At 43.7% G+C, this 70384-nt stretch overlaps 2 protein-coding genes, 1 non-coding gene and 1 pseudogene across 3 annotated transcripts; 2 read left to right on the top strand and 2 right to left on the bottom strand.

Annotated features, from left to right (window-relative positions):
* Window positions 1–4931: 4931 nt before the first annotated feature.
* On the top strand, window positions 4932–7206 carry LOC120845431. The gene is made up of 2 exons (XM_040217240.1): window positions 4932–5083; window positions 5187–7206. The coding sequence occupies exons 1-2, from the start codon at window positions 4932–4934 to the stop codon at window positions 6058–6060; spliced, it is 1026 nt and encodes a 341-aa protein (XP_040073174.1). The 3' UTR covers window positions 6061–7206.
* Window positions 7207–11818: 4612 nt separating this feature from the next.
* LOC115321355 lies at window positions 11819–11971 on the bottom strand. The gene has a single exon (XR_003918779.1). It is a non-coding gene; the product is annotated as a 5.8S ribosomal RNA (ribosomal RNA).
* A 4017-nt stretch (window positions 11972–15988) lies between these two features.
* Window positions 15989–22098, bottom strand: LOC115321351 (annotated as a pseudogene).
* Window positions 22099–44457: 22359 nt separating this feature from the next.
* On the top strand, window positions 44458–45210 carry LOC121834438 (the record flags this gene model as incomplete). The annotated part of the gene is made up of 1 exon (XM_042288125.1): window positions 44458–45210. A coding segment is annotated over exon 1 (684 nt), but the record flags the coding sequence as incomplete, so codon positions are not given.
* Window positions 45211–70384: the final 25174 nt, after the last annotated feature.

Here is a 70384-nt window from a genome sequence, read left to right as displayed (position 1 = left end):
GTAAACGGCGGGAGTAACTATGACTCTCTGGCAACCTTGGAGCGAGGCAATCCTGCTTCACCTCGGGTCCGCGACCTTTTTAAAGTTTTACGCGGAAAAACTACTTTCTCGAGGTGTAAAATGGTTCCAGTGTCCTCCGGAATACGTCAGAGTACCGGTGAGGTGCTTTTTTTCCCGACTGGATGTTAATTTTCGCCGAGGTTGAGACTTTTGTGTTCTGCTGGACGCGGCGGCCATGAGCACATTGCCAAGCGCAATCGGATCGCATCGGCGTCAGGACGGCTCTAGGACTGCGGCTACCCATCTCCAGGCGGTCTACTGTTCGACGGTCACGTAAGAGAACCTGTATTTTTCGGGTCCAATGTGATTTTCGGAGCTTTTGGACATCGGCCATTGCAATCTGCACTGCTGCACCCAACTACGCTTCCCGGGCAATCCGGGTGAATCGGCGAGGGGATCGGCGTGGGACGGTGGTGTCAGCCTGAAAAGTGTGCCTTGGAAGGCAAGGATTGTTGGCCGAGAAGTATTTTTTGTCCACTTTGGCCCGTTTTTTGGTGGTATCTTTGCACTTGTTGTGCACAGATGCAGTGCAATACCAGCCGGCAGATCGGAAGTGTGAGGCAGCGGCTGCCGTGTAGAAATGTTGGTTTTGCGAGTTCGTGAAGTGCTCAGTCGTCGTTCGGAATGTGCCGTGAGACCTACTCAAGATCTATTTTCCGGGTGTGTCCACTATCCTGCCCGGTGCAAGGGATTGTCGCCTGGTTGAAAGCAGTGCCCGTGACCTTCTTGGCAGAAGCAGGCTACATCGGCATCGTCCCGGCTCTTGGACCGGGAACCTGCATCTCACGGTGCTCTACTTACTTGCTGCTGTTTCGGAGAGACAGCTTTTTGTCTCTGCGGGGGCTCTTTAGGGTGTTTGGCCCTGTTCTCAAGGTGCGGTGGGATAGGGCAATTTTTATTTGTCCTCAGCAGTGAAACACTTTTAGCTCCGCCAGTGAGTGAATGATAGGTGTGTGAGTGTGTGTGGGTTTTGATTTTTTTGTGTTTTTAACCGTACTTATAGTCTGCTTTTTATATATATATTTTTTTATTGTGATGAGTGTGTAAGTGTGTGTTATTTTATTTTTTTGTCATTATTTTTTTTCTCTTTTATCTCTTTTTTCTTCAATTGTTTTTATAGTCTTTTTTTACTTTCGCTTAGAAGTATATGGTCCTTTTGACTCTTTTTGCAGTGCTTTCTTAGCGTGTGTAGATGTATATTGCCATTTTGTTTAGCTTTCATTTGGGGCATTATGATGTAGTGTGGGGCTAGCATACTGATGGAATCATTGTTGGAATGATTCGTGTGATGTTTTAGGTGTGGAGACGGGAGTTTGATTTCGAAACCAATTATTGACCACTCCGTGTTGGATCAACATGGATGCTCCCGATGTTGGCATGGTGGCCTGCCCGAATTGCGGCAAGCATTACAAGATTAAGGGCCTGGCAAGCCATAGGCGTAAATGTGATAAAGTTAGTTTGAACAATGAAATTGTAATTACGAAGACGAAACCGCACTGGAGTGCGGAGGAGTCCTTTTTTTTGGCAAGGTCGGAGGCGGATGCCCTACTTAGGGGTGTGAGACCGGTAAAAATTAACTCAGTCCTTTATCAGCTGCATCCAAACCGTAGTGAGGAGGCAGTGAAAGGGCAACGTAGAAAGAAAGAACATAAAGAGCTCGTTATTAAATTGGTTCAGGAGGGACATGATAAATCAAATGCCACGGATTATTCGGATGCTCCTGAGGCGGAGGAGGTGGAATCTGCGGCAGGGTGTGGAGGGGAGGAGATAAGCGGATTACGTGAACTGCCAAACGACTCCAACCCACTTGGTGGATCGGCCGAGGAGGGGCCGTTTGAGGGAAAGAGACGTCTCGAGGAATGGTTAAGAAATAGTATAAAGTCCGGTACATCTCGGGAAGAGAAGGGTCTGAACCATGTTATTTTACTTGCACTGAGAGGTGAGCCATTCGCCACCGACCTTGACCGTGTTTTGGCGGGTTACGAACATGTGCCTACGGATAGGAATGAACCGGGACCGGGTGAACGGCTAAGCAATCGGCAGGCACGACGGAAAGAGTACAGGGAGATTCAGAACCTTTATGAAAAGAATCGGAAGGTTTGTGCTCAAAGAATTCTTGACGGACCCAAGGAAGCTGGTTTGGAGGCGGGAGGGCTGTTAGATTTTTGGTACAATATCATGAGCAGAGACGACAGTGAGGACTCTGCTGCGGACTGCAGCAGGCATCTCCCTGATACTACTGTGACACCTCTAACAGAGGCAGAGGTGAAGGATGCCCTCCCGACCCATTCTTCGGCACCTGGACCGGATGGCTTGACTGTTAAAGAGATTAAGTCTCTTCCGCTGTCGTTTCTAACAAAGCTGTTTAACCTTTTTTTGTACTGGGAAAGGGCACCCGTTAAGTTGGTGGTGGCCCGTACTATCTTTATCCCAAAAGGTGAATGTTCCTCGGATCCTGCGGATTTCCGGCCGATAACCATTGGCTCTCTTTTTTTACGTGTTTTTCATAAGGTTTTAGAGAGAAGGCTTCGGCAGATCATTGTCTTGCGCACTGAACAGAGAGCCTTCTGTGCAACGGATGGATGCTTTGAAAATATTCATCTATTAAGCTCGTTGTTAAAGACAGCTCACTCGATGGGGCGGAGTCTGTTCCTGGCGAACATAGATCTGCGTAAGGCCTTCGACAGCGCAACACATCGAAGTATTATCAATGCTCTAGCTAAGCATAACCAAGTTGGGTCCACTGTTGTAAACTATCTAAAATGGTTTTATAAAAATTCCACAACGAACCTCACACACGGCTCTGCTTCTAGGGCCGTGAGACCAAGAAGAGGTGTTAGGCAGGGCGATCCTCTATCGCCGCTCCTATTTAATCTAGTAATAGATGAATTTCTCTCGGAAATTCCAGAGGAGTTCGGGGTTAAATTGGGAGAACGCAAGTGCGCTGCACTTGCGTTCGCGGATGACCTGGTTTTGATTGCAGAGACAGAGAGAGGGTTGCAGTACCTGTTGGACAGTTTTGGTGTCTTCTTGGAGGAGAGAGGATTCGAAATTAATTTCTCTAAGTCTTCAACTCTGAGTTTGATTGGTGATGGGAAGAATAAAAGGGCGAAAATAGTCCCAATGTGTTTTTCGGCACAAGGTAATGCACTGCCAACTTTGGGGGTCTCTGACACCTGGGCCTACCTTGGGGTTATTTTTGACACTGATGGGAACGTTAATTGTTCGGATGTTGATCTGGCAAAATTATCACATAATTTAGGAAAGGCCCCGCTTAAGCCACAACAAAAACTGATTATTTTAACTTTTTACCTCATTCCTCGTCTTATCTACCAATTGGTTGTGTGTGCCAGATCTAGGGTCTTCCTGAGGAAGATTGACAGGAAAATTCGAGCCGCGGTCAGAGACTTCCTCCACCTTCCGCTCGATACTCCAATAGCTTTCTTTTATGCAACAGTTGACGATGGGGGGCTGGGAGTTCACTGTATGGAAACTATGATACCCCGCGTCCGATACAGCCGACTACTTGCTGTTGAGGCAAAGGAAGATTGTATGCTGGAAAATTTGGTAGCTTCGAAGGCGTGGGTGGAGATGGTTGAAAAAGCTAGAAAGGCGATGCAATTTAATGGTATTTTTATGGAGACTAAAATTCAGGTTCGGGACTATTGGAGGAACGTTTTGTTAAAGATGGTGGATGGTCGAGGACTACGGGAGGCGAGATTGGCTGTTAGGGCAACATGGGTGCGGGACCCTCCTAGATACCTTTCCGTTAGGGAGTACGTGCATTTGATTAAACTCAGAATACACGCGCTCCCGACGAAGTCTAGGTGTGCTAGGGGGCGAGCCAAGGACTTAAGATGTCGTGCAGGGTGTGTCGTTAATGAAACGCACACCCACGTGATACAAATATGCCCTCGAACTTACTCTGCACGGCTCAAAAGGCATAATGAGGTCGTTGCATGGTTTAGGCGGAAGGCAGAAAGAGAATCTTTCATTTCTACGGAAGAGCCTCGTGTTAAAGTCGGTGACGAAATTCTAAAGCCTGATTTAGTTTTAGTTAAAGACAGGAGGGCACTAGTTGTCGATGCCCAGGTGGTGGGGGAGTACAAACCCTTAAACTCTTTAGATGCATACAAAATACGAAAATATTCGAAACCTGCATTTATTGATAAAGTAAAAGAAACCTTTGAGGTTTCACGTGTTGATGTCTACGCAATCACAACCTCAGAACGTGGTATAGTTAGTTCTAATTCGGCAAACTTTTTGAACTCGGTCGGAGTATCTAAGAGGGAGGTCGCCTACCTTGGCCAGTTGGTGGCCAGAGGTACGCTTAAATGCTTTTACCACTTTATGCGTGGTACCCAACGTGGTTTTTAAACTTACGACGATATGAACTTCGATAGTTTTTTTTTTCTCTCATGTTGACTTGCAATTGTTTAATGATGCATACGTGTGGATGTAAAAAACTTTTTGCGCGAAAGTGTTTATCTTGTGTGCCCGCCCGCCCGTAAGGGGCGTCTGCCATGCCGGCATTTTTAATGTTTAAGCTTTCCCTGAAAAAAGCGAATGTGTTGATCAGTGTGTCAATAAACAAGACTAGCCAAATGCCTCGTCATCTAATTAGTGACGCGCATGAATGGATTAACGAGATTCCCACTGTCCCTATCTATATACGCGGCAAGGTGTACTCCTACGCGGATGCCCTTATGGGTCGCGTGGGAGAAGGAACAAAAACAGCTCCGCTTCCGGCAGCACAGGCCGCGGCACCACAGCCTGAAGAAACGGGGCCAACGATCACCGGGCGCCCGAAACACGCTTTGCTAATCTACCTTCGAACGCCGTCCACAAGCGCATCAAACGATATCAAAGTGATGTTAAAAAAATACTTCAACCCGCACACCTTGGGTTTGACGGATGTCTCTCTGCGAACGATCCGAGACGGAATTGCGGTACAGTCTAACACCGCCAACGATCTCGAGCTCTTGTGCACCGCGATCGAGGAGCACCCGAGCACCCGAGACGTGTTCGTTCTGCGTAAGCCCAACAAACGCAGTCCGCAGTTCAGGGTGTCTGGAGTAGATCCGGACATTCTGCCTGCGGAGTTGCTAACAACGATTAATACGCAGAACGAGGGGTTGCGTAATTACAATTTCATTGTTCAAACTTTGCGTAAAGGACGTACTGCCAGGACAGTACAACAAGCATTTTGAGCTCTTTGTGTCTGCTCTGTACATGTTAACCAAGACAGTGGTACTAAAAGAAGACGTTGACGTCAGCACAGAGAAGATGACAGAATTCGTAGTGATGACAGAATGCCTGTACTGTAAGGCGCAGATGACCTCTCACCTCCATACTCTGCTGCACCTTCCGAAGGCTGTGCTGCTTCACGGGCCTTTGTGGGCACTCTCGTGCTTCCCGTTCGAAAGCAATATGGGTCATCTCCTGAAGCTTGTTTCTTCATCGAATGGTGTGCCCTTTCAGATTTTGTCGCGCAATAGCTTCTTCGAGCTAAAATCTATGGCCTCAGACGAAGTGCATGCACACCTGTCATTGAAGAAACGTGAAAAGCCAGCTGACTTTCATCTTTTCGGTAAGCCAAGACAGCCGCCTCAGTATCTCTCTGAACTCGTTGAGGAGCTGGCCTCAGCACAGGAACTTTCTGAGTATGATCGTGTGCGTGTTGCTGGACACACGCTCCACAGTACCCAGTACAGGCTTCCGTCGGAGCGAGATTCGACGGTTCTTAGGCTGGGGAATGAGTACATAAGGGCAGAACACATAATCTCTGCAAGTGGTGACGATGGGAGCCAAAGCGTGTACATCGTGTCGTATGTCTACGACGTGTCCAATTTTGGAAATGTGAAGCACCTTAAGCTTGCCACAAAGCAAACCACTAAGAAAGTACACAAGCTTCGTGGTAATGCAACTCCATGTATGTTTTTAGATGTCGATGGTGCTGTCATTTTTGCACAGCTGTGTAACAGGTACGAGTGGTCGTAGATTGTCCAACACTGTTCCAAATGAGTTTGACGTAGCATGCAGTTTTTGGTTTGAGTTTCCGGTTGTAACCTTAAATTGGCACTGAAGTCATTTCTGAAAAAGGTAGTTTTTGATCTTATATTATTTAAAATTTGTTAGTTCCCACATATACCAAGTCCTATATTACAGACCTGCCTATTTACCTCGGGGCAATAGAAAAACATGTGGATTTTTTTTTTCACGGACTACATCGTGAGGACCGATGGAAGTTTAACAACACGTGCAGATTCTGGATGATTTTATTATAACTCATTTCGAAGACAGTCTGATAGGTACATATTCAGATAAGACTCCTCTTTTTCACTGCGAGCGAGGCCATTGCTTGCAACTCGCCGGCAAGTGCCCTTCGTCGACCACTTCACTCGGAAGAGAATTCTTCCCAAAAAGGGTGTGTCGCAATTTTTGAACATGCTTTTAGCGAGGAAATAAGCTATGCACGATTGTAATTTCGGGTTTGTTAGATGCTTAGAGCGTCTAGATTGAGTTGTCACCACAAAAGTTTGATCTGAGAATCGACTTCAGTGCCCCTATAATTTTCCTCTTAGGCCGGCAGTTCCACAGCCACAGTCTTTATTGTTGGTGTTTAACGTTTTATTTTTTATGGTGCTTAGAAAGTAGCTGCAGAGCTGTTGTTTTGGAGGCATTTATTTAATATTGGTGGGTAAATTACAACCAAACTTTAAAAGTCAAACCAACGACGTGCCAAACCAACGACGGGCATCTGGCACGCCCAAGCGGATGACTGAGGATTAATTTCGACAACCTGGGGATCTTTTGACGTGCAACCAACCAAACTTTGTTGACATAACTAATTTACGTGAATTTACCCACCGATATTAAAAACATACCTACAAAACAACAGCTTTGTAGCTATTTCCTATGCTCCTCCGAAAATAAAACCTTAAAAGCTAGCATTAAAGAATGTGGGCGTGTGACCGCCACCTTATGTAAACGCAAAACTGCAGACACTGTGTATTGTTATTTTATCCTGTATTTGTTGTTTTGCAACCAATTTTTTGCATATTTCATTATTCAGACTATGCTAAAGGTGTTAGGTTTTGTTGTGCAAATTGTGTGTACAGATTTGTTTTTGACTTTCTTTAAATTCCTGAACACTTTTTTTCTGTATTCATTTTTTTAGTCTTTGTAGGAGACAGCGTTATTTGTAACCAAATAAATCAATGACTATCATATTGAATTGTCCATCCTTCATTAATGTGCTTTGCACAAAGGCACTTTCATTAATGAATTAGATGGTCCTTCAAACTGCAACTGAAACAAGTAGAATGAGCAGTGTTTTGTTATTTTTGCACAGCCTTTGCTCATGGTCCTCTTTAGGGTGCAACAGGTAGCATTAGTTTTTTTTTTGGCACATAAATTTATTTTCTGCAGTTTTTGGATTCAATCCATATGTTTTTTATAACAGTTTCTTGCATGTATGTATATTTTTATATCCTGACTTCAATGATAGTACATAGAAAAAGCTAAAGCTGACATCTCAGTACAACATAGAAGTTTGCTCTTCAGGGTTTAAAGCTTGAACAATAGCGTCTGAAGTATTCGCAAGGTGGAGGGCTGAGCTCTACCCCACCCGCTCCCCACATTGTTTACTATAGACCAACACGCGGCTCTGACGTCATGCACCTGCGGTGGCGCTGTCGACAGCACTGCGCATGCGCAGACGCTTCACTTAACGCGAATTCGATTTCTGCGCACGCGCAGTGCCCACACCTGGTGTGGGCAAACGCGCGCTTGTTTGTAAGCAGCGTGCCGGTCTATAGTTGTTTGGAATCTCTGGGAGACTAGACGCCATCCCCTGTTCCCACACCACTGACATTATGTTTTTAAGGCAAACTTGCTCCACTGACAGGAAGCGTTAAGTTTAAAACTTGCATTCAGAATGCCCATAGATTGCACAATACAAACCTATAGATGTGTTCTTTTCTCTAAAAACATGCACAATTTCTCCCTTAAAAATGCAAAAGTATGTCAAGAATAGCAGGAGCGTGGAGAGGAGGAAACCACCTCTTCTTACCATAGTTGGTGGTTTGTTCCTCTCCTCCTCTCCAGCACTCACTATTGTTTTTTCTTCTAAGCATTGATTTAAGTGGAAAGGTGGCAATTGGACAGTTGTAGGGAACCCTAGAAACACCTAATAGAGGTATTTGGAACAGGGTATGCTTTGCTTGCTTCTTTTTTCGGTCCTTCAAAGAACAGTCATTCACAACACTCCCCAGTGCCATGATGGGGGAAGTGCATTATCACATGGTATATTTTTGTATTTCGCCTGCATTTTTTCAAGGCTGGAGAAAAGCATGCAAGGTGACTCATGCTGCAAATAAGTTAAGGTATTGCTGTTGTTCTGTATCGGGTATTTCTTAATTTCCTTAAACACTTTCCAATTGACATCTTTACCCTTAAATAAATATTTAGAAAGTTAGACAATTACCTTTAAATAATTAAATAGACTCAAAAAGTTACTGGCCTTTGGGCAACGTGCATGCTAACAACATACAGTTGATTCCATTCGCCAGAGCACTTTGTCTTTTTCAATGACTGGTTCATGATAATGGAAACACACTGTATATAGTTAAGAGGTACAAAAGGGGGGCAAAGTCGGAATGGTCTTGTAGTGCAACTGGGACCAGTTCAGTCAAAGTGGTATTCTCAAATCAAAGTGGTTTTCTAAACTTGGACACTCGGGACTCTAAGTGGGACCACTTAGATTCAAGTGGTGGGGAGCAAGTGGGCTATTTCAACCCAAGTGGGACCACTTGGAAGTAAAATGGGACCACTTGCTCACAAGTTGGAGCACTTTTAAACCACTTCAGATTTTCACCTGGGACCGGACAGCGCAAGCACCGCACTGCTCTACGGAGCCCCCATCCCTATCTCGGGGCGAACCCATTCCAGGGACTCGATCTCCTTACAGAGAAAAGAAAACTCTTCACGGGGCTCGCATCGGCGTCTCCGAGCTGGTTTGCGTTACCGCACTGGGCCCCGAAGGACCAATCTCCGTGTCCGGGTTCGGGATTATTAACCCGATTCCCTATCGGTCACTGCGGGGCTCTCTCCACTGCAAAAAAGTGCTCCCGCTTCGGAAAGAACTTCTCCTTTCCCTTAGGACCGACTGACCCATGTTCAACTGCTGTTCACATGGAATCCTTCTCCACTTCAGTCCTCAAGGTTCTCACTTGAGTATTTGCTACTACCACCAAGATTGCACCAGACGGGGGCTCCAGGCGGGCTTACGCCGGACACCTTCAACGCTCACCGCAGCGGCCCTCCTACTCGCTGCAGCTTAGCACCCCCTTGTTTGCGTGCATCTGCCGGCAGCGGCCGGGGATAGGCTCGACACTAGAGCGCCATCCATTTTCGGGGCTAGTTGCTTCGGCAGGTGAGTTGTTACACACTCCTTAGCGGGTTCCGACTTCCATGGCCACCGTCCTGCTGTCTTAAGCAACCAACACCCTTCATGGGATCTCATGAGCGTCCCGCATCGGGCGCCTTACCCCGGCGTTTGGTTCATCCCACAGCGCCAGTTCTGCTTACCAAAAGTGGCCCACTTGGCACTCTCATCGCTTCCGGAGGCCTCAGACCAGAAGGCCTCCGACACACCCATTGAAAGTTTGAGAATAGGTTGAGGTCGTTTCGACCCCAATGCCTCTAATCATTCGCTTTACCAGGTGTGACTGGTCTTGGCAACAAGCGCCAGCTATCCTGAGGGAAACTTTGGAGGGAACCAGCTACTAGATGGTTCGATTAATCTTTCGCCCCTATACCTGGGTCGGACGATCGATTTGCACGTCAGAAGCGCTTCGGACCTCCACCAGAGTTTCCTCTGGCCTCGTCCTGCCCGGGCATAGTTCACCATCTTTCGGGTGCCAACGTGTGCGCTTTAGCGCCGCCCCCACGACGTGAGCGTGTGGGGCGGGACGTTGCTGCTCCCTTTATAGGACCCCTGGGCTGCCCGGGATCGCAACTCGGCACGGCACGAGGCCGCGCCTTCACGTTTCATTGCGCCTCTTGGTTTTGAGGGACCCATTGACTCGCGCACATGTTAGACTCCTTGGTCCGTGTTTCAAGACGGGTCGGGTGGGTTACCGACCTACTCGCCGCCAACCATGACGACCCTCCGCGGAAAGAACCCGCCTCGCCGGTTCCGAGCCCAACACCGAACGTCAGGCGAATACCTTGCGTAAGGCAGGGGACCCGTTGACCCAGCCGGGTTTCCCGCTCCGCATTCGGAGGGCACCGTTTCGGGCCTCCCCGAAGGGAGTAGCCCATGAGGCCTGGGCAGGGTGACGTACTCGATTACCGGCCAGGTATAACTCCCACGACAGCCAAAAAAGGGCCGTCGCCGGTCACCTCCAGCGGCCGGAATCAAAGTCGTTCTTGAAAGGGTTACCCGTGCCCGTCGCGGCGTCCTACCGACGGTGGAAAATGCGTTCCGGAGTGCGCGCCACCGCGCGGGCAGCCGGAACGGGCCCCCACAAGGAGAGCCCGTAAACCAGGACGCTGACACCGCTCCACGTCACAGTGAAACTGAATCCCACCGCCCTCGAGCTTCGAGGGCCCACCCGTTTTACTCTAAGCGGTTTCACGTACTCTTGAACTCTCTCTTCAAAGTTTTTTTCAACTTTCACTCACGGTACTTGTGAACTATCGGTCTCTCGGACGTATTTAGCCTTAGACGGAGTTTACCACCCAATTAGGGCTGCACTCTCAAGCAACCCGACTCACGGGAGGTTCCATTCCGAGAGAGCAGTGGCGGAGACGGGCCTGCCACACACTCTGGGTCAAACATCTGTCAGGGGGACTTGCACCACCGAAACACTCTCGGGAACGTTACCTCTCATACACCACATTTCCCGATCGCCGGCAAGGACGAGGGATTCGATGCTGGGCTAGGTCCCGTTTCGCTCGCCGCTACTAAGGGAATCCCTGTTGGTTTCTTTTCCTCCGCTTAGTGATATGCTTAAATTCAGCGGGTTGTCTCGCCTGATGTGAGGTCGACAATCTTTTTTATTTGTGCGCTTTCCAACAAAAACTTCGCCTCCTTACCACATGACAAAAACAAAAGGATGGCGAACTAACAGTTGTTGTACACACGCTTTGCATCGCTTTCGATTCGACAAAAAAGAAAGCGCGCAATCCAACGGCATTCCCCTACTGGATGGCTCCAGTACTCATCGGGGACGCGAAGGTCTTAGACTGACGGAAGGCTACGACGCAAAAAAACTTTCCTCCCAGGAGCGTTTTTCTTTTTCCTCCCTCGAGCAACAAGGGTGTGCAAATCAACGCCACGAGATTTACATTTGCGGACGCCGCGTTTCAACGCGCCAACGCCAACTCCGTCCCACGGTTTTCCCACTCGAACAACATCCACGCCAAAAAAAAAGAAAACAGAATCGATCGAAAAGCAAGCGTTTCAATCTCCGTTTCTAACGCACCGACGTCACAGCGCCGTTCAACGTGCGAAAGATTTTTTGGTACGGGATTTTCCACAAACGGTATCCATCGAGTTTCGTTTTGCCATGCAGTGTTCGATAAAAAATTGTAGGAGGAGGATGACTGGTTAGCGCACGCGTGCATCGCACCACTCGTGCATTTGCTCAAAGAAAACGCAACGCAAGAAAGCATTAAACTGCGTGCTGCCCACGATCCGACACAGTCAAAACGAGGCAGTAAACAAATTCTACTCTCTTGATATATGATCCGACCCTCACACAGACGAAGCCACGGGAAGGCCCGAGGCCGCAATGTGCGTTCAAAGAGTAAGTGCTCAGTGTGTCCTGCAATTCACACCAAGTCTCGCAGCTGGCTGCGTTCTTCATCGACCCGAGAACCGAGTGATCCACCGCTTAGAGTCGTTTCAATGGTTTTGGTTTTTTCAATCAGTACGACAAAACAAACAGTTTTCGTTTCTTTTTTTCGCGTTCAAATATTCAGAACAAATATTCAATCAAAACCGAAATCGAAACCGAAACCGAAACCTCGAGATCAGCTAAGCCCAACACCCGTTGGAAACCAATACGAAACCGAAACGCCACACAAATTACTCTATATCTCGAAAACCATTGATCCTAGAGGGAAAATAAGGGCACCTCCTCCCCCTTAGAAACCCGAAGGAGGACGATCGGAAACTAATCCGGGCGAAAAAAGCGATCAAAACGGCCTAATAGAAATTCCGTATTAGACAACATCTGAGGACCCCTGGGGAGAGTGGTGGAAACCACACAATTCAGTCGAATTCCACCTACCCTTGTATCCCAAATCGAAACATACTCCCAATAGGAAACCAAAGCAAAACAATTCGAATTCACCCGCTAGTCACCCTAAAAACTTACCTGAGAACCTAAAAGCCTCAACCACACCGAGACAACAACGGCAAAGATGAACGCATTTCACGAGAAAAAGAGCGTTAAGAAGAAGAAAAACAAAAAAACGAAAGAATACTGCTCATACAATGATGAAAAGAAAAACCACAAGGACAAGGAAAACACCGATTCGGAGGAAGAGGGCATCTACTTGGAATGGGAAGTGAGGGAGGAGATCTCAGAGACGGGGTAAGACGACTTCCCAGACGAAAGGAAAACTAGTCGCAATGCTGCCAACAAAAACAAAACAAAAGACACCAAAAAAAACAGACCCCAAACACAGGAGCTCTCACAGGCAAGCTTGGAAGAGCTACTTAAAACTATCGCAGAACTTACAAGGACAACAATCAAGGGGATGGACGAAAACGCCAAAATCAAAGCCGAACTCAGCCGAATCAACGAAAAAACCGAACTCATAATCCAAGAGAACCTACACCTCAGAGAACTCGTCCTGTTGCAAAACAATGCAAGACTAAACGAGTCAGAGAAAGCGAGGACTAAGACGTACTCACAGGCGCTGGGCACGCAAAGCGATGACAACAACGAAGCCCCAAAACAAGACGACAATGAGCAAGAAAAGAAATATGCTCTACTGGTAACGACAAAAGGAAGTCAAGAAAAAGACGACCACATCGAAGTGGGCAACCTCCTAAAGAAATCAATCGACCCAGCGGACGTCGGGCTGACTGACGTCAGACTTAAACCGATTAGGGGAGGACTGGCCATAACTACCAACTCAAAAGAGGCCATAGATAAACTGGAAAGGAAAATCAACGAAACAAAAGACACCCGTGAAAAACTAGAATACAAAAAACCCAAAGAACGAAATCCCCAAATCTCCATAACACAAGTAGAAAGAGAGCTAACAGAAGAAGAAATCACGAAGGCAATCATACACCAAAACAAAATCGAGGCAGGAGAGGACGAAATAAAAATAAATCGAACTTTCAGAACAAACAACAGCACGAACACCCAGATCATTGAACTGTCTGCAAACGCATTCAGGCAACTAAAAAACAGGAAAAGGTTACTGATAGGTTGGACCTCCTGTCCAACCTATCAGAGAGAATATATATGTCCCAAGATGCCTCAACTGCTCATCATACAGACACACACAAAGGCAATGCCAAAACAGAGTAAAGTGCCCTGAGTGCGCCGGAGAACACAGACACCAAGAATGCGAGGTGATCCCAGTCAAATGCAAAGCCTGCAGCAACAGCAACGAAAAATTTAAATCACAATTTGACACTAACCGCAAATTCACAGACCCGCTGTGCCCAACATATAAAGCACAAGTCGAAAGAATCCGACAAAGAACTTCATACCAAGGGAACAAAAGAGAGAGAGGGGGGAGGGGGGGTGAGGCGAGTAGATAGGGACAGATTTGAGGTGGGGATTGTAAATTAAAGGAAAATAAAAGTTCCGCGTCTGCACCCGCGTGAGCATTGCAGACTTAAAGCCGATCGAACAATAAATGAATCGGGCAATCGCCAAAGGTAATTTTGAGTGTAAGCCGATTTGGTAAGAAAAGGAAAATTATCTAGCTTGCCAGAGCCAGGGGAGCGGACCGGCATCAGCGGCATTTATTGTCCTAATGTTGATAGTATGCGTTTTCTGTTTTTTTTTTTGGGGGGGGTCTTCGTTTTTCGCTTTTCCTGTGTGTCCTTCCGGTCTCTGGGGCCTGGATCTGAATCTGAAATATACTTGGAAAAGTGATTAGTTCCCCTCCCCCCTTTACGTTAGTAAAATTAATAAGTTTATTTATATATCTACTTCTGTTTTCCCTTTTTCCCTCGAATTTTTTTTTCGTCTTCTGGGTGTGTGCGCATGTGTATGTATTTCTATCGATGCATGTGTATCTATACATTGTGTTTTCGTCTTTTCCTTGGTGTGAAGAATTATTTATGGAGATTTGTTGTGGGTTAATGGTGCTTGTTTTCTTTGCTGTATTCTGTGGTAGTATGTAGTCTTGTGGCTATTTACGAGTTCTTGGTTGTCACTTTTATGTGTTTATTTTGGGGTGGTTTTGATGTTGGTTGTCTTTGGGTTTTATGTTACAAAGGTTGTAGTTGGTTGGGGTGAGCTATTTAGTTAATTGAATTTTCTCTTTTTTTTTTTGGTTAGTATTTAAGGTTAGTAATTGTTGGATTTTTTATGGTTTAAAAGGTGTTTAGGTGTGTCTTCTGTGTATTCTAGTGGTTGAGGTTGCGGTCGGGGGTTTGGTTTTAGGGTTATCTAATCACTAGTGTTGTGTGCCTGTAGGTTATTGTATTTAGCTCAGACCGCTGGGTTGATATTTAGTTGGGTATAGAGTGGTTGTTTTTCCCTTTTTTTTTTCTTTTTTTCTCCCCTTTTCAGTTCTTGTTTTATCCCCTCTCCTTTTTCTCTCATTTTTCTTTTTTCTATTTTTCCTGTCTTTTAGGGTTGGGCAAGTTTCCCTTTTACCTATTGATGCCTTTTTTATATATCTTTATTTCTGTTTTTCTTTTTCCGTTTTTTTTTGCCTTACTGCCCATCAGAGGTCTCTCATCACCCTTCCCCATCTCTGTTACCCTTTGTCGTTTCTTTTGCTGCCTGGTCCTTTAGTAGCGAGGGCGCCCCCCTCCTCTCCTCCTTAACTAAAAAAAAAATCTTATTTTTCCCTTTCCCCCTTCCTTTTTTTCCTTTTTTTTCCTCTTCTTTCTAGCCTGCTCTGAGGTTCTCGCGACCCGCCCCCAGAGGGAAACTTCAGGAGCGGGTGGGCGGCCCCTGTCTCCCGGGGTGAGAACTGGGACCCACCAGGGACCCCCAGGTGTTAAGTGGGTGTCCCCCGCCGTGACCTCCTCCTATCTCTCTTTGTTGTCATTCCGTTTCGTTCTATTTTGTTTGGGGAAGGCCCCGGAGTCTCCCCCCTAATGGGTCCCTGTCTTCTTTTCCACATTTCTTTCTTTTTTTTTCTATCCTGCTTAAAGGTACTCGCAACCCACCCCCAGAGGAACCCTCCAAGGATGAGTGGGCGGCTCCTGGCTTCCGGGGAGGGCCGAGGTAGCCCAACCGGGGACACCCAGGTGTCAGGTGGATGCCCCCCGCCGTGACCTTGTTCTCTTGGTATTTGTTTCTTTCCGTTCTCTTTGTGGGGGAGGCCCCGGAGTCTCCCCCCTAATGTGTCCCTGTCTGTTTTAGTCGCCAGGTGAAAATCCAAAGTGGAACCACTTCAAAGTGTGTTATGGAACTGGAACCACTTGCAAGTGGTACCACTCACAAGTGGTTCCAGTTGGAAGCCACTTGCAAATGGTTCCAGTTGGAAGCCACTTGCCAATGGTTCCAGTTGGAAGCCACTTGCAAATGGTTCCATTTGGAAACCACTTGCTAATGGTTCCAGTTAAAAACCACTTGCAAATGGTTCCAGTTGGAAACCACTTGCAAATGGTCCCATTTGGGAACAATCACACTTGCAAGTGGAATTAGAAAATTAGAGCAAGCTATGCACTCTTGAAATCAACCCTGAAATGAGGCAACGATAAAAGGAATGTTTGTCAGAATGTTTAATCAGCTCGCCTTGCGTACTCTCGCTTCTTAACGTTATGCATACTAGCTATTACTCCATTTTGTGTGCTTGTCAGTGGTCAGTCGCCTTCAGAGAGCGAGGTTATTAAAGAAATTTATTTATTATAACAAGCAGTACATACAGGTGTTTGTAATACTTGCTCCTTCGGAGCATTGGTAGGGGTAGGTATAGAAACCCAAAATAGAATGTAACAAAAGAAAATTACGCTGAACATTTATAACAAAATTCATCTTATGTATACAAACCTCACTCCTAGATCCACATAAACATGCACTTTTGACGATGTATAGGCAAGAACAAAACAAAATAAAACGAAAGTGCCATAAAAAACAGACAATGTGGTACAGCACAAAAATCAGATAGGCAAAACCATACAGACATCGACCTAGCACATTCTTATTAACAGTGAAAATGATTCTGGGGATGAACAATTCATGGCTACATATCCATAGCCCATTTTACCCGCTGATTATCTTAACAAAAAAAAATAAAATGAATGTTTCAGTCATTTCAACGTGAGTATTCCTTTAGTGAATTGTTATTAGTATTTCGCACAGAACAGGGATTAAAAAATTTATAACTCTAGAAATTTTAGGAAAATCACCGTTAAACAGGTTATGACACGCTAAAAATAAAATTTGAAGATAAAAATTGCCGAAGAACAGAGTAAATATCACCAGATGTGAAATTTGTTTCGTGAACAACGCGCTAGTTTTCGCGAAAAATATTATTTCATCTTGGGGTGCGCGGACACGCCTTTCCAGAGGCATTCCCACGTTTGAAGGGCTGGTGACGTAACCTGCGTGCCAGCGCACGTGACTGAGTGGCAAACGTGGCTCTGGCAGTTCTCCTACTTCAGCTTTCATCCAACTTGTTTCCCTCCTGATTTAGCGTATGGACCCTCCGGTTTCGTTCAGATCGTCGGTCTGTTTTACATCTTGTGTTTCTGACAACTTCAACCCTCCGGACAATACCGATTAACGCTGAGGGCGATTGCGGGCAGAGCGTAAGAGCAGATAGAGTGAGCGCAATGAGTGGGCAAGCGTGAGCGCCATGATATGGCAACATGGCGTCAAAATTTTCCAGTGTTGCCTTATCACCAGATGAAAAAGGCCGACATTAAAAAATTGGTTTTTACAATAACTAGCGCTCTGAAATTCACGAAACTTGGTGTGTATGCTATATGACACATGGGGACTTCATATTGAGAATAATCTGCCTCATGAATTTTCGTGGCATAACCCCTTTAACGTGAAATTTTTTTATTCCGTTAGTTCTCCATCTATAGTTAAAACTCCATGGCCAGAGCACGGCGCTTAAATTGCTTCCTAACGTCCTGTATCTTCTCGGACAGTACGGTGGACAGGTTGGCTAGGGTTTCAGAGACATCGATCTTCTTCAACAACCCCCAATGGCTGACCGTTTCTGGAAAGTAGTAGGGTCACATTAAATTTTAAAATGGAAGGAGACATGTTTAAAATTTTACCTACCAATGACGAGGCGGACTTTCTCTGGGGTGAGCTCCTTTCGTGCCTCGGCATTAGGGTCTTTTCGGTCTTTGGGGGCCACCTTCCCACTGAAGCTTCGCTCTGCGAGTCCTTCTGAGCCCCATAGGGCCTGTGCAGTCTACTTTGCTGCCACTTTAGGCTTGACAGCCTTAGGATTAAATATTTTGTTTGCTTGCTCCACACTAATAGTGGCACCTCTTTTCAAGTGAAACTGCAAGGGAAATAACATTCAGGCACCGTCTGACAAGCACACCAATGTAAAGCTTACCCTGCCATTGCCACAGTCGCTAAATGGAGCTGCTCCAGGACTGCACCCTAACGTGGAAGAAAACAATTTAGCCTTGCTCTATACAATAAAGACTCTATCTAAGGAACTTATAAAAGGTTTGCTTGGAATTATTTTTTTCACTCGCTGCATTACAACACGTTTTTAGGTAAATTTTTATATGAGAAACATGCATTAGGATTGAAAAAATATGGTAATTTTAAGAAGTTGCAATGCAAAAATCTTTCTAGCATGTGAACACATCACTAAAAAGCCAAATGTACAAGATGAGATAAGCTTTATTTATTCTAGATGACCACAACACTGCTCGATTTAGGAATGGTGTTTGAGGCTGTTTGTTTCTTATTTTTCCTGGTCTTGGGTTTCATAATGATAGAGTTTGTTCACTTTCATGAATTACGAGGTGCCCCCCCTGTGAAAGTAGCATGTGAGAATATAAAACAGCTGCCATTTTTATGCAGTGTGCTAAACTCTCCATCACAAACTGCGCTTACCATGAGTAGGTGTAGGTCGCACGAAGTGCACTTGCGGAGAGCAGGTTTCGTCAACATTCATTGCTGGTGCCCGGTCGTTAGCAGCCCACACGCTCCGAGTAGCCACTAATGGTGATCTATGTGCAATATCTGGAATACACAACACATTCAATAATTATTTCATCAGTTTCTTCTAAGCTACCACTCTAGAGGGAAGACACATGTGGCACCTTGCCGCTTGGCAGCAACGCACTGATGCAGGAAGACCACACTGGCCAACGTTTTACGGCACGGCTAACCCAGCCCCATGGCACCCTTCTCGAGTAATGACGTGTAAAAGAAAAGTTGACATAATTCTTTTATTTTTTAAAGGAATGCTCTCAGTCACGATATTCACCACTCAGCATAAAACTGACCATTGCTGCATAAATGAGAGGCAAATAGCATTCAGAAATACTTATTATCCTGGTCACAGCAATGGTCAAAACGTCAGTCGCAGCTTCTGAACAATATCAGCTGAGCTGATTGCTATGCTTGACAAAATATTTCAGGGTGCAGTTGGCACTTGCCTTTCTAAAGATTAGATGTGATAAGAATACAGTACATTTGACGTGCTCAAGAAAAATTACGGAGACTAGTGATTCCCAGTATATTTAATTAGGCCTTTCTACACCACATGGCTCTTATGATAAAATAAGAAGCAGTAAATACTTCCTATGTTAGTTTTAACCTGTCAATGCCAGATGTCGTCTAGCAGTTTTCACTGTCGACAGAAAATTGTTCACCTGATGCACGTTTCAAAGCTCCCACGACATATGTCCGAGCATAAAGAAACAGCAGGGCGGACACTCCTGCCACATATGCAGCCTCTGGTTCGTCTCCTTGACTTGTGCCGCTAAAAATAGGCCTGCAACCTATTCTCTGGGCTGCAAGAAAATCTTGCTTCTCAATGGCTTTTGCAATGTGCATTCCACTACTATTGTGGTTGTACTTTTACAAATAGATAAATTAATTTCTATTGACATCACACAAAAATGTTTTACCAGGTGATGGCAGTTCACTCGAAGCACATGAGGCAACTGGAGATGCACACTCCCTATGGTCCGCAGCTGCAAGATATGAGATGCAATGAACATTAGAGCTGTAAAATCATACTAATATTCTCTAGACAACTGTCGTAGCGTGGTCACCTATCATTAACATATGTATTTAAATTGACTTTGAACATGAGTTCTTTGAAGTGACCCTCACGCTGGAGTAAGAATTTCTTGGATAAACTTGCATCGGACACTCAAGATGGTAATTTCAGAGAGTGAGAGATTCGCCCAGCATATTACACTGATAGATGCTGCCGTGAAGGCACTCCATATGCAGCCAAGGCATCATCACCCCATGGAGCTACCTCATTGCCTTCGGTGTTTCTAGCATATTTTAAAAACATTGTCACTCACTTTAGCCATTCACCTCCTTGACAGCCATATTTTTCTTGCTCTTATTTTAAAACCAAAACACAAGGCTACTGTATACATTACAGTTGCTAACAAATGCACACACACATTGAAAGTTATTCAATGGACCAATTTACCGAAGATGGGTTGGAGATTGCTCAATGCCTGGACCTTGTTGGCTACCTGGCCTTTGCTTGGTGGCTGGGTTTTGCTTTGTGGACTTTGCTGGGCTGTCTTCACTTGAGCCTCAATCAGGTCATGCACTAAAACATGGTATAATTACTTTTATTGAAGAACCACTCCAACATGCGTTTGTATACATATGTTGCACCTACGTCACAGGATGTCAGCCACTGGTGGCGACCACGCAAGTGGTTAAGGAAACCACCATTTGCCATGGTTGTGAACGGGCCCAATGTTTATAACATGTTTATGGAAAGCGCCGTTGCTCAATACCCTGGCTGTGACTGTTGGATTGCCGAATTCGTAGTCTGGTTGCCATGAGACTTGCTTCTCGCCATGCCAATGATTGATAATTATTCGTTTAGAAGCTGACATGAAGTCAGCTTTGAATGATGTAGATTGCAAGTCTTTTAACTTGATGAAAGCTGGAATGAGAGTCTCTCCCCTGACCAGAGACGACAATTCATTGTTTTCCAGCAGTGAAATTGTCCGATGCTTGCATTAAGTTCCTAGCTGCCCATTGAGACACTTTATACAAGTGAAACTTGCATTGTCAACAAATTTGTCCTAGGTTCAGGTTGCACTGCACTTTCCCATATTTGGATACAGGTTCGCTTCGACAGCATCATCACATTCACATCTTTTATCTTTTTCATAGCGTGATTGCACAATGCCGTCAAATTGCTTGAGCACCATTACAGCAGCATCACCAACGATATACATATTTAAACTATTTATCAGTTTACAAGCTGAAAGTGATGTCAAAATGGCTGCAAAAAAGCTACCAGCAGCAGCTATGCTGCGCAGTAAGCATATATCACAGCACAGGACCATTAGAAAGAGAAAAAGCCCACTCGGACGCAAATTTGTCGTGCTCTCTAAGCAGATTCATAGCAGCTGTGGCTGTACTGTGTAGCTACATACAATACAGATACCAAAAAGCACAGCTTTGCAGATTATCACCTTGTGTCACTTCGTTAAAGAGACTGCCCAAAGATGTTGCTAATTCTTACCACATGAGAGTAAACTAAAATTAAGCTTACCTGAGCGAAGCTTCTGATCAATGCATGCTTGTTGTGCCTTGATTATATCGTGCATTTTTTCATTACCTTTGCACTTGTCCTGGTAGTGCTGGCGCCAGTGCCGGGCATTTTGTTTGGCCAACACCAGTTGCGATTCGGCGACGACCCCTTCATCACTACCGCTGTCAGAGCTGGACTCTAGACGCGGTTTCTTGGTTCCCTGCAAAGAAATCATGCCTGAATAAACCAGAAACATCGAGTGGGATGGCGGTGAATTTCACAACGAAGTGCACACACCCTGACAGCGTCGACCGCCGTCTCGTTTTTTTTTCTGAAGGTCTGCAATTGGGCCTTCAGAATGCCTACGAAGGCTTTCGCCTTTGCAGCTTGCTGCTGCTCTTTCTGTTTCTGGAAAGTGGAGAGTAATTACTCATATATGGACGCTGATTACTACCACATTTAGATCCTATTTAAATACATACATTCTTCCCTTTCCGCGACGCGTTTGTCTGAGACATCGTTCCGTCCTCGTCTTCTTCGAACTCGGAAGCAGGAATTGGTATTTTGCGGACTCTTGCCACCTTCTGCTTCTCCCGGAGGCCTTCTTCCGTTTCTGCGAAATAAGACAGGGCTGGCTTGTATCTTTACTTTGCAAAGTTAAGCAACAAGACAGAAAAATGCATCACGCAAAAAGCTCCTACCTGCCATCATCAAAATCTGTGCCGGGTAGTACCCGGTGTTGGCTGCGCTACCGGGGTCGTTCCAAAACACGGAGTACACGGCCTTTGCGTCAAAGTCCTCCTCGTCGGCCGGGTGTAGGTCTTTTACGCGACCTATTGGCACGATGTGCAGCTTATTGTCACGGTCATTCGGAAACCGAACAAGCGTCCACCGCGAGCCCTGAAGCTCAGGAAGTACTGGAAGGCCGCTGAGTGGCAGTGCTGGATTTTTTATTACTGCCTGCCATGCTTAAAGGGTGTGCTGCCAAAAGAGTTTTACAAGCATTTCAAACTCTTTGCTTCAGCATTGTATTTACTGTGCAAAACGCATGTAACGGTTGAGGATGTCGACATGAGCACATCAAAACTAACAGAGTTTGTTGTGATGACGGAGTGCCTCTATGGTGAGGCACAAATGACGTCGAATGTGCATACCCTCCTACACCTTCCCAAAGCAGTTCTCCTTCATGGCCCGTTATGGGCCCTGTCCTGCTTTGCTTATGAATCAAACATGGGCCATCTGCTCAAGCTTGTGTCATCATCAAATGGGGTACTATTTCAGATTCTGTCGCGGACCCTACTTCGCAACAGTTTTTTTGCAATAAGAAATAGGGCCTCCGACGAGGTCCAAGAGTACCTCACCGCAAAAAAGCGCCGAAACCAACATGGCCTTCAGCTTCTAGGTAAGCCGAGGCAGGTGCCTGAGCATGTCTGTGCACACTTTAGTGAGCTGACCTCGGAGAGTGTGAAAGTAGCTGTAGAGTATGACAGAGTGCACATAGATGGTCACACTGTGCACAGCACTCGGTACAGACTCCCATCAAAACGAGACTCGACTGCTTTGAGGCTAGGGGGTCAGTACGTGAGGGCAGAGAGGATTCTGTCTGTCACCGATGTGGATGGGGGCCAAAAGGTGTATGTCGTGTCAAAGGTCTACAATGTGACCGACTTTGGAGGTGTGAATCACCTGAAACTCGCTCAGAAGTGAGTTACAGAAAGGTTGCACGAGCTTCGTCAACCTTTTCATCCATGTATGTATTTAGACCTCAGTGTGAGTGTAATTTTTGCTCAACTTTGATAGGCATGAATGGTCGTAACTCTCCTAAGCAGGATCCTTCAGGACAGAATGAGCTGCTAAAGTGGCCATGCAATGCTTTTCAAACTTTTGCAGAATAATTTAGGAATGTGTTCCTTGGGTGTTGTAGTGCTTCCGGACACTAGTTTTCTTTCTCTAAACATAACTAAATCGAAGAGTAGTGCCTCTCAACCAGGGATGGGCAAAATACATGCAAATATGTATCGGAATACAAATACAAAATACTACGTCAAAAATGTATTTAATTACAAATCTGATTACATTTCCAAAAAACATTTAAGTACAAGATACAAATACAACCAAATGTATTTGGTCTCAAACGTGAAAACAGCGCAAAAAATTGAACAAAGGACAAGTGAAAGGAGTGCACGGACAAAGCGCTGTTTTTACGTTTGACGATGTTAAACCAACTAGCCCAACTTACCGCCTTGTATTTGGTCTCTTCCAAATACTTTTCCAAATACATTCCTCAAGATTTGCCTCAGCGACTTCTGGGCACCTGCAACGGGTTTCTGGGTATCTCATTTTAATTTTGCATTGCACACTTGGGAGTTAGTGTGCCAGGCTCTAGTAACGTAATAGAAATATAATCACTAAAAAAATGTAATCAGCTTGGACGTAATAGGTAAAAAAAGTACAGAGCTTCAAGCAGCTTTTTTTGTTAATTACATTTTGGTATAGACCAACAAAGAACCGAGACGACCAAGACGTGCAGCACTAGCTAGAGAATTTTTTATTGTTGAAACTCGTACCAGTACGAAAATCTGGACGACCCGCGCATTTAGAATGTTCCAGGCAAAAATATGGATGGAAATCCGGCTGGAAAGCATCACAAGTTGTCACAGGCACTTATTTAGCCAGTCTGCCTGTGAACGTCGGTTTCGTCACTATTCTTGCCCTGAACTAGCACCGTAATCACAAAGTCACTCAAAGCTTCTGCTTGATTGAAAGACACTCCATTCGGTGCAGAACATAGTTTTCTTCCTGCTCTGGACGGTGCCTTTAAAATAAGGCCGCAGGAGAAAAGGAAAAAAAGCCCCATGGCCGAATAAAGGATGGAGACTATATCTTACAACCAGATCCATAAAAGCAAGATGTATTTTCGCCCACAAAATTGTATTTCAATACAATTGTATTTGAAATACCCATGCTTTCGTATTTAAATACACACGTCAAATACATTGCCCAATTTGTAATTAAATACAAATGCCAAATACAGAAAGTATTTGAAATACTGCCCATCCCTGCTCTCAACTTTCACTCAGTTTTCCACATCTATATCTGCATTGACATCATAACAACCCGTTACTGTCCGGTCATGTTCAGAGAATAGCCAGCACTTTGCTTCGCGATTAAAGCAGCAGAATTGCAGTGTTTCGAAGAAAGGCGTCATGTTTTTTCATAGTCTGGTTGTGGTAAATTAAACGAAAGAAAGTCATTGCGCGGACCCATCAACAGTTGTACAGTTCTCCGTTTTTGGTTTAACCAATAAAATTATGATATGTCCTCCTTGTGTGTTCTTTTGGTTTTCATTAAATTTAATAGTTTGTTTTGCGGGAGTGGGGATCTTGTGTAATGTAGTGTCACATTTCCGTATCAAGTATATTAAGGATCACCATATATTATGTAGGGTAAAGATTTAACAATGAATAATCCTTTAGGCTAAGCTGTCTTTTGAACGTAAGGTGCGGATTGTTTTTGCTGGTCAAAATCCACCATGCCTTTTGAACATATGAGGGTGGTTTTAAAGTCTGGAGAAGTAAATGATTAGACAAAGGCGTTTTAACCAATGGATATTGTGTGCTTTAAAACGTGGTACCAGTTTTTTTGTTTTTTTTGGCTCCCACATTTAACTTAAGGATAAGGTTTGACCATCAGTACTTTACTGTGGCGGCTTCCCAAGTTTGAGCATGCAAGAGGGACTGCCCGGTTCAAAGCAGTTTTCGAACCCTAACTTGGGAGGCAAGGGGAACCAGTTGACTCAAAGTGGCTTCTGACCATACCCACTTGGGAGGCAAGTGGAACCACTTTGCTCAAAGTGGCATTCTGACCATACCACTTGGGAGGCAGGTGGAACCACTTGGCCCAAAGTGGTTTCTGAACATGACCACTTGGAAGGCAAGTGGAATCACTTGGCCCAAAGTAGTTTCTGACCATAACCACTTGGGAGGCAAGTGGAACCACTTGAGAGGCAGGTGGAACCACTTGCAGTCCCAACTGGAACCACTTGCACCTAAGTGATTTTCAACTGGAACCAGTTGCTGGCAAGTGGTACCACTTGTGACACAACTTTGGATTTTCACCTGGGTCATTTCTTTTTCCTTTTTTTCCCTTTTTCCAGACGTTCTTTTTTTCCCTTTTTCCCTCTTTTCTTTTTGTGGGGAGGAGTTGGTGGGGTGCGCCTCTCACTCATTTTAGGGCCTAATGCCTTCTTCTAGAGTTTCCGCCCTATCGGCCCAATGGGAGTCTCTATCTGGGCAGTTGGCTTCCCTTGTCTCTCGACCCTAATTCCCCTTTTCTTTTTTTTTCTTCCCCTACTTGTCCCAATCCTAATTTCCGCGTTTTTAGATGCTGTTGCTTGTGAGTAAGGGAGTGCCAATAAGATTGCCGGGTAGGTGTCTCAAATAGTCTATTCGTGTTATAAATATGCTTTCTCAGTTATATTTGAATTGTATTTATAATGTTTGATTTACTTGATTTATAGTTTTGACAAGTTCTAAAATCTTGAATGCGTCTTGATGGCTTAATATTTGTGTTTTGTTTGATTCTGTGAGGCCTGTTGGGAAATATCTTAAGAATCTGTCTCTAAGGTTTTTTGAGATTGGGCAATTTTCTAGATAGTGATTAAAGTTTTTAGCTGTATTGCCGCATGCACAGTTTTCGTCTTGTGTTTTGTTAATTTTTTAAAGTAGAATGGAAATTTGCCGTGGTTTGTTAGTAGTTGTGTTTCGTAATGGCCAGCTGGGAAGTTAGTTGGAATGTTATGTGGTGAGGGTATCCATTTGTATTCGCCTCGAGATCAAACCGTGTCGCCACCCTGCGGCCGAAATCGGAAACGCGCGAAAGCGGGGATACCACCGTGCGTCGTCTGCTACGGGCGCACGCTCAGAAGCATGAATCTCGACGACGCAAGCCCGTTTCAAGCTGAGCTTGACATTCCTTATTAAATGTTTTATGTTTTTGTTGCCGTTTCTTCTTACCAAAGGTTCTGTTGTATCGTTTCCCGTGCGTTGAAGTTCAGCAAAGCGATTATTATTAAGTTGTAAGCTTCCATAATCTTAGTGTGTTGGTTTGTATGCAATCGCTGGTCCCACGTATTTTTGTTATCTCGCACAAACCGTGACTTTCATAAAGCATTGAATGTTGAGTGGGTCTGTGGTTTGGTTAGAAAATTAACCCGACTGATCGCTGTCCTTTAATAGAGTAATCAATCAATCAATCTGTATGTTGATTTTTCGCCGGTCATATTGCGTGAAAGACGTTAAAACTGCACATTTTTTTCCTGGTTTTACTATGTCATAAATGGCATATTGCATTTCCATTCTAAACTTCACGTTGAGAGTCCTACATAAATATGAACACGGGAAGCCTTTCAAAATGAAGTATATTTTAAGTTATTATTTAAACAGTATAATCACCCTCGGTGAAATGACAAGCAAGCTGAAGTGGTTTACCGTGCAAGCCATTGTAACGAAAGAAATAAAGACGTCAAAAATATTAAAGCCGGCATTTTTTGCTCCTCGTTGACTTTCTCCAGCACTAGACTCCAATTAACCGGCAAAAAAAATTGCAATTAAAGCATTACTTGATTAATCTGAACGTTAATCGATGAGCTGCCCAGTCCCGATATACGTTCGGTGAGGGTGGACGGTGATCGGAAAGCCTCGTGAGGGTCGCTGGCCTTCATCAGTAAAAGAGTATCACTGCGGCCGATGCTGTCTGTGTCGTTGTGCGCCTCGTTTCTTGGGGTTGCAGAGTTTACTGCATTCGAATAGAAAATTACTTAGCCAGAAATTTATAGTATTAGCCTTTTGACATCCGCGGCCCTCACCAAGCAAATTGAAGCGGGTGAACCCACACTACCGAGAAAAGCATTTATTAACAGGAACATTGCAGCGTTGCCGCGGTTACACCGGTTTATTACAGCACGGCAGATATATTAGAGCAGTTTGTTTCACTTGTTTTAGTTGTCCTGCCAACCGAGCAGTTTGCAGATCTTAACTAGAAGAGGGCTCTCTCCTCATCGCAACGCAGTAGATTTGTTCAGACTCCAAACACTTACCCACACTATGGCACAGTAAAAGGGCACAGAAACTCAATAGCATGGTAATGTCCAATACAGCGCTAACTTATCTTCGTTTTAAATATTTATATTACTGCAAAAGCTAGAAGTTAAAAAAAAGCATAGAAGCTGCGATTTCAGAGCCCACAGTACCACTATTATGTTATCTGGGTTGGAATTTATTGTTTTTTTTAATTGCCATGTTCATGAACCGATACAATTATTTTAAAAGAAACAAATATTTAACATAAATATTCCGGTCCAGCAGGAGACAGGCATCAGTCGTGGTGATCCATGCTTTCCAACGTCTGCCTAGAGCAGACGACGCACCCACAGAAGCGATTATATAAATTTAGGCCGCACGCTGGCAACACGATTCGATCTTCACTGAAGCACCGAACAGTACCGCATCCTTTTCCGCTAGAATTGTTTTCCCACCGATAGTATGCGACAAAATAAACGTAAGAATATACGCCGTCTCGCGCGCGAACGTGGAAAGCCTATGAGGCGGCCCTTCTCCTATCCCCGCTTTGATGATGACCGTAGCGCCACCTCTAGGTCGATCTCGAGGCCAATAGTGGGGAATTTCTGTCTTTTTCGTTCCATCGGGTGTTCCAAATCTCTATTAATTTGGAGTCAATTTCTTTTTTTATGTAGTTTTTAGGAAGTTTAATGTTGATTGGTGTCCCAATTTTCCTTGCTTCGTTTGCTAATTTGTCTGCGATATCATTACCTGATATATCAGTGTGACTTTTTATATGGTATAAATTTATTTCGTGTAGTTCTTTGATGTGTTTTATTGCTTTTTTTTATTTTATAGACTATTGGGTTAGTATTGTATGCGTTCGCGATGGCCTGAAGGGATGATTGGCTGTCGGAGAATAGTGCGAATTTTGTTTTTTCGGGGTAGGTTGTAATTTTTGTTAATGCTGCTTTTATTGCTATTAGTTCAGCTTCAAATATTGTTGAGTGGGGCGGTAGTTTGATTTTTTCTAAGTGTTGTATTTTTTCTCGTTCGTCTAATATTATGTATGCAGCTCCTATTGTTTTCCCCGATACTGACCCGTCTGTATAGATTTGTAGTGTTTGGATTAACTCTATTTGTTTTATATTTTCGATCGGTTTAAAGGGGAAGGAGATGGTGTCTGCCGGATGAATTGTCTATATGTCTATTGAGTGTTGAATGGTTGTGTGTAGGTATTCTTTGTTATCGAAACTATAGTTTTTTTTTGTTTTGAAAAATTTCGAAGGTGGCTATTTCTTTCTTTAGTACTAAGTCTAGGGGTTTTAGATTTGTTAATATGTTTAAACTTGAGTTACTGACTGTTTTGTAGGCTTTTGATATTTTTAACATTGGGATTCTTTGTATTGACTTTAGTTTTCTAAGTAGGTGTGAATTGTTTGTCTCTTTCCAATAGAATGGTGCCGCATATGTGATTGATCTTTCAATAGATCTTACGTAGATTTCTCTAAATTGTGTTTGGTTAATTCCCCATTTGATTCCTGAGAAGGAGGCTAATCTTATGGTGTTTTGATATGTTTTTGCTTTGAGGTAGTTTAGATGAGGTATAAATGATAGGTTTCGGTCAATGATTATTCCTAGAATTTTTATTTCTTCGGTGAGCAAAGAGCCAATGGTGAATTGGCTCTTTGCTCTATCGGTGCCTTGGTTTTCCCGTTAATTACGAGTGTAATGTCGTCTGCAAATGCTTGTATATGTGTTCCTTCTGGGAAATTTTCTTCTAGTAGATTTGTTATAAAAATGTTCCAAATGAGAGGGCTTAATGGTGATCCTTGAGGGCTGCCTATTGGTGCTGTTATTTCTATGTTACCTGATTGGAGGTTGTAAGTTATTTTTCTTTCTTCGAGTATTTCTTTTAGTAATATATAGAGATTTCGTGGGAGGGATTGATCTTTAAGTTTTTTTAATACGTGCGGGATCCAGACTGTATTAAAAGCGTTGGTTATATCTAATGGTATGATTATACTTTTCTCATCGTTGCTTTTGTTGTTATCGATTATTTCTTTTATCTTTTGTAGTGCTTTAGTGGCTGATGTTCTGTATGTAAATCCGTATTGTTTGGGGTTGAGAAGTTTGTTGGTATAGAGGAAGTGGTATATTCTATTATTAAGTAGTTTTTCTAAGACTTTTCCGATTGTTGAGTTTATGCATATTGGGCGATATGTTGAAACTTCGTCTTCTGGTTTGGATTGTTTAGGAATTAAAATTGTTTTACTTTCCTTCCAGTTTTTGGGGTAGTATCCGTATTCGAGACATCCATTGAATATTTTAATTAGTAGTTGTGTGTGTGCAGCCAATAATGCTTTTACAATTGTGGGGGTTAGGTTATCTGGTTCAGGTGTTTTCTTAGTTGGGGTATTTTTAATGATTTGTCCTATTTCTGAGTATGTAAAGGGTTTGTCGTCTTCGGTTTGGGGGCTTGTTCTGTATATATTTTAGTATATCTTTGCTGTTTTGTATATTGTTCTGGTTGGTCTTTTGGAAAATGGCTATTAATTATGGTTTCAATTGATTCTTTGAGGGTAGTTGATTTAGTACCGTCAGCATTTTTATAGGGGGATTATTATAGGTCTCTTTATTTTGTTAAGTGCTATTTTATATGGAATGTCAAATAGATTCTTTTTGGTGGCTTCTGTGCAGAAGTTTTGCCAGGATTTCGTTTTCGCTTTCTTTATGTTGTTTTTGTATGTTTTCTGGGCTTCCACATATAAGCTTTTGTAATTTTCTTTTAGTTGGTTTTGACATTTCTGATATCGTCGTCGATGTGCTCTAACTCTTTTCCTTTCGGTGTCTAATTCTGGGGTCCACCAGGGGTTTTGTCCTGTTGATTCTTTAATTTTCTTGGAGTGTTTTTTGTACATTTGTTCTAATCTCTTTAGGGTCTCATTTAGGATTTGTTCGAGGTTTTCTTTGTTTTTTATATGTTTCCCGTTGATTTTGCTTAGTGTTCTGTCTGTTCTTATTGATTCTATTAGCCCTATTTCGCCTTTTTTGGTAAGCTTTTTGACTGTTTTGGATATTATTTTAAATATATCTATGTTTATGTAGTTGTGGTCGCTCGCTGTAATTTCATCTAGGACTTCCCAGTTGTTTATTTTTTGTATTAAATTATGGGTTGAGAGCGTTAGGTCGATCCAGCTGTTTCCATTTGCCGGTGTGAATGTGGGTGGTGAGTCTTGGTGGTTGACGAGGTGTAGGTCTTTTTCTATTATGAAGTCCCCCATTTTTTCCCCTCTTTCATCGATTTTGTTTCCTCCCCATGTGGGGTTTTTTGAGTTGAAGTCTCCTACTATTAGTGTTGGTGTCGGTGGATGTTTTTCAAGAATTTGTTCAATTTGTTCGAGTGTGTAGTCTAGATATTCTTTGGGTGCTGAATACGAGATTATTAGCAGTAGTTTTTCCTTGCTTGTAGTGAGTGTTATAGCTATTAGATCCCTATCAACCTTTACCAGGTGTAATCAAATATTTTTTTATGTATTACTATTGCTGTTCTAGGTTTTTCCTTATTCTGGATGATTATGTCTTTTACTGAGAAACAAATGATTTTGTTGTTTGAGTAGTAGGGTTCTTGTATGCATGTTATATCGGATTGGATGTGTGGTTGATTATTCTTGAGGTGTTCTGTTGCGGTATATGAATGGTTTAGGTTTATTTGGGTGATTCTAATGGATGTGTTGTTTGTTTTATGTGTACCATATTTCTTCGCTTTAGCTGTTCCCCCTTCTATCGTGTTGTCCTCTGTTGTCTCGCCTCTCCCCCCCCCTCTTCCCTCTCTCTCTTTTGTTCCCTTAGTATGAAGTTCTTTGTCGGATTCTTTCGACTTGTGCTTTATATGTTGGGCACAGCGGGTCTGTGAATTTGTGGTTAGCGTCAAATTGTGATTTAAATTTTTCGTTGCTGTTGCTGCAGGCTTTGCATTTGACTGGGATCACCTCGCATTCTTGGTGTCTGTTCTCCGGCGCACTCAGGGCACGTCGCTCTGTTTTGGCATTGCCTTTGTGTGTGTCCGTATGATGAGCAGTTGAGGCATCTTGGGACATATATATTCTCTCTGACGGGCCAGGAGGTCCAACCTATCAGTAACCTTTTCCTGTTTTTTAGTTGCCTGATTGCGTTTGCAGACAGTTCAATGATCTGGGTGTTCGTGCCGTTGTTTGTTCTGAAAGTTCGAATTATTTTTATTTCGTCCTCTCCTGCTTCGATTTTGTTTTGGTGTATGATTGCCTTCGTGATTTCTTCTTCTGTTAGCTCTCTTTCTACTTGTGTTATGGAGATTTGGGGATTTCGTTCTTTGGGTTTTTGTATTCTAGTTTTTCTCTGGTGTCTTTTGTTTCGTTGATTTTCCTTTCCAGTTTATCTATGGCCTCTTTTGAGTTGGTAGTTATGGCCAGTCCTCCCCTAATCGGTTTAAGTCGGAGGTCAGTCAGCCCGACGTCCGCTGGGTCGATTGATTTCTTTAGGAGGTTGCCCACTTTGATGTGGTCGTCTTTTTCTTGACTTCCTTTTGTCGGTACCAGTAGAGTATATTTCTTTTCTTGCTCATTGTCGTCTTGTTTTGGGGTTTCGTTGTTGTCATCGCTTTGCGTGCCCAGCGCCTGTGAGTACGTCTTAGTCTCATGTCTCTAATGACCCCAAAAAAATATGGAAAGAAGTGGCATGTCTTATATCGCGACCAACTAGTAGACACCCCATTGAAATAACTAGTGATGGTGTTTCATACGCCGGTGTATCAATATCAAACCTATTTATTTCGCACTTCCTGCGCTGCGGCGGGTCTTCCTCTTCTCCGGTTGTGAATGACACTATCAGCTCTTATGTTCCAAACGTGATATCAAACTCAATTTTTCTCTCGCCAATTGGTGAAGAACAGGTTACTACCTTATTACTAGTATTAAAGAATAACACCTCAGCTGGTCAGGATGATCTTAAAGCAGCACCAATTAAGGCAATCTCGTACCTCATAAGAGCTCCTCTTGCACACATTTGCAATATTTCTTTATCCTCATGAATTTTTCCTGATAGGATGAAAATCGCTAGAGTTTGTGTTTTACATAAAGGTGGGCCAAAGCATGATATGAACAATTATAGGCCAATATCGGAGCTACCGGTTTTTTTAAAAATCTTAGAACAAGTAAAAATAGAAAATTGATTTGTTACCTAAAGGAGAAGAATTTAATTGCAAAACAGCAGTATGGCTTTCAAAAAGGCAAGTCTACCAAAATGGCCTTATTAAACATAAAAAATAAATTAATTGATGCTTTTGAAAACAAGTTATATACAATTGGAATTTTCTTGGATTTTAGAAAGGCTTTTGATTCTATTAAACACGCTGTTCTTCTTGAAAAACTACCATTATATGGTATAAGAGGCATCTCACTAGACTTGATTCGTAATTATTTATCTAATCGCTTACAGTATTCACTCATTAATGGTTTTCAGTCAGAGCTGAAGCAAATATATTACGGTGTTCCTCAAGGGTCAATTTTAGGGCCATTACTTTTTATCTTGTACATAAATGCCCTAATCAACATACCAGCAACTCCAAATATTATTCTATATGCCGATGACACTAACGTTTTTTTCACCTTCAAAAGCCTAGAAAAACTTGAAAACTCGGCGAACGCTTGGCTGCACCAATTGTCATTATGGCTACAATTAAATCAAATAGAGCTGAACATAGGTAAAACAAAATACATCATCTTCAAGCCTAGAAAGAAGGAGATGACCAGCACTGTGACTATAAAATTTCTAAATTCAATAATAGAGCAAGTACCTTCGCACAAGTTTTGGGGGGTTTGGTTTGACGAAACATTAAATTGGACGCGCCATGTAAATCATGTGCGCTCTAAAATATCTAGTTCAATTGGCATTCTGAATAGAGTCAAGTTTTTTCTTCCCAGCTGGCTTATGTGCCAACTTTATTACAGCCTTATAAACTCACATATTAATTACTGTCGTTTAGTGTGGGGTTCAACCACGAAAACCAACCTGTATAAAATCATTACCATTCAAAAAAAAGCTGTACGCACCATTGAAAGTTTATCATCTAAAGAGCATACAGCCCTTATTTTTTGAAATATCATATACTGCGTATCGATCAGCTTTTCAATGTCAAGCTTGCGGTAGAAATATATACACAAATTAGTATTGACCAGGTGGCATTCTACGAGCTCTATCAACGTAAAAGTACACCTTATAATCTCAGGGACCAAAATTATATGACACCGAAATCTCGAACTAATTACGGTTTACAAAGATTAGCACATCAAGTTCCTGAATCTTTAAATAAGTATTTGGAAATTGAAGAAATAGTTAAAGATGCTGTATCGTCTTATAGCTTTAAAAAGAGTGTGAAAGCTTACTTCTTGTTGAATTCTGACTAGTGTTTTTTCTACTATTGTTGATTGTACGGTTATGACGTGGACGGTATGACGTGTGTTCATGTGAATGTATTATTACTTTTGACTTGGATTGTACCCGAGTGATATGTGTATTTATATTACTTCTAGCGCTAACATTTTAGACTTTGTCCTATCATTGTCAAAATGCTGTAGAATTTTTTTCTTATTTTTTTTACATGTTTTTTTTTATTATTATTATTCCCCTCTGCTGCTGAACGATGTACACGGCTGGTGGAGCCTTGTCAGGCGGCGTTAGATCGCCTTTTGCCCCACCAGCCAAGACTACTGAGTCTGAATAAAGTTTATTATTATATTATAGTCCTCGCTTTCTCTGACTCGTATAGTCTTGCATTGTTTTGCAACAGGACGAGTTCTCTGAGGTGTAGGTTCTCTTGGATTATGAGTTCGGTTTTTTCGTTGATTCGGCTGAGTTCGGCTTTGATTTTGGCGTTTTCGTCCATCACCTTGATTGTTGTCCTTGTAAGTTCTGCGATAGTTTTAAGTAGCTCTTCCAAGCTTGACTGTGAGAGCTCCTGTGTTTGGGGTCTGTCTTTTTTGGTGTCTTTTGTTTTGTTTTTGTTGGCAGCGTTGCGACTAGTTTTCCTTTCGTCTGGGAAGTCGTCTTCCCCCGTCTCTGGGATGTCCTCCCTCACTTCCCGTTCCAAGTAGATGCCCTCTTCCTCCGAATCGGTCTTTTCCTTGTCCTTGTGGTTTTTCTTTTCATCATTGTCTGAGCAGTATTCTTTCGTTTTTTTGTTTTCCTTCTTCTTAACGCTCTTTTTCTCGTGATATGCGTTCATCTTTGCCGGTGTTTTCTCCGTGTGGTTGAGGCTTTTAGGTTCTCAGGTAAGTTTTTAGGGTGACTAGCGGGTGAATTCGAATTGTTTTGCTTTGGTTTCCTATTGGGAGTAAGTTTGGATTTGGGATACAAGGGTAGGTGGAATTCGACTGATTTGTGTGGTTCCCACCACTCCCCCCAGGGGTCCTCAGATGTTGTCTAATACGGAATTTCTCCTTCGGGTTTCTAAGGGGGAGGAGGTGCCCTTATTTTCCCTCTAGGATCAATGGTTTTCGAGATATAGAGTAATTTGTGTGGCGTTTCGGTTTCGTATTGGTTTCCAATGGGTGTTGGGCTTAGCTGATCTCGAGGTTTCGGTTTCGGTTTCGATTTCGGTCTTGATTGAATATTTTGCGTAGTTCCAACTATCCTCCCCAGGTGTCCTTAGTTGTTGCCGAATACGGAGTTTCTACTTAGGCCTTTTTCGATTTATTTTTCGCCCAGATTAGTTTCCGATCGTGTTCGTCGTGGTTTCTAAGGGGGAGAAGGCGCTTTTATTTTCCCTCTAGGATCAATAGTTTTCGAGATATAAAGCAATTTATAGGGCAGTTAGGTTTCCTGTGGGTTTCAAATGGGTTTTAGGCTTAGATGATCTCGAGCTTTCGGTTTCGGTTTAAATTTCTCTTTCCTAGACCTCGGGTGGGTTTAGCAAGATGGCCGCCCCCAACAAGGTTTTCCGGTTGCAGTTAGTTTCTAAGTCTATGCTTTGTTATGGCGGAAAGCACATGTGTTGGTGATTTCTACGTTTAATTGAATAACTTCGCGAGTTCTGGTCGGATTTGAAAAATAATTATATTTTTGGATTCTGTGGAGCGTGTGGTTTAAAACGGCAAATTATTTATATAGGTTTCGGGTAGTTTACGGGTTGGATGAAATGGATTAAAATGTTTTGTTAGGAAAGCACATGGGAATGTAGTAACTTTGCGAGTTTTTGTCTGATTTAAGAAATAATGGAGAATTTGGGTTCTCTAGGTCTTGTACTTCTTTAAAATATATAAATTAATTAGGTTAGGGCCTGTTGTTTTTAGGGTTGAAATGGATTAGGATTTCTGCTTAGGGTTAAAGGGGCACTGACACATCAAAATCATTTTTTTTTATTATCCGAAACGATTGAAAACGATGCCGGGACATTACCCTAAAAATTTGAAATTTGGGAATTCAGTATTCGTGAAGTAAAAAAACAATTTCCAAATGCCGAATCCGAAGTTCCCGCACTCTAAGAAAAAAGTTGACCTCAAGGGACTAACGGCAGCATTTGGTCCTCTGAACTCCCAGTTGCTCCTCGAAAGGACCATCTGGCTCAAGCTAGGTACCGTGCGCAAAAGCTGGGGACTAACTGCGCTCGACTGGGACCAACCGATAGGCGTGCGCGAGCAAAAGCATCCATTAGTCCCCCTCAGACAGGGTGCATCTGTATGATTTAGTCCCCGAATGCAAACGGAATGTTCCCCAGGAGGACGGATGCTATTTCGCTTGTCTTGGGGATCGGCGAGACTCAGCCCAGCACGGCTGAAAGTGTTGACGAAACTCGGACGAAACTGGCGAATTTGTTTAATATGCCATGAACGTTAAGACATTGCATGGTAGAGCTTCACGCGTTGTGTGAAAGCGAGTGAACGAATGTGTTGACTCGACTTCTTCCAACTATCTCCTCAAAAACGATCTGTTGACATTCCAGAAGTCCCATTTACGTAATTTGCCTTCGCGCAAAAAATGTGCATTCATCCAAACGCAACACCTCCAAATACTAACACTTTTTTTCTTTTAAAAATGAAACTTAACAGTTTGTAGAAGCCACGCTTTTAACACCGGAGTCTCGCAGTCAGAATAAATGGTCATTTCAATCCCTAAAACTGAGCATTCCCACCGGCGATATAAGCAGTCGCGCGATGCCACTAGATCGCATCGCAAAAAAAAATTAGATGGTCACACCGGCGTGTGCGATAAGCGAGTCCAACGCCTTCGTTGGCGAGTCGTTTGTCGAAAACTCTCGCTCCGAACGCCGTTGATTTGCTCAGCCGCTCCGCGACTAGATCGCATCGCAAAAAAGTTGAGTCGAGAAGCGACTGCTCCAATCGCGTCGCTTTTTGCCCGCGATGGTCGCTTTTGCGATGGAAGTTATCGCGCGGCTAGATCGCATCGCCGGTGGGAACGCGCCTCCGTCTCTGTGTGACAAACCTTTCTGGGTAGTCCAATGTCGAACTAAAATCCGCAACGACACACTTGATGCACGGCACGTTCCACTTAAAGAGCACATTCAGGGGCAGTATCCAGACGCCTTCATGCCATCGTCGTCGCTGTTTCCAAAACAATCCAGATGAACTACGAAGAACGAACCACGCCCGGAACGTCACACCTGGCAGCACCCTACTAATACAAAACAAATGCAAACTATAAAAAAAGCCACTTGAGAAAGTTGAAAATGCTTAAGAGAGAAAGAGAAAAGAAAGGAAAAAAAAGTGTCTGCTTGAGGTCACTCGACCGGCGTGTTGAAAGTGGCGACCGTCTCCCGTCCTTGGAGCTCTTCGGTGTCCTTGTGTCGTGTGCAGTGGGAGTGGGAAAAGAGATTATCTTCTGCGCGCACTGCCCCCTCCCCCCAATCCCCTACCCCGCATTCTTTGCTCCTTGTACACGCGGAGGGTTGGGCGTTGGTCAGATGGGGTCCGTCGGGAAAACGGGAAGTGTCTTTGTTTGAAAAGAACCTGTTTTTAGTAAGTTGAAAGTCGAAATACAGCCTTCGTCGGAGGCTGGTCGCCTTGTGTCGTCTCCGATCATGCCGGGATCGGGTTTGGATTCGCGGTACTGAAGCACTGCACTTGATCTGTTTTGACGTCGCAAGCCAAGGGAACTCGATTAAGGTATGTCGAAGTGCTTCTGTTTATGGTGTATTTATTAACTGTGGCTTCAGAAAGTGTTTTCTTTTGAGCGCGTTCTCTAGCTTGCAAAGCGCGCGCCATGCTCTATTCTTTTTGGCACCCCGGTTGCTGATTTTGTTATGCGGCACAGAGACCTCATATTCTATCGTATCGAGCGAAACGCCAGTTCTACCGATGGCTTATTTTTGTGTGTGTGTGTGTTTCGCAGACCCTGGCAGGATCGCTTGACCATAAACGCCTGTCCACATGCAGCGGAGCGCTACAGGCATAACGCTGACCTTGCGCTAAGCGCGTGCTGACGGGATCGGTCAAAAGCTTTGTATCGCACCGACAAAACTCATGCTCACGGCAGACGAAAAGTAGCTCATGACACGTGAGCAGCGCTACATCAGCGCTTCGCTGCGTGTGAGAACCGGCATTAATGGAGACATTTATTCGATTGTACACTAGACTTTCGCGTTGATGGCGGGAGATCATGCCGTCACTTTGAAGCATAGTTTGAGCACGAACGCGCTGGGTCTGTAATTCGCAGCGAACGGTCTACTAAAATCTAATATTGCGCTGGTCTGCTGTCAACAGACTGCGTGTTGGATGTGAACCATTGTATCACTTATGCAGCCTATTTGTTAATTTATTATGCGTGTGTTCTAACTTATATCTCATATATTTGTCAAGCGATTCGGTATTAATGCTGCCCTGTTACTAATAATCCAAATTCCTCGCAAACAGGAAAGAAGCTGCCGGAGCCCCAATAAGCGGTGCTGGGACCACGACCGACTTGGGCAGACGTCCCAGTGTCCAAGCCATCGTCGACGCAAGTGCGCTCTTCGGAATCTGGCCTTATCGTGGATTCTACCGCCCTGGAACTTTGACTTCAGTCATCCTTGAATGCGATGTGTATCTACGAGGCAATAAAGCTACTTTTAACCTGAACTCCACAATTTCGTTTCGGGAGATTTGTGGCACGGGACCAAATGAAAAAAATAAACCTTTAGTCCCAGAAGCCTAAATCCAAGGGCGCAACGTTTAGACCCAGGGGTCCAAGTGCAAGGGCCTAACAGTTAGTCCTCGGGGTTCATTTGAACCGGTGTAGCAGTTAGTCCCAGGGGTCCAAGCGCAAGAGTCTAACAGTTCGTCTTCGAGGTTCAATTGAAACGGTGTAACAGTTGGTCCCAAAGGACCAAGTGCAAGGGCCTAACAGTTGGTCCTCGAGGTGTAACTGAAAGGGTGCAACAGTTAGTCCCAACGGTGCTAGTGCGAGGGACTAACTGACGGGGCGCAACAGTTGCTCCCCTAGGGGACTAATGGTGGTGGCAGCGCATTTAGTCCCCCGAGGGACTAAGTCGCGCTCCCTTTTTTCTTAGAGTGCGCGCGATCGGCGCCGGTGCCTTGACGTCAAAAATTGTGGAGACCTGGGAGTCGACTTTCTTTCACCACTCCCTGCTGTTGCCATGGCGACCCAAAGCGAGGAGGAAAGGAGCAAGCGGTGGCGTTCCGGCGGACCGGTTTTGAGCGGTGTCGCCTGTTTTCCGTTGGAGGATACAAATCCAGGAGACGGCACCACAACGAACTCCCGATTTTTGGTATTTCAAAAAGAAGGGCCGTACTGCGTTCGCAATTGCGTTAAAAAGCATGTTTTAGGATTGCCGTAATTAAATGTTATAGAGATGTCGCCTACAAAGCTTCTAAATTTCATGATTCTTGACGTCACCGATGAAAAGAAGCGAGGAGGCGAGAGGCGGGAAAATCAAACGCCAAAAATAAAAAGGCGCGCGCGCGCGCGGGAAAATTTTTTTTCGCGATGCGGTTTTTTTTGCGTGTCTATGACTGCAACTTGCATCGTTTTAGACAATAAAAATAAGTACGACCTTTGGGGTGTCAGTGCCCCTTTATCCCTATCTTCCGCGTCTCCACTTCGAATTTTTGAAAGGTTATTTCTCGGGATCTAGTTTAGCTAGAACAATAAATTTGGTATCTTTTTTCGGTCTCGGCGTGGAGAATCTTATGCGATAGTTTGATTTTGTCTAGCGGTTAAAGTTTTTGCTCAATCTGCTCAAACGTGAGTGGCGGCCATTTTGTTTTTTGTTTTGCAATTCGGGAAGTTTGAGATTCTTGTTATTTGAAAATTCCTGCTACTACTCAAACAGCAAAATCATTGGTTTCTCAGTAAAAGACATAATCATCCACAATAAGGAAAAACCTAGAAGAGCAATAGTAATACATAAAAAAATATTTGATATACACCTGGTAAAGGTTGATAGGGATCTAATAGCTATAACACTCACTACAAGCAAGGAAAAACTACTGCTAATAAACTCGTATTCAGCACCCAAAGAAAATCTAGACTACACACTCGAACAAATTGCACAAATTCTTGAAAAACATCCAACGACACCAACACTAATAGTAGGAGACTTCAACTCGAAAAACCCCACATGGGGAGGAAACAAAATCGATGAAAGAGGGGAAAAAATGGGGGACTTCATAATAGAAAAAGACCTACACCTCGTCAACCACCAAGACTCACCACCCACATTCACATCGGCAAAATGAAACAGCTGGATCGACCTAACGCTCTCAACCCATAAATTAATACAAAAAATAAACAACTGGGAAGTCCTAGGTGAAATTACAGCAAGCGACCACAACTACATAAACATAGATATATTTAAATCAATATCCAAAACACTCAAAAAGCTTACCAAAAAAGGCGAAATAGGGCTAATAGAATCAATAAGAACAGACAGACCACTAAGCAAAATCAACGGGAAACATATAAAAAACAAAGAAAATCTCGAACAAATCATAAATGAGACACTAAAGAGATTAGAACAAATGTACAAAAACACTCCAAGAGAATTAAAGAATCAACAGGACAAAACCCTTGGTGGACCCCAGAATCAGACACCGAAAGGAAAAGAGTTAGAGCACATCGACGACGATATCAGAAATGTCAAAACCAACTAAAAGAAAATTACAAAAGCTTATATGTGGAAGCCCAGAAAACATACAAAAACAACATTAAGAAAGCGAAAACGGAATCCTGGCAAAACTTCTGCACAGAAGCCACCAAAAAGAATCTATTTGACATTCCATATAAAATAGCACTGAACAAAATAAAGAGACCTATTTTAATCCCCCCTATAAAAAACGCTGACGGTACTAAATCAACTACCCTCAAAGAATCAATTGAAACCATAACTAATAGCCATTTTCCAAACGACCAAGCAGAACAATATACAAAACAGCAAAGAGATACTAAAATATATACAGAACAAGCCCCCCAAACCGAAAACGACAAACCCTTGACATACTCGGAAATAGAACACATCGTTAAAAATACCCCAACTAAGAAAACAAGAAAACACCTGGACCAGATAACCTAACCCCCACAATTGTAAAAGCATTATTCCCTGCACACCCACAACTACTAATTAAAATATTCAGTGGATGTCTCGAATACGGATACTACCCCAAAAACTGGAAGGAAAGTAAAACAATTTTAATTCCTAAACAATCCAAACCAGAAGACGAAGTTTCAACATATCGCCCAATATGCATTAACTCAACAATCGGAAAAATCTTAGAAAAACTACTTAATAATAGAATATACCACTTCCTCTATACCAACAAACTTCTCAACCCCAAACAATACGGATTTACACACAGAACATCAGCCGCTAAAGCACTACTAAAGATAAAAGAAATAATCGATAACAACAAAAGCAACGATGAGAAAAGTATAATCATATCATTAGATATAACCAACGCTTTTAATACAGTCTGGATCCCGCACGTATTAAAAAAACTTAAAGATCAATTCCTCTTACGAAATCTCTATATATTACTGAAAGAAATACTCGAAGAAAGAAAAATAACTTACAACCTCCAATCAGGTAACATAGAAACAACAGCACCAATATGCAACCCTCAAGGATCACCATTAAGCCCTCTCATTTGGAACATTTTTATAACAAATCTACTAGAAGAAAATTTCCCAGAAGGAACACATATACAAGCATTTGCAGACGACATTACACTCGTAATTAACGGTAAAACCAGGGCACAGATGGAGCAAAGAGCCAATTCAGCATTGGCTCTTTGCTCGCCGAAGAAATAAAAATTCTAGGAATAATCATTGACCGAAACCTATCATTTATACCTCATCTAAACTACCTCAAAGCAAAAAACATATCAAAACACCATAAGATTAGCCTCCTTCTCAGGAATCAAATGGGGAATTAACCAAACACAATTTAGAGAAATCTACGTAAGATCTATTGAAAGATCAATCACATATGCGGCACCATTCGATTGGAAAGAGACAAACAATTCACACCTACTTAGAAAACTAAAGTCAATACAAAGAATCCCAATGTTAAAAATATCAAAAGCCTACAAAACAGTCAGTAACTCAAGTTTAAACATATTAACAAATCTAAAACCACTAGACTTAGTACTAAAGAAAGAAATAGCCACCTTCGAAATTTTTCAAAACAAAAAAAAAACTACAGTTTCGATAACAAAGGATACCTACACACAACCATTCAACACTCATTAGACATATGGAAAATTCATCCGGCAGACACCATCTCCTTCCCCTTTAAACCGATCGAAAATATAAAACAAATAGAGTTAACCGAAACACTACAAATCTATACAGACGGGTCAGTATCGAGGAAAACAAGAGGAGCTGCAACAATATTTGAAGCTGAACTAATAGCAATAAAAGCAGCATTAACAAAAATTACAACCTACCCCGAAAAAACAAAATTCGCACTATTCTCCGACAGCCAATCATCCCATCAGGCCATCGCGAATGCACACAATACTAGCCCAATAGTCTTTAAAATAAAAAAGCAATAAAACACATCAAAGAACTACACGAAATAAATTTATACCATATAAAATGTCACACTGATATAACAGGTAATGATATCGCAGACAAATTAGCAAACGAAGCAAGGAAAATTGGGACACCAATCAACATTAAAATTCCTAAAAACTACATAAAAATAAATTGACTCCAAATAAATAGAGATTTGGAACACCCGATAAAACGAAAAAGACAGAAATTCCCCACTATACAAATGGATACTCCCACCACATAACATTCCAACTAACTTCCCAGCTAGCCATTACGAAACACAACTACTAACAAACCATGGCAAATTTCCATTCTACTTTAAAAAAATTAACAAAACACAAGACGAAAACTTGGCATGCGGCAATACAGCTAAAAACTTTAATCACTATCTAGAAAATTGCCCAATCTCAAAAAACCTTAGAGGTAGATTCTTAAAATATTTCCCAACAGGCCTCACAGAATCAAACAAAACACAAATAATAAGCCATCAAGACGCAATCAAGATTTTAGAAGAAATTGTGAAAACTATAAATCAAGTAAATCAAACATTATAAATACAATTCAAATATAACTGAGAAAGCATATTTATAACACACATAGACTATTTGGGACACCTACCCGGCAATCTTATTGGCACTCCCTTACTCACAAGCAACAGCATCTAAAAACGCGGAAATTAGGATTGGGACAAGTAGGGGAAGAAAAAAAAAAGGGGGGGGGAATTAGGGTCGAGAGACAAGGGAAGCCAACTGCCCAGATAGAGACTCCCATTGGGCCGATAGGGCGGAAACTCTAGAAGAAGGCATTAGGCCCTAAAATGAGTGAGAGGCGCACCCCACCAACTCCCCCCCACAAAAAGAAAAGAGGGAAAAAGGGAAAAAAAAGAACGTCTGGAAAAAGGGAAAAAGAAGGAAAAAGAAATGACTAAAACAGACAGGGACAAATCAGGGGGGAGTCTCCGGGGCCTCCCCCATAAAGAGAACGGAAAAAAACAATTACCAAGAGAACGAGGTCAGGGCGGGGGCATCCACCTGACACCTGGGTGTCCCCGGTTGGCCTACCTCGGCTCTCCCCGGAAGCCAGGAGCCGCCCACTCATCCTTGGAGTGTTCCTCGGGGGGGTGGGTCGCGAGTACCTTTAAGCAGGATAGAAAAAAGAAAGAAATGTGGAAAAGAAGACAGGGACCCATTAGGGGGGAGACTCCGGGGCCCTCCCCAAACAAAATAGAACGAAACGGAATGACAACAAAGAGAGATAGGAGGAGGTCACGGCGGGGGACACCCACTTAACACCTGGGGGTCCCTGGTGGGTCCAAGTTCTCACCCCGGGAGGCAGGGGCCGCCCACCCGCTCCTGGAGTTTCCCTCTGGGGGCGGGTCGCGAGAACCTCAGACCAGGCTAGAAAGAAGAGGAAAAAAAAAGGAAAAAAAGGAAGGGGGGAAAAGGAAAAAAGGGAAAAAAAGATTATTTTTTTTTTAGTTTAGGAGGGGAGGAGGGGGGCGCCCTCGCTACTAAAGGACCAGGCAGCAAAAGAAACGACAAAGGGTAACAGAGATGGGGAAGGGTGATGAGAGACCTCTGATGGGCAGTAAGGCAAAAAAAAACGGAAAAAGAAAAACAGAAATAAAGATATATATAAAAAAGGCATCAATAGGTAAAAGGGAAACTTGCCCAACCCTAAAAGACAGGAAAAATAGAAAAAAGAAAAATGAGAGAAAAAGGAGAGGGGATAAAACAAGAACTGAAAAGGGGAGAAAAAAAGAAAAAAAAAAGGGAAAAACAACCACTCTATACCCAACTAAATATCAACCCAGCGGTCTGAGCTAAATACAATAACCTACAGGCACACAACACTAGTGATTAGATAACCCTAAAACCAAACCCCCAACCGCAACCTCAACCACTAGAATACACAGAAAACACACCTAAACACCTTTTAAACCATAAAAAAATCCAACAATTACTAACCTTAAATACTAACCAAAAAAAGAGAAAATTTAATTAACTAAATAGCTCACCCCAACCAACAACATTACAGCGGGCGATCCAGACACGTGTGCTTCTGCCCAAGTCTCACCTATCTTCTGTACTTGCAGAATCTGGACCTTGCAACGGCGATCGGTGAAAATTATCGGCTGTGCCGCAGCGCTTCCTTCAAGCTGCAAGTCATCACGACGCCAGTTTTAAGCAAACACCGTGGTCCTATCTGCCCGTTTTACATCTGTGGCCTCTGCACTCTTGAGTGGAGGTCTGCGCCGCATTTCCGGTGACGTCGGCCTTTCCGGGACTTGAGCCTATATAAGAAAGTGCCCGGCGTGGTCTACCCCATTACAGCGGGCGATCCAGACACGTGTGCTTCTGCCCAAGTCTCACCTATCTTCTGTACTTGCAGGTGGGTACTGTGATTGGTTTTTGAATTTATTATTTTGTGGTTGTCTGGATCGCCCAGCTGTTGTTTCTTTGTGTTGCTTGTAGTTAGCATGGAAGAAAAACAACCTTCAACCGTAAAGGAAGTGGTGAAGATCCTAGCCGAGGTTTCTACTAAGCTGGATGATATGAACACTAAACTAAGCCATGAATTTAATACCATAAACACAAAATTAGGAACAGAACTGGAGAGCGTAAATCGGTCTATGGACTTTATGAATAAAAATTTCGAGGATTTCAAAAAAGACCTTGATGCCGCAGTCAAAGAGATTAAAGAACTGAGAGCTGAACAGGATGCTCTAAAAGTTGAAAACAAGCGGCTTGCTGACGAGCTTTGTACGGTAAAAAAGGAGCTTCTTGACCTCCAACAATACAGTCGAACAAATAATTTGGAAATCAAGGGACTCCCACAGAACCTAAACGAAGACCTTGAGACTCTCGTCGCTAAGCTCGCTGGTTGTGCAGGGGTTCAGGTGTGCCCCGCTGACATTGATGTTGTGCATCGTGTACCTTCGAAAACCCAGGGGGTACAAGATGTGATTGTAAAGTTTGTGCGACGTAGTGTCAGAGATGAAGTCTTGTCAAAGACAAAAAAACGAAGGCTTACGAGCGCTGACCTTGGTTTTGAGACCTCTGTGCCACTTTATATAAACGAACATTTATGTCTCGAAAACAAAATCTTGTTGAGCAAAGCGATCCGCTGCAAAAAGGAAAAGGGATGGAAGTTTGCCTGGGTGTCCCAGAGCAGAATTTTCATGCGGAAAAATGAGACTAGCGACGTCATTTTGATAACCAGAATAAGACGACCTTTCCAAGATTGCGTAGACGGAAATTAGTTTTGGATTTTGTTCTTTTTCTTTTTTGATGTCTGAGAACTTTTTTACGCCCCTCGACTTCTGTGATTTTCTGGAAGAAAAGCATTCCTTATCAGATACGTTTCTTCATATGAATACTAGGTCAATAAAAAACAAGCATGATGCGTTGCATAATCTGTTTCATGAATTCGGACCGCACTTAAGTGTTATCATGTTTTCGGAGACGTTGTATACAAGCAGTGCAGATTATTTCATTTTGCCCGACTACAATCATATCAGCGTTGATAGAGCTGGAAAAAGAGGCGGTGGTGTCGCTATGTTACTGAAGAAGTATATGAGGTACGAAATATTAAAGCAGTTTTCAATAATCACCGAATGGTATGAAATTTTGACTGTTCTTGTTAATGATACTATATTTTCGGTAGTTTATCGTCCCCCAAGTGCTGCCTTTGCGCCTTTTATTCAATGTTTTGAAGAGCTCTGTGGATTTGTAAATGATCATAACTATAGATCTTACACTGGTGACTTTAATATTGATTTGTTTACTGATAGTAACTTGCAATTTGCGTTTACAACTCAGTTTCAATCCTTTGGTTTTTCTAATGTCATCAAGAACCCTACAAGAGTAACAAGTACAAGAGCTTCTCTTCTTGACTTGTTTATTACAAACCACGAACATTCCGTACTCTCTGCCGGCGTCATTTTATCAGATATCAGTGATCACCTTCCAATTTTTATATCGGTAGAAAAAAGTCACTTCAGACAACGTTACCTTAGCTCGACGATTACATACCAACCTATCACGCAGCGCCAGTTAGATGCTTTCCGCTATGAAATTGAACATACAAATTGGTCTGTTATTTTTGAAAGTTCATCGGTAGATGATGCCTATAATTCTTTTTTGGACTTGTATATCCGAATATATGGTAAATATTTTCCATTTAAAACCGTAAAACCCTCCAAAAACTCTCGCAAACCTTGGGTTACACCTAAACTTCTCACTATGATTCGCACGAAAAACAACTTATATGGTCATTTTTTGAAATCTAGGGAAGCCTCGAAACTTGAGATTTTTAAGAAATATAGAAACAAACTAACAAGCATGCTGCGACAAGCGAAGAAAGATTATTACATTAATATGTTTAATATCGATGATATACGTCAAAGTGACGTGATGTGGCAAAGACTCAAAACATTGCTTAACTACAAACCACAGGTTTCTATGCCAGTTGAAATTAACATAGATGGTTGTATAATATCTGGGATGGATATGGTGAATGCTTTTAATAACTATTTTGTAAATCATACCACATCTCCTGTTTCTACTACTACTGTAAATAATGCACTTCAGTGCATGCCTTCGCCCTTGCCTAATTCTATATTTCTTTTTCCTACTGATGTATCCGAAGTCTATAATATATTTATGAGTCTAAACAATAGTAGAAGTATTGATGCATACAATATGCAAATAAAGCCAGCAAAGTATGTTCTAGATATCCTAGCACCATACCTAACTTATATATTCAATCTCGCACTTGAGTGCGGTGAGTTTCCTATCAAAATGCAGATTGCCAAAGTTAGTGTATTGCATAAAGGTAGGGATTTAAATAATATTAACAATTTTAGACCAATTTCCATACTTCCAGTATTTTCTAAGCCACTCGAAAAAATCGTTTCAAATAGAATTGTCTCTCAATTACAAATTCTCAATTTGGTTTCCGTAAAAGTTATTCAACTGAGTTACCATTACTAAAACAACAAGAAATAATATTAAGAGCACTAGATAATCGCTTATTAGATTTCTCTAAGGCCTTCGACACGATAAATCACAATGTCCTCATAGCAAAATTAGAATACTATGGCATTCGTGGGAAAATATTAAGTTTGTTACAATCTTACTTACGGAATCGTAGCCAGTTCGTGTCTATATTTAACTTTAAATCTGATATTTCAAAAATAACAAATGGTGTACCCCAAGGCAGCATTTTAGGCCCCTCCTTTTTATTCTTTACATTAACGATATTGTGAATGTAAATCGGGATCTTAAAGTTGAGTTCATAATATATGCCGATGACACTAGCATCTTCTTTTCCGATAAAGATATTTGTACTCTAGTAACTAAATGTAATACCGTTCTTGAACGTGTAGCAAAATGGACAACAAATAATCACCTTAAGTTAAATTCGCAAAAAACCAAAGCCATTTTATTTAAAAGTCAACATGTTACAGTTATGATCCCAAACCCACTGATTTCGAACAATGAAGAAATTGGATTTGTCGACACCATTAAGACTTTGGGTGTTTGGTTTACAAATACTATGTCTTGGAATAAACATGTTGATAATCTTTCGTCTAAATTGTCAAAAACAGTGGGGTTGCTAACCAAGTTTAAATCGTTGCTACCTCGTTGTGTTAAGCTCCAACTTTACAATGCTTTGGTATATTCCCAACTTAATTATTGTCATCTAGTTTGGGGAAATACAACAAAAACAAATATAAATAAACTACATATTTTACAAAAGAAAGCTGTGCGTGCTATTGCCAATGTTTCATACTATGATCATACTGAACACTTGTTTTCATTGTTTAATATAAAACCAGTTTCGAATATTTACATTTTCCGACTTCTTGTGGCGTACATGAAGTCTACGCAGTTTAAAAATAAAGTTTTTGAGGAGTTATGTAACCTAGTCCTTTTCACTTCCTCATATCAACTCCGCCCTAAAGAAAAATGGTTTGTTTCACCATCACATACATTATATTATAACCACACGCTAGATTAGCAATTAACTACTTTGTTAAATTAATTATTTTTAAAAGGTGTTGATATTCATGCAATGACGCTGGCAGAGGTACGAGCATTATTTTAGGGTTGTTTTCTTAGGTACAGCTAAGGCACAAGGATCACTGTACCATTGTATACCACAATGAATGCATTAATTTTGTTTTTCTCTTGTTTTTGTTTGATCTATGGTCTGTACATTTAAAATAGTGTTCTTTCTTTCAATGTAGCTATTGTGTTCGTTTTTGAAATTGCTTAGGGATAGCCTGCTGTAGAGGGGGCCAGGACCTCCGTCAAGCTGCTGCAGCAGCTTTTTGTCTTGGTCCCCCGTTTCAGTGATGAAACAAAATAAAGATTTATTATTATTATTATATATTATAAACGCACCCCAAAATAAACACATAAAAGTGACAACCAAAAACTCAAAAATAGCCACAAGACTACATACCACCACAAAATACAGCAAAGAAAGCAAACACCATTAACCTACAACAAATCTCCATAAATAATTCTTCACACCAAGGAAAAGACGAAAACACAATGTATAGATACACATGCATCGACAGAAATACATACACATGCGCACACACCCAGAAGACGAAAAAAAAGGAGAGGGAAAACGGGAAAACAGAAGTAGATATATAAATAAACTTCTTAATTTTACTAACGTAAAGAAGGGGAGGGGAACTAATCACTTTTCCAAGTATATTTTCAGATTCAGATCCAGGCCCCAGAGACCGGAAGGACACACAGGAAAAGCGAAAAACGAAGACCCCCCCAAAAAAATAACAGAAAACGCATACTATCAACATTAGGACAATAAATGCCGCTGATACCGGTCCGCTCCCCTGGCTCTGGCAAGTTAGATAATTTTCCTTTTCTTACCGAATCGGCTTAAGGCCCGTTCACACTCTTGCGACCGAGTACGACTGAGAGAGACGAGATCTCTTACAACTTCTTAAATGTTTCTAGAATGAGGGAACACACTGACATTGTGGCGCCATCTATGCGGTTACCCTAGAACTGCATTTCACAAAAGCGAAGGTTTAGCGGGATTTCCTAGGTCAAATGTGCGTGATACCCATAGAAAGTCTTGTTTATAACATTGACAAAAGCTTTTCAAGCCAAAAAAAAAGGATATTGCGCGAGAAATAAAAAAAAAATATGCCGGACCGCCGAGTTTACACGGTTTCCCAATAGATGGCGCCAGTGTGTTCTCTGGTTTAAGAAGTTTTAAGGAACCCAGGTTTAAGAGGTCGCAAGCAGTCGCAAGAGTGTGAACGGGCCTTTACACTCAAAATTACCTTTGGCGATTGCCCGATTCATTTATTTCTCGATCGGCTTTAAGTCTGCAATGCTCACGCTGGTGCAGTGGGGGAACTTTTATTTTCCTTTAATTTACAATCCCCACCTCAAATCTGTCCCTATCTACTACTGCTGCCACCAGGGGGACACCGGCGCCAGTACATGGGCACCTCAGCTCCAAAGGTAAGCTTTTTTCCCACTTTACTCCCCAAGATTGGGCAGATATCTTGTAAAAAGTAAAATCGGAACACCCCAGGAACGCGTTGGACAGGCTAAAACTTACCTATAAACAAGAATTTTCAAATAACAAGAATCTCAAACTTCCCGAATGGACCTTTTGCAGAAACATCGGTTCGAGAGTAACTGGTTCCAGTACCCTCTCTCTCTTCCTTCTGGCCGAGCAGAGAGGGAAGATGGTTTCGTTGTGTCGACTTCGGGGCGGAAGGTTAGGCACGATGGGGACAAAGGCGAGTATGGGGGAGCCGTATCTAGGTCACAGCGTCTCAATGGGTGAACAGGATGTAGCTGACGTTTTGGGAGTGCAAGGGGTGGGAGAGGCCTCTAGCGCGCGTTGTTTTCTCGCCACTTAGCCTCGACCCCAGTCGCGTGTCTATTTGGCAGCACATATTCGCCAAGAGGTCCATTGCAAAACAAAAAAACAAGATGGCCGCCACTCACGTTTGAGCAGATTGAGGAAAAACTTAAACCGCTAGACAAAATCAAACTATCGCATAAGATTCTCCACGCCGAGACCGAAAAAAGATACCAAATTTATTGCTCTAGCTAAACTAGATCCCGAGAAATAACCTTTCAAAAATTCGAAGTGGAGACGCGGAAGATAGGGTTAACCCTAAGCAGAAATTCTAATCCATTTCAATCCTAAAAACAACAGGCCCTGACCTAATTAATTTATATATTTTAAGGAAGTACAAGACCTAGAGAACCCAAATTCACCATTATTTCTTAAAGCAGACAAAAACTCGCAAAGTTACTACATTAAACACACAATAGCATTCCCATGTGCTTTCCTAACAAAACATTTTAATCCATTTCATAGAACCCGTAAACTACCCGAAACCTATATCAATAATATACCGTTTTAAAGCACACGCTCCAGAGAATCCAAAAATATAATTATTTTTCAAATCCAACGAGAACTCGCGAAGTTATTCAATTAAACGTAGAAATCACCAACACATGTGCTTTCCGCCCAACGAGGTAGAGGGGCTTAGAGCGATAAACCGGGGTTCCGGTCTGCACTCGAAAGTGACCCCCATAAGGCGGCTGCCATTGTACGCAAATTTGACCACACGTCACATGACCAAACCAAATACGTGACGTCACAGGAAAGATGGCAGCGCCCATGCAGCGGCTGGCCCCAGCTGGGCCGGAGCTTGTCGGATGCTTTGTTGATTGTCGTTCGTCTCGGCGAGTTGATTTCAGACGCGGAAGCCGTCATATGAGGCCGGTCGAAAGCGAGTTCAGAGTTCAGCGTGGTGTTTGACGTAGGTATAACGTGAAAATACGGAGGAACGGTGTGCATTTCGCTGGTGACCGACCGGGATATTGCCACGGAAGAGACAAACTGACCTACGTTGCTCGGACCTCGGATTGTTTCGGATACCGCTAGGATAAAATTTTAGGCGACGTTTCTGTGCTCTCGTTGACCATCGTAATCTTCGAGGTTTGCAGTGAAGCGTGTGCAATATATTTGGATACACAGTTTAGCGACGGAAATTGCGTGAGTCGTGCTTGGCGGTGTGCAATCGCGGTGCAGCTTCGATCAAATGACCGAGGGCTCACTTCGGTTGTGCGGCGCACCGGAAGGCTGCCTTGAAGCTGGTAGTTCCCGTGCCGTGCTGAATGATGCTGTGCTGCTTACAAATTGTTCCGGCGTAGAAGTGCACTTTCACGGAGCACAGGTGTGCGGCGCACCGAAGAGCTGCCTTCAAGCTGGTAGTTCCTGTGCCATGCTTTAGGTGATGCTGTGCTGCTTCCGAAATTGTTCCGGCGTAGACGTGCACTTTTACGGAGCACAGGTGTTGCAGTTTGTATTGATCCCGCTGGTCTGTCGCACGTTTCGTCAGCACAAACGTTTCATCCACACTCGTTATGCAATTTAAGTGTTGCAATTATGCAACACTTAAATTAAGGAGAAACTACTGTGTACAAAGAGGTATCATATTACGGACTAGTGATCCGAGAAAAGATCATGCAGCCATCGCCCACTAGGAACTTTGTTTACTTTATTCTCCTGCGACACTATATGCTATTCCCTCTTCCGCTCTACCTTCATCTCTCTCTCTCTCTCTCTCATATATATCCCTGATATATATCCAGAACAAAACCATGTTCAAGCATTCCCTTTCTGCGTGGTAGTGTTCTGTGGCTAGCAAAAATCATTTCCTCGCTAAGCTCACGATTATGGCAAAATAGTTGCCGGAAACCGCAGACGACACTCGTCGCTAGTTCTGGCAAAACGGCCGATACAATCTTTTTTTCGCATTTCCCCGCTCGCTGTCAAGGACAAGGGGGTTCGCTTCAACCAGCAAAACATGGCCGCCGACGCCTGTTTACTGAGCAGTCATGCCTGTCGCCATCTCACTCGCTGGCGTCACGGGCGATAATATCAGGCACAAAGGGGCACACCAACCGGCAGCATTATCCCCAAATACTCGAGCCTCGCGTAAATACATAGAGTGTAAACGCTGTCGCCATGTTATCGTAGTAAGACCGCCCCCCCCTCCCCCAACGGGGGACTGCAGTACGCGACGGCGTACTAACACAACGGCGACGATATCGACATCGCGGGCTCCGATTTTTCCCATAGTTCTACTCCACGGGCATTTCTCGAAACGCTTGATATTGTGTACGCCCGCCTGGAAGGATTTCAGGCGCGTAGTTAAGATAAGGCGGTTCTCCGCGGCAAAAGAAAGCAATTTCACAAAAGCTTAAAAGCGGCGGCGACGCGTGTGCGGTGAACGCTTGTAGTTTTGGTGTAGACAGGGTGTGTGTGTTCTCGTTGTTGACACCAGCCGGCGATAAGGTACTGCAGGCGGTAGCTCAGTACAGCAAGGGCTAATCCGAGTGACCATCAACGTAAGCCCACCGCCAACCCCTCGCGAACCGGTCGCCGACATGGCTCAGGCTGTGTCATGAACCACGTGGTAGAAGCTCGGGTGCTTTCATATCAGCGCGTGGAGGGACGACAGTGCGATTCCGGAAAGTCTTTTTCGAAGGCCGCTGACCACAATTTTTTGTCTGGAGACTTTCTTTCTTCCTTTGACGTCGATCAAGCTTTGCCGACAGCCTCAGTTGTGACCTCTCTTTTCAAATGTACGTTTGCAGTGAGTGAGCTCCTCAGCCTCGGACTTGTCACTTGTGCACCCAGTAGTTCTTTCACTTGGCAATTATATGCCATCAGTTGGGGTTTAATTTCTATTATTTATGTATACATTATGAAGACGTCCTGGAGCTCCGAACGAGTGTTTTGTGCAGTTTACTTTTGCAAACACAAAAAGACTATACCAAAGCAGCGGAATTTTCGAAGTGTTGGCGAGTTGGACCTAAACTCGTTGAAGCAAATTCTTCCTCCTGACTGTTCCACCAAAGTGAGTGCGACGGACTACCTGTGCTACCATTGCTTCATGCACATCACTAAGGAGATCTCGATGCGAAGCTCAGAGCAGTGCCCTGACATATTTGTGCCAGCTGAAGAAGATATTGAAGATCTAAATCGCAGCATACTACCTACAGATGTGTCGCCGCTGAGACAACCAAGCGTCGTAAGAAGTCGGGACAGGCCTGCCTATGTCAAGAGAAAGCAGACAGAACTGGAGCAGGTTGCTGTCAAGAATACACGCTCAAGGCTACGTATTGCGTACGACAGGGACGCACCATCGGGGTCGTCCGAACCAACATGCTCCACATGCACTGAGTGGGTGGACAACTTTCGGCAGGCCTTTGAAACCGCCACCTCTCTCCGGGAACGTTGTCAACCGCTTACACTCCTGCCGTCAACACTGACGAAGAATGAGGTTCAAAAGACGATTCCACAGGCCTCAATGTACCTCATCAGCAAATCCCGAAAACTCAAGGAAAAGCATGGCGTGTGGTATGAGCCGGATCCATACACGAGGTGCAAGGTGAGCCCTGAGAACCTGTCTGCTGCCCTAGAGTACTTCACGAAAGACGAGCTACAATGTTCGCGCCAAAGTCCCAACCAGAAGGACGTCATCTCTGTCATGCTCAACGGAGAGAAAACGTCCGTGCCAAAGCGCTTCATGACACGCTCAATACGAGAGGCCTTCCGTATATACAAAGACAAGCATCCCGATTCCGGCGTTGGGCTAACGAAATTTTATTCGTTGCGCCCTAGATGGGTCCAATGTATTCCACACCAGGAAGTGTGCGTTTGTGTGCGCTGCGCCAATTATTATCTTTGTATTGCCGCTCTAGAGAACGTTACAGGCTCAACATTCAACACTGGTGAAATGAACTCGGCATTTCTGTGCGACCCAGCAACAGAACTGTGCCTTCAAGGAGACTGTGATCACTGCCCAAAAGGCCAGTTTCTTACACTCCAGGAACTTGATATCCCGGAGGATGAAGAGATTGTGCTTGCAACATGGGAGTCCGGCGACCTTGTGAAAAAAACTTTGGAACCTGAGACTTTCCTAAAATTCATCCAAGTGACGGTTCGAAGTTGGGTACTTCACAACCATATCCGGCAAACGCAAGGTAAAGCGATCTACGATGAAAAACAGTGCATGCAACGCGGGAGCATTGTCTTTCATTTTGACTTTGCTGAAAACTGGACCATCGTGCTTCCTGACGAAGTGCAAGCATATCACTAGAAAAAAACAAGTTTCGATATTTACATGTGTAGTGACGACAAGAAAACCTACAAACAGCTTTGCCATCATCTGTGAGGACCTGTGTCACGACGCCGCTCATGCTTGCTTGGCTCTAGAAAAAGTGAAGGAGTGGGTTGAAGACAACGTTGCGGTATACTCGTACGTGACGTACGTAAGTGACGGCGCCGCCAGTCATTTCAAGAATCGCTACCAGCTTCACCAATTTGCAAAGGACGATTGCCCACAAGCCCAGTGGTTATTTTCTGCATCTGGACATGGGAAAAATGCATGTGACGGAGTTGGCGGACTCGTGAAGCACCAGGCCACGCTGAACAACCTGAGAGAACGTTCAGTAAGCGCAATTCAGACGGCCAGGACAATGGTGAGCGTTCTATCAAAGAAACTGAAAGGCGTGCATCTTGTATATCTGGACGAAAATGAGGTTGTTCGGTATCGTGAACAAAAAAAAGAAGACTGGCTGACGGTGCGCGCCTTCCCTGGCATTCAGTCTTGGCACGCGTGGCGGCTCAGCAAGTCATCAACAGAAGGGACCTGTGACGTATATGTAGCACGGACAGTCGGATCTGCTTGGAAGCAACTTTATTAAATGGGCACAGCGAGGAAAACCTTAGCGTAAAGTGCCGAATTTGATTTCCCAAGGACTGCTAATTTTGAATGCAGGGACATCTTATTTATCACATTTTTCTTCACGGGGTATTTAACCTACTGTTTTTGTTGGTGGTTACTAATAATTTTTATCTGATCACTATAAAAAAATCCCAAAATGTTATCCTCGAGCAGGATAAAATATATCGGCTTGCCACGATTCATTCATACACCGAGAGCATCGAAGCTGCTCCAGTTAGGCACTATGATATCCGTCACCTGAAATTGTTTGTAATCGTAAATACACAGCCAACCTAAATATCTTACTATTATATCTTTGTTTTTGTGTGTGGAAGTAAAGTTTTTTATTTTACTCTAGATGTAAAATATACCGGAAGGTACAACTTCACACTGCATCATCTTTTCTCAAATCATTAGTCTCTAATATGATACCACTTTGTACGCTTATGTAAAATGCTGTATATAGTTTCTCCTCCCTTTTACTGTGTGACCGATCGCTCTTTTTATCAATGACCTCATCTGAATAAATGCATATAAAAGATTTGTGCAAGTTTCATGAAACTGGAACTCAGAGTCACTTCTTGTATAGGACACTGCTAAGTGTAGGCTTTGAAAAAGGACCCTACTTTGGGGAGTTGTTTCTTCTTTCACAGTGCAATGATGCAACATGTTTTTAATAGAAATGAATGCCGAAATAGAGTATAACAGGGTACCCAAATTAAAAAAAAATCGAAGGTGGTGTTTTTTTTGTTATTCGCATTGGAATTTTTTTTTTGTTTGATTTTTTTCCCATGTTTGCCTAAATATATTGTAACTATTGTGTCACTCAGATACGTTATTTATTTTTTCAATAATAGCCATATATTAGTAAAATAATGTCTGCAAGTTATGTAATAATGATTAAATTATTTCATGAGATACAGATTTCCAAAATTTGCCATTTGTCGTTCGAGCAAGCATGTTTGGCAATTTTTAGAAAACTAAATAAATTTTTAATAAATATTATTACTTTATATTACAAGCAAGTTGTACCCATAGTTTGTTTGTAAAAAGTTTTAAAATTCCCCTAATTTTATTCTTTTAATTATTCACTTTCAAACTTGCCCCCTCCATCAGTGCGCGTTATTGCAACTGTCCACCTCTCCCTGCCTTACGATTTTTCTTGTCTCCAAATTTTTTTTCTGGTCAAAACTAAGTGTGGATTCGTTTATACCAGACACTAGACAATGTCATATAAAAACATCAGTTGATTTAAAAATGTCGACCAGCCACCCTTTGGTCGATCTTATCTGAAATCACCCAGCAGCAAACCGTGTCCCCTCCCACCATTGTTTGCATGCCCGTCGCAAATCACACTCTGACGCTTTTGCACGCAAGCTGTATGAAGACGTCAAGGACTGGACTGAACAATATGACAGTGTCGCCCGCCACATTGGGTGGACAGACAACCAGCTCCTGCAGAACCTATACTTCTCGTGGAAGAAATTGCCGGCGCTGGTCTGAGAACCATGGATCCTCCTTAACGTCATGGGAAGTTTGCAAGATCGAGCTGAAGCGCGCATTCGTCAGCCAACATCAACGAGAGAGAGCCGCATTCTTGATTCTATCCAGGACACTGCCCCAATGAGAGCGCCACCGCACTCGTGGAGGATGTTTTGCGCTTGATCGAGCGCCCACGCCCACGCCCACGCCGACCTTGATGCAGCAGAAGACAAGAACCTAAGAATCCCATGCCCCTCACGTGAGGGACAACACCTTCAGCAGCCTTGTCCGCAACCCCCCAACAACAGTCGAAGTGTTCATATCACTAAGGCTTCCAACATGGAATGTGCACTGCATGCCTGAGTCTGCCACTATGAACAACTTCCCGGCGTCTCGACACTCGAGTTGTCCAGCTACTACTTCGACGCCAGCCTCCCAGGCATCCACGACGTTGTCTGGGAGGAGATCAGGAAGCTACTTCCTGCCATCAGTTGCCCGGCTTTCATTTTGATTGCCGAGATTGTTTCGGAACAAGTTTGACAGGTATTTCAACCGAGACTTCTGCGAGCGAAGCGGCATCTGACAAACCAAGGGCAACTTAAGCCACAATGGCACGACGACCGCCACCGGCTGCCCCTTAGTATTCAATGCCAATTCAATGAGACACTCTAACGCCGAAGCATTCCCGACATCGTGTGTAGATCTGTGCTCAACAAAGTACACCGAGGAAAACGTAGGTGATGCGAATGTACGACCGAACACCACTTTGCTACCACTGCATGAAGCCAACCATGTCTACCAAAGCAGCCCGTACCAATGAATTGGTCGGCGAGGGTTCGTGCCAAACGACCCTCGATTACGTCTCGAGGAGCGACCACGGGAGATTAAGGATTACCTTCGGCGACCTTTGTCCCTGATGCCGAAGGTGCTGAATCGAAGATTCTGAATCCCTGCTTACCCCGAAGCTCCTCATGTCCATCACCTCAACAAGAGGTAAGCACGACAAAGCAGGTGAGCGGCGATGCAGTGACAGTGGATTTGGTGTGGGTTGTCGTCAAAGGACAATACCTAAAAATTTGCTGACACCAATTTTCTGTGTCCACTCCACGAAGCACACAATTTCCAACTTTGAGGGAGAATGCCCCTGAGTGACTTGAAGGAATAGAATGGTTGGTTGCTCTCAAAAGTGAACTGCAAGCATTACCAGACTTTGATAGCAAACAAAAATTGTTGCCAGCTTTCAAGTCAATGGTACAGCAAAAGTCATAGCCACGTAAGCAATACATGCCCGAGCTTGCTACATTGATGCCGAAAACTACCAGGAAAATTTTCGGATTAGAAGCCAGCCCAGCAGCTTCAGTGTATCAGACGTCAGTGGCCGCACATGACATATGATTACAAAACAGCATCAGTCGGTGAAAGTTGCCACTCGACCAAACTGAACACCGACGTGCCAGGAGCGTCGTCCGACAAGGTCCACAGGTACTACGACTGAACGCCTGACACGAGACTGTCGTAGAAAGAACTCGTTATGGAACCATTTACTAAGAATCAATAATTATGTAATCAAGTGGAAATAAACATATTTGATACACTAACCAGATAAACATATTTCCGCTTGCCTTCATGCCTTGAGAGTCTACACACCGAGAATTGTGTCCACTGCACGCTCTGGACCTTACGAGGACACTCGCTTCTCTGACCCTTCAACGTTAATTAATGGGTCATACCAGACTGGCAGACTTCTTGCAGGGGCTGCACTCGTTCAACCTTTCCTGAACATGTGGTGCATCCAAAAACCAACTCCAGTGATGTGAAAATGTTATTTATTAATTTTTTCCTTCCAGGGGCCTTCGTAGGCATGGCAGAGAGGATACTTAAAACTACACACATGATAATAGCATTAAAGCACACTGCTGCAACTTGTTAATTGGAGAAACAAACACACCTCTGAGCATATAGTTTAATAGTATGTGTTGATGGATTGTTATATAGCATGACACTTCCTATATGTATGACACAATAGACCCTTTGCAGAACCTTATCAAGCAACACAACCGTCACCATTCTTTTCGGCGTAAAGCACACGAATGGGCCCCAGTTCACGTCGAACGCTAATGCAGCATTCGAGTCCAATAGGTGCTGAGCCGCATTCACAGGGATGGCGGACATAACATTCTTGTCGAACAAATACCCAAAGTATGAAAGCCTGGGGTAATTACAGTAGTAGCTACTGTAATTTGTTTTATCAGAATTTGGCAGACGGCAAAGGCTACAGTCTCGGTGAGTCAAAGCACACATTGGAGAGAGGCACATCAAAGCATACCACCTGAGTGCTCGTCTGCACAGATTTGTCACACACCTTCGCTCCGTCTCTCTGATTGGCTCGAGGGGGCTGTGGCGGTTGGCCTTTTCCAAGTTACGGTGATGCGAAGTATAGACAGCCCACACTTTTAAAAGTAGTCTATTGAAGAGACCGAAAGGAATGGTAGTCAACATTTTTCAACAAGACTGCTCTCCAGGCAAGGGATGAACACAAATATGAATCATCTTATCCAAGTAATTAGAACAATTAAATAATTGACCGACTAATACAATGCACTCTTGATGGAAAACAGTATTGCTGCAATATATCCTACAAAACAGAAAAAATGCGCAGTTAATGTATGCATGCACCAAAACAGTTGTTCTTATAGCAAGTCGAATAGCTTTGAAGCAGGTGCCTGCAATGATTTATTCTTCCCCATACTCAATAAAACGCCAACCTCGTAGCTGAAAATAAGGGTGCACTTCGCACTCACACACACACAAAAAAAAGGAAGAAAAGCGATCGAATGTAGAATCGTGGATTAGCACAAAAGGTTAAAATCGCAGGAGCTCCCTCGCTAAAAGTTGCTATGGTTGTTCGGTGACGGAGGGCTGAAACAACTTCCCTTAGGCCCTAACGCGACGTATAGAGTTCGCGTAGATTCTCAGATATTTCAACGTTCAAACAAAGCTAAGAGAATGCGAAAATTTCATGTTAAAAGCACTCGAAGATCTATTGATCCTCGGACACATCCCGGAATCCGAGCACCGGTACGGCGATGCAGAGCTGATGCTGTCTCACAGGCGTTAATATCCAGATGATCCAGAGCGATCTTGCGCATAAACGGTATAAAGTCTCATTCCTTCGTATTTTCACAGTATACCTGCGTCAGCGAGCACGAAGAAGCCCGAAGTCGTCGGAAAGCAGCTGCACATCACGGCTACCGCGCACCGAACAAACTCGCATCCGCCAGCTCCGGGCGCTGCCATCTTACCTGTGACGTCACGGCTCTTGGGAGGTCACGTGACGAGTGGTCACATTTGCGTAAAATATGGCGGCAACCGGGGGGGTGCCACTTCCGAACTTCCGGTTTATCACTCTAAGGCCCTCTACCTCGTTGTTTCCGCCATAACAAAGCATAGACTTAGAACCTAACGGCAACCGGAAAACCTTGCCATCTTGCTAAACCCACCCGAGGTCTAGGAAAGAGAAATTTAAACCGAAACCGAAAGCTCGAGATCATCTAAGCCTAAAACCCTTTTGAAACCCACAGGAAACCTAACTGCCCTATAAATTGCTTTATATCTCGAAAACTATTGATCCTAGAGGGAAAATAAAAGCACCTTCTCCCTCTTAGAAACCGCGAGGAACACGATCGGAAACTAGTATGGGCGAAAAATAAATCGAAAAAGGCCTAATTAGAAACTCCGTATTCGGCAACAACAAAGGACACCTGGGGAAGATAGTTGGAACCACGCAAAATGTTCAATCACAACCGAAACCGAAACCTCGAGATCATCTAAGCCTAAAACCCATTTGAAATCCACAGGAAACCTAACCGCCCTATAAATTGCTTTATATCTCGAAAACTATTGATCTTAGAGGGAAAATAAAAGCACCTCCTCCCCCTTAGAAAGCACGAGGAACACGATCAGAAACTAATCTGGGCGAAAAATAAATCGAAAACGGCCTAATTAGGAACTCCGTATTCGGCAACAACTAAGGACACCTGGGGAGGATAGTTGGAACTACGCAAAACATTCAATGAAGACCGAAATCGAAACTGAAACCGAAACCTCGAGATCAGCTAAGCCCAACACCCATTGGAAACGAATACGAAACCGAAACGCCACACAAATTACTCTATACCTCGAAAACCATTGATCCTAGAGGGAAAATAAGGGCACCTCCTTAAGCTTAGAAACCCAAAGGAGGACGATCGGAAACTGATCCGGGCGAAAAAAGCGATCAAAAACGGCCTTATAGAAATTCCGTATTAGACAACATCTGAGGACCCCTGGGGAGAGTGGTGGGAACCACACAAATCAGTCGAATTCCACCTACCCTTGTATCCCGGAGAAGGGGACGACGAAGTTTGCCGGCTAAGGCACGCCTTATTTTGTGCTCGCGGAATACTGGCGTTCTAATATTATTGCTTGCGCTGGAACATTACATCCTTGAATCGACAGGTGAAGTAGCGGGCACTTTACCTGGGGCCAGACTTTCTCTGTGAGGAGAAATGTCCTGGCTCAGGAACGATGCCCCCAGCACCGACGATGGCCTAACACCCGACATCATGACCGTACAAGACACGGCAGTCTCGGCTCTCATTGACAACAGCCCACTGCACCATGACCACGAATTTCCTAGCTTGGAGGCTATGGAGATGGACCAGGGCAATGACCAACGAGGCCCATGGCAACAAGCTGGAGGAGGCCGAAAACGTGTCCGAAGCAATGACTCGAATTCCAACCCCGACACAATATCTTCACCAAAACTCGATGACGTCAGCCTTACTGTTGTATCTGCTCCGGTGGATGCTGAGCAGAAACTGACTTCCCTTACCAGACTCAAGGTGACAGACGCCTTAAAAAAGATATGCCCAGAGTGTATACACGAAGTTCGCTACAACGATCGGCTCAACCTCATCGCAGTTGACACTCGAAATGGGCAAACTACGAAAACATTGCTCAACACCACCGTTCTCTGTGGGATTCAAGTTCGGCCATATGCTCCACCGTCCGGCCAAACTTCCATCGGAGTCATCCATGACGTCGACACAGAAGTCACGGAAGAAGAGCTGATCCAACACATTCGGTCAGAAACAAAAATTGCCACTGTGCGCCGCCTCGGAGTTTCGAAGGTCGTCAAAATAGTCTTCAATGGTACGAGGCTGCCTAGCCACGTCCTACTTGGCTATGTTCGGCATCCCGTTGTTGCATTCAAGAACAGGCCGCTGCAATGTCACAACTGCGGTGGATTCGGACACAAGAAGATTGCATGTAAACGCCCTAAGGCATGCAATCGGTGTGCAGAAGATCACGATGTGCAGTCTGCAGAGTGTCAGTCAACGACACTGAAGTGCAGCAACTGTGGTGGCAGTCACGGAGCCACATCGCGAACGTGCCCCAAATGGAAAGAAGAGCAAACCATTGTAACACTCTCAAAGAATAACAATATAGGATTTCGAGAGGCACGGCTCGCCATCGTACAGAGCGCGACACTGTTAGCGCGAACAAGCGATCACCAGTTTCTCCAGGTTTTCTCTTTGAAACCAAGGAATGTCATCCAAGTTCTTATTGCTACGGAAAGAGCTTTTAGCTCTATAATGTAAGCGATAAAATGTCATGCTGGCTAATACTGTTGAGATGTAAAATGAGAAAATGCGCCGATGTCGTGTTCGCGCTAACAGTGTCGCGATGTGTACATAAAAGTGCAGGCAAAAACACTGTGGACGTTCTGGAGACCACACCAAAGCCAATCACGACAGCTACCACTAACCAGGCACTGCAGGGAACAAGCAGGACGGACATACCAAACAAAGTGTCTTATGACTCGATCCTCAAAGGGACAGTCAAAAACAAGAAGGCTGCTCCAAATACCGATTCCGCGGCCAGTCAAACGTCGGACAACAACAAAACTATGCATCAGCCCCCACCCCACGCAGAAACGTTTCAAAGTTCCCACTCGAAGAAGTCACCTCCAAGGAAGGACGAAACTGAAGACTCTCAAAACATCGACAATGAAACATACGGCTGGCAATCGATTGTCAGAGCAGCCGTCAACATTGCTTTCGCACTCTTAGCGAAAATCGATGCATCATGGGCTAGCACCATCTCAAACATCCTACAGACGGTCCTCCCACTTGTGGGAGGATGGTAGGGGGACCCTCGTCTCCAAATATAAGACACGATGCACAAGGAAATCACTCTCAACACATGACTTCAAAAACGCCTCAGCAACCTGGAACTTCACGAAGGGGGCGTGGTCCGATATTTCCCTCAATTTTGCAGTGGAACGTAAACGGACTGCGGACACGCATGTCTGAACTACGCCAATTTCTTTCAAACAAGAAAGTCGACATCCTGGCTCTACAAGAAACTAACGTTACATCCGGGGATGTTCGTCTCTCACCGTACGTATTGATTCACAGCGCTGCGGTGAACCCCAATGGCAGATCACGAGTCGCCCTATTTGTTCGTGCAAGCCTACACCATGCTTCACTGGACCTTTCTGACCTCTGTTCGCCGTCTGAAGAATATGCTGGAGTCACAGTCAGAATTGGCCGACAGGAAACGACGATTGTGTCAGCATTCATAACACCACAGGGAAGCTGGGACCCGACCGCCATCGAAGAAATCTGCAAGAGAAGCCGAGGCAATATTATTATCTGTGGGGACTTTAATGCGCATAACCAGCAATGGGGAGGCTCTCGAACGGACACCAGAGGACGAAAGATCGAAGCAATGGCTACAGCGCTTAATTTCCGTATCATAAATGACGGTTCAGCAACGTTCTGCAGGCCAGGAACTACAACAAGCACTATTGATGTAACGCCCGTTTCGCCTGATATTGATGCCATATGGACCACCGAGCCTGACACAGCAGGTAGTGACCATTTTCCTATAAACGTGGTTCACCCCAGTACTTCTCCGAGAGAACTTAAGACATGCAAAGTGATAAACTGGGATCTATTTCGTCAACACTTCGCATCCGCCATGGAAAATAACACCCATCCGAATATCTCGGCTTGCATTGCAGAGTGCCTAAAACAATCTTCACGCACCGTTACGATCCCGGTCACCAGCCCTACACCTGACCTGGAGTGGCTTAACCTGCGAGCTGCCAGACGTCAAGCGCAACGAAGAGCACTTCACACTGATGCCCCCTGGGACTGGTCACGGTACAATCGCATAGATGCCTCTTTCAGACGACACACCAAAAAACTTCAGAGATGGCAGTGGAGGGGAGACTGTGGTGCACTTGGCGGTCCCGGTGGAGGACGACGGGCGTGGCGCCTCGTTAGAGCCCTCAAAGGAGCGAAAATTCCACGACACCCTGCATGAGAAGTTGCCATAAAAACTGGTAGGACTATGGCGGAAGTGGCAGAGCTTCTGGCAGACAAGTTCGCCCAATCATCAGCTCAACCTGAGCAATACCTCCAAGACTTGCTGAAACTGAACCCATCGATCGCTCAACCTCAAGACAGGGAGTCAGAACTAGCAAGCAACACAGATCTAACGACAGCGGAACTCACATATGCGCTTCATTTCTCCCGCAGAAAAAGTGCCCCAGGACCGGACGGGATAACGTACCAGTCACTTAGAAATATCGATGCTACATACCATCCGGCTCTTCTGGAACAACTCAACACCATCTGGCGAACTGGGGCCATTCCACAAGCATGGAAAGAATCGGCGATCATTCCTCTGCCAAAACATGGGAAGCCACCGGAGCTTGTCTCGTCATACAGGCCTATATCGCTGACAAGCTGTCTGGGGAAATTACTTGAGCGCATTGTCATGCGGCGACTTACCTGGGTTTTGGACCATACAAATGTTTTTCCATACCAAATGGCAGGCTTCAGGACACGCAGGTGCACTGCCGATGCGATTGGAGATCTTGTTTCAACCTTTGAAGAAGCAAAAGCTGCCAGACAAATGGTTCATTGTGTGTTTCTAGACATAAGTCGAGCATTCGACACGCTTCCTCATGCCATCATCATTCAGAGGCTAAAGTGCTTTGGGATACATGGCAGGTTGCTGTCTTTTATTCAAGCCTTTTTGACTGGTCGAAGCTATAGAGTGAAAGTGCCGGGCGCAACAAGCACTACCCGTTTTAACAACCCAAGGATTCCCTCAAGGGAGCGTGCTCAGCCCCTTGCTTTTTAATGTTGCAATGGCCTCTCTACCTCACTGTCTCCCAGCCATACATCATACTTATATCGATGGTATGGCAATATACGCGGATGACGTCACAATATGGTGTGCTGGACCCTCGAAGAACGCTATGGCAATCCGAAACCGGCTTCAAGTTGCTTTGGATGCAACAGCACTAGCTATCTCACATCTAGGTCTGACTCTATCATCTGAAAAGACAGCCTCAATTCTTTATAGACCAACAGGCCGTGCTTCAGAACAAGCACTGAGACTGACAATCGGAGGAACTCTGGTAAAAAGGGTTACAAACCACACCTACTTGGGCATGATTCTAGATGACCGTGTGAGCTGGAGGCCAGAAGTTCATAGAACTCTACAGCGATGCCGTGAGCTTCTACGTGTTCTCCGAAACCTTGGAGGTGCTTCATGGGGAGCACCACAACGATCAATGCTACAGTTGTACAAAGGCCTTATAATGTCCAAGCTTTTATACTCCCTGCCACTTCTAAGACTAGGGCCGGCCCAAACGCGTGACATTGACATATTTCACCGTATAGCACTGCGTGTCTGCTTGGGGCTCCCACCATCTGCCGAAAATCTGGCGACTCTGACAGCAGCAGAAGAATGGCCACTTTGTTTGAGATTCAAGGAAAGAGCTATGCGGCATATTGCCCGAATCAACAGCGTCCCCACAAAAGATAACATTCTTACCCGCCTTCTAGCACGACCAAACTCTCAGCTGGGTTAACTGGCATCTCTATTTTAACATGAGATTGGTGGTCCTGCAGAATACATGAGTTCCACGCCTCCGCACTCAACCCGCTTACCCCTAGTCATACATGAGACGCAACCAATCGGCCAGCGTAAAGCTAACGTCCCTGTGTTGGCTGCGCGGTCGATTGCCCTAGACTGCCTGAATGAAGCGCATGAAGGCTGGATTCAAGTATATACCGATGCGTCAGTAGACAGGACAAAAAATCGGCGACGGTCGCGGTCACCATTCCGGACATGGGTTACGACGTCTCAGGCAGAATTGATTTCGAGACCACATCCACGACTGCAGAATTAGTTGCCATTTGGGCAGCCCTTGAATCAATCAAAAATATCTCACCTCCAGCGAAAGCTGTAATTCTCACCGACTCCAGGGGAGCCCTTCAGCAGCTTCAGCGACATGTACAAATCACTCCATTATTGGCAAGGGTAGCATTCATGGCGGCAAACATTGAAGACCTTGGCTGGAAGTTGGCCTTTCAGTGGATACCTTCTCATGTTGGAATCCACGGCAACGAGAGAGTAGACGCACTTGCAGCTAGGGCACATGACGACCCGTCCCCAACATTTCTTTTGGATCGTTTTAACGAGGCTCACCGGTTAATCCGGATATCCCTCAGACAACAACATCCACACCGAGGAGTGGCGACCGGAAGACCTCCCGCTACTATTCCACGTCGACTCCCACGTGCCGAGGCATAATTGCTGCACAGGCTTCGAGCTGGATGTGCGTATACTTCCAAACGCCTTCACATGTACGACCGCAAGTCAGACCCGTACTGTCCATCTTCCGGTGACCCTGAAGACACAGCGCACGCTCTTCTTCTATGCCCAAGCCACGACCAGCACCGGAAGCTTCTGATTCAGCGGTATGCGACGGCCGGCCTCTTCCACTCCAATCTTGAAGACCTTCTAAATCCAAACGGGACTCAAGGAGTACCCGAGAAGGCCTTTCGTGCTCTCCTGGCTTATCTGCGCGAAAGTGGACTTGCAAGCCGGCTCTAGCGTAATTACGCACTAATCAATTGTGCCAGATCTGCTTTCTCCACAAAGTACGGATGCCCGTTTAAATGGGGCTATTCAGAGTCATGTTACTCGGCTGTCAGCTAACGATTCAACGCCCCGTTCAAACGCCTCAATCCTTTTTTCTTTTCTTTTTCTCTCTCTCTCTTTCCTCTCTATTCCTCCCATTACCCAAAAGCTAGGTAGCGACTTGCCCCTGTACGGAGGCCCACATTCTCCTAGCTCCCCCCCTTCCCGACACCCCACAATAAACAAACAAACAAACAACAACCTTGTATCCCAAATCCAAACTTACTCCCAATAGGAAACCAAAGCAAAACAATTCGAATTCACCCGCTAGTCACCCTAAAAACTTACCTGAGAACCTAAAAGCCTCAACCACACGGAGACAACACCGGCAAAGATGAACGCATATCACGAGAAAAAGAGCGTTAAGAAGAAGAAGAAAAACAAAAAAACGAAAGAATACTGCTCAGACAATGATGAAAAGAAAAACCACAAGGACAAGGAAAACACCGATTCGGAGGAAGAGGGCATCTACTTGGAACGGGAAGTGAGGGAGGAGATCCCAGAGACGGGGGAAGACGATTTCCCAGACGAAAGGAAAACTAGTCGCAACGCTGCCAACAAAAACAAAACAAAAGACACCAAAAAAGACAGACCCCAAACACAGGAGCTCTCACAGGCAAGCTTGGAACAGCTAGCTACTTAAAACTATCGCAGAACTTACAAGGACAACAATCAAGGTGATGGACGAAAACGCCAAAATCAAAGCCGAATTCAGCAGAATCAACGAAAAAACCGAACTCATAATCCAAGAGAACCTACACCTCAGAGAACTCGTCCTGTTGCAAAGAAGAAAATTTCCCAGAAGGAACACATATACAAGCATTTGCAGACGACATTACACTCGTAATTAACGGGAAAACCAGGGCACAGATAGAGCAAAGAGCCAATTCAGCATTGGCTCTTTGCTCACCGAAGAAATAAAAATTCTAGGAATAATCATTGACCGAAACCTATCATTTATACCTCATCTAAACTACCTGAAAGCAAAAAACATATCAAAATACCATAAGATTAGCCTCCTTCTCAGGAATCAAATGGGGAATTAACCAAACACAATTTAGAGAAATCTACATAAGATCTATTAAAGATTAATCAAATATGCGGCACCATTCTATTGGAAAGAGACAAACAATTCACACCTACTTAGAAAACTAAAGTCAATACAAAGAATCCCAATGTTAAAAATATCACAAGCCTACAAAACAGTCAGTAACTCAAGTTTAAACATATTAACAAATCTAAAACCACTAGACTTAGTACTAAAGAAAGAAATTGCCACCTTCGAAATTTTTCAAAACAAAAAAACTACAGTTTCGATAACAAAGAATACCTACACACAACCATTCAACACTCATTAGACATATGGAAAATTCATCCAGCAGACACCATCTCCTTCACCTTTAAACCGATCGAAAATATAAAACAAATAGAGTTAACCCAAACACTACAAATCTATACAGACAGGTCAGTATCGGGGAAAACAATAGGAGCTGCATACATAATATTAGACGAACGAGAAAAAATACAACACTTAGAAAAACAAACTACCGCCCTACTCAACAATATTTGAAGCTGAACTAATAGCAATAAAAGCAGCATTAACAAAAATTACAACCTACCCCGAAAAAACAAAATTCGCACTATTCTCCGACAGCCAATCATCCCTTCAGGCCATCGCGAACGCACACAATACTAACCCAATAGTCTATAAAATAAAAAAGCAATAAAACACATCAAAGAACTACACGAAATAAATTTATACCATATAAAAAGTCACACTGATATAACAGGTAATGATATCGCAGACAAATTAGCAAACGAAGCAAGGAAAATTGAGAGATTTGGCACACCCGATGAAACGAAAAAGACAGAAATTCCCCACTATACAAATGGATACCCTCACCACATAACATTCCAACTAACTTCCCAGCTAGCCATTACGAAACACAACTACTAACAAACCATGGCAAATTTCCATTCCACTTTAAAAAAATTAACAAAACACAAGACGAAAACTGTGCATGCGGCAATACAGCTAAAAACTTTAATCACTATCTAGAAAATTGCCCAATCTCAAAAAACCTTAGAGACAGATTCTTAAAATATTTCCCAACAGGCCTCACGGAATCAAACAAAACACAAATAATAAGCCATCAAGACGCAATCAAGATTTTAGAAGAAATTGTGAAAACTGTAAATCAAGTAAATCAAACATTATAAATACAATTCAAATATAACTGAGAAAGCATATTTATAACACGCATAGACTATTTGGGACACCTACACGGCAATCTTATTGGCACTCCCTTACTCACAAGCAACAGCATCTAAAAACGCGGAAATTAGGATTGGGACAAGTAGGGGAAGAAAAAAAAGGGGGAATTAGGGTCGAGAGACAAGGGAAGCCAACTGCCCAGATAGAGACTCCCATTGGGCCGATAGCGCGGAAACTCTAGAAGAAGGCATTAGGCCCTAAAATGAGTGAGTGGCGCACCCCACCAACTCCCCCCCCCCCCACAAAAAGAAAAGAGGGAAAGAGGGAAAAAAAAGAACGTCTGGAAAAAGGGAAAAAGAAGGAAAAAGAAATGACTAAAACAGACAGGGACAAATTAGGGGGGAGACTCCGAGGCCTCCCCCATAAAGAGAACGGAAAGAAACAAGTACCAAGAGAACAAGGTCAGGGCGGGGGGCATCCACCTGACACCTGGGTGCCCGGGTTGGGCTACCTAAGGCTCTCACCCGGGAGCCAGGAGCCGCCCACTCATCCTTGGAGTGTTCCTCTGGGGGTGGGTCGCGAGTACCTTTAAGCAGGATAGAAAAAAAAAAAGAAAGAAATTTGGAAAAGAAGACAGGGACCCATTAGGGGGGAGACTCCGGGGCCTTCCCCAAACGAAATAGAACGAAACGGAATGACAACAAAGAGAGATAGGAGGAGGTCACGGCGGGGGACACCCACTTAACACCTGGGGGTCCCTGGTGGGTCCCAGTTCTCACCCCGGGAGACAGGGGCCGCCCACCCGCTCCTGGAGTTTCCCTCTGGGGGCGGGTCGCGAGAACCTAAGAGCAGGGAAAGAAGAGGAAAAAAGGAAGGGGGAAAGAGAAAAAAGGGAAAAAAAATTTTTTTAGTCAAGGAGGGGAGGAGGGTGCGCCCTCGCTACTAAAGGACCAGGCAGCAAAAGAACCGACAAAGGGTAACAGAGATGGGGAAGGGTGATGAGAGACCTCTGATGGGCAGTAAGGCAAAAAAAACAGAAATAAAGATATATATAAAAAAGGCATCAATAGGTAAAAGGGAAACTTGCCCAACCCTAAAAGACAGGGAAAATAGAAAAAAAGAAAAAGGAGAGGGGATAAAACAAGAACTGAAACAGGGAGAAAAAAAAGGGGAAAAAACAACTACTCTATACCCAACTAAATATCAACCCAGCGGTCTGAGCTAAATACAATAACCAAGAGGCGCACAACACTAGTAATTAGATAACCCTAAAACCAAACCCCCAACCTCAACCTCAACCACTAGAATACACATAAAACACACCTAAACACCTTTTAAACCATAAAAAATCCAACAATTACTAACCTTAAATACTAACCAAAAAAAAAAGAAAATTCAATTAACTAAATAGCTCACCCCAACCAACTACGACCTTTGTAACATAAAACCCAAAGACAACCAACATCAAAACCACCCCAAAATAAACACATAAAAGTGACAACCAAAAACTCGAAAATAGCCACAAGACTACATACCACCACAAAATACAGCAAAGAAAACAAACACAATTAACCCACAACAAATCTCCATAAATAATTCTTCACACCAAGGAAAAGACGAAAACACAATGTATAGATACACATGCATCGATAGAAATACATACACATGCGCACACACCCAGAAGACGAAAAAAAAGGAGAGGGAAAACGGTAAAACAGAAGTAGATATATAAATAAAGTTATTAATTTTACTAACGTAAAGGGGGGGAGGGGAACTAAT

The sequence above is a fragment of the Ixodes scapularis genome, unplaced genomic scaffold (genome assembly GCF_016920785.2).
Source record: "Ixodes scapularis isolate PalLabHiFi unplaced genomic scaffold, ASM1692078v2 ptg001158l_1___fragment_3__unscaffolded, whole genome shotgun sequence".
Lineage (NCBI taxonomy): Eukaryota > Metazoa > Arthropoda > Arachnida > Ixodida > Ixodidae > Ixodes > Ixodes scapularis.
This window is presented reverse-complemented; position numbering and strand designations above follow the sequence as displayed.

What these genes read in the sequence shown, in the direction of transcription:
- LOC120845431 (XM_040217240.1), top strand. Translation starts at nt 4,932, where the DNA reads ATGTTAAAAAAATACTTCAACCCGCACACCTTGGGTTTGACGGATGTC. An exon ending in CACCCGAGCACCCGAGACGT is followed by an intron (nt 5,084 to 5,186) that starts GTTCGTTCTGCG and finishes ATTAATACGCAG; the next exon opens with AACGAGGGGTTGCGTAATTA.